Source organism: Bufo gargarizans, unplaced genomic scaffold (assembly GCF_014858855.1).
Source record: "Bufo gargarizans isolate SCDJY-AF-19 unplaced genomic scaffold, ASM1485885v1 fragScaff_scaffold_79_pilon, whole genome shotgun sequence".
In the NCBI taxonomy this organism is placed as follows: Eukaryota; Metazoa; Chordata; class Amphibia; order Anura; family Bufonidae; genus Bufo; species Bufo gargarizans.
In genome coordinates, this window is record NW_025334190.1 from 208,881 (window position 1) to 280,969 (window position 72,089).

Sequence of the window (72,089 nt, forward strand, 5' to 3'; positions counted from 1 at the left end):
CCTGAGTGACATGTCCGCCTGCTGGGAGACTCTGCAGCGTGTTGTATGTGTAGGACTACAAGTCACAGCTATATTATGATACTGCTAAGGCAGTGGATACAAGTTCTGCCCTGAGTGACATGTTTGCCTGCTAGGAGACTCTGCAGCATGTTGTATGTGTAGAGATGTCCCGAACTATTCGCCGGCGAACAGTTTCCGGCAAACATCGCTTGTTTACGTTCGCCGCGGCGAGCAAACATATGCGATGTTTGGTCCGCCCCCTATATGTCATCATTGAGCAAACTTTGACCCTGTACCTCACAGTCAGCAGACACATTCCAGCCAATCAGCAGCTGACCATGCCTCCCAGACCCTCCCACCTCCTAAAAAAAAAGCAAGGACAGCAGCCCTCTTAGATTCATTCTGAAGCTGCAGTATTAGTTAGAGCAGGGAGAGTGCAGCTGCTGCTGCTGAATAAATAGGGAAATCGTTAGCTAGGCCAGTGTTCTGTGTCCACTCCAGTCCTCAAAGTCTCATCTGCTGTAAGGACAACGTCCTGACAGCACCCCAAAAAGCCCTTTTTACATCAGTCTGCATTTATTAATCAAACATCAGTCTGCTTTTATTAATTTTTTCTATATATATTGCAGTTGCCTGCCCGTGTGTGAGAGGCCACAGGCCCACAGACTGTACTGTGCCCACTGCCCACCACTCATATAGGGTGGCAAAGTACCTTACACGCATAGTATGACTAATCTAAAAAATAATGACTGGCAGAGGCAGGCCACCCCGCAGGGGTCGTCGTGGTCGTGGTGCTGTGATATCCTTGGGCCCTATAATAATGCGCAGTGTTCAGAGGCCACGTACCCTGAACTCAAAAAGTTCTGAGGACATAGTTGACTGGCTAACACAGGACACAGAATCTTCTACAGCTTCCTCTCGGAACCTTGACGCACCATCCTCCTCCAGCTCAGCTTCGGGCATCTCTCAAGTTACCACTCGCCCGCCTGCCGCCACCACCAACACTAGCACCACAGCCGCTTCGCTTGATATGTCAGAGGAGTTATTTACACATCAGTTGGAAGAAATGAGTGATGCGCAACCATTATTGCCAGAGGATGTAGATAACAGGGATATGTCTCAGTCAGGCAGCATTACACACATGGACGTACAGTGTGATGATGATGATGATGTTGTACCCGCTGCTGCTTCCTTTGCTGAGGTGTCAGATACAAGTGAAGTGGTTAATGATGACGATGTGTCCGTGGATGCCACGTGGGTGCCTGCTCAAAGAGAAGAAGAGGGGGGAAGTTCAGATGGGGAGACAGAGAGAAGGAAGAGACGAGTTGGAAGCAGGGGGAGGTCGCAAGGAGCTAGTGGCACAGTCAGACAGCATGTATCGGCACCCTGGGTCAGCCAGATAGCACGCCAATCAACGCATGCTGTTGCCACCACCAGAATGCCATCATTGCAAAGCTCAGCAGTGTGGCATTTTTTTTGTGTGTCTGCCTCTGATAACAGCGATGCCATTTTCAACCTGTGCCAAAAGAAACTAAGTCGTGGGAAGTCCAACACCCACCTCGGTACAACTGCTTTGCGAAGGCACATGATCGCACATCACAAACGCCAATGGGATCAACACATGAGTACAAGCAGCACACAAACTCAAAGCCGCCATCCTCCTCCTGGTCCATCATCTTCATCCACGTCAACCACTGCTGTCCTCCTTGCCCCCTCTCAACCACCCGCCACTCCGCCTCTCACCTTCAGCAGTTCCTGCTCATCTGCCCACAGTCAGGTGTCTGTCAAGGAAATGTTTGAGCGTAAGAAGCCAATGTCACAGAGTCACCCCCTTGCCCGGCATCTGACAGCTGGCTTGTCGGAACTCTTAGCCTGCCAGCTTTTACCATACAAGCTGGTGGAGTCTGAGGCCTTCAAAAAAATTGTAGCTATTGGGACACCGCAGTAGAAGATAACCGGCCAAAATTTTTTTTCACAAAAGGCAATCCCAAACCTGTACTCTATTGTGGAAAAGGAAGTCATGGCATGTCTGGCACACAGTGTTGGGGCAAGGGTCCATCTGACCACTGATACCTGGTCTGCAAAGCCCGGTCAGGGCAGGTTTGTCACGTACACTGCGCATTGGGTAAACCTGCTGAGAGCTGCCAAGCATGGAATGCATGGCTCTGCAGCGGAGTTGGTGACACCGCCACGACTTGCAGGCAGGCCTGCTGCCACCTCCTCTACTCCTACTACTCTATCCTCTTCGCTGCTGCGTCTTGCTCCACATCAACTGAACCCCCCAGCTCCCCAGGGGCTATTTCACATCCCGGATACGACAGTGTCACGCCGTCTTGGGGTTGACTTGCCTGAAAGCAGAGAGTCACACCGGACCAGCACTCCTGTCTGCCCTGAACGCACAGGTGGATCAGTGGCTGACCCCGCACCAACTGGAGATCGGCAAAGTGGTGTGTGACAACGGAATAAATCTGTTGGCGGCATTGAATTTGGGCAAGTTGACACATGTGCTGTGCATGGCACATGTGTTGAATCTGATCGTACAACGCTTTGTGTATAAGTACCCAGGCTTACAGGACGTCCTCAAGCAGGCCAGGAAGGTGTATGGCCATTTCAGGCGTTCCTACACGGCCATGATGCACTTTTCCTATATTCAGCGGCGAAACATGCCAGTGAGGCGCTTGATTTGCGATAGCCTGACACGTTGGAATCCAACACTCCTAATGTTCGACCGCCTGCTCCAACAAGAAAAAGCCTTCAACAAGTATTTGTATGACCGGGGTGCTAGGACAGCCTCTGCGGAGCTGGGAATTTTTTTGCCATGTTACTGGACGCTCATGCGCAATGCCTGTAAGCTCATGCGTCCTTTTGAGGAGGTGACAAACCTAGTCAGTCGAACCGAAGGCACCATCAGCGACCTCATCCTGTTTGTTTTCTTCCTGGAGCGTGCCCTGCGAAGAGTGCTGGATCAGGCCGTAGATGAGCGTAAAGAGGAAGAGGAAGAGTTGTGGTCACCATCACCACCAGAAACAGCCTTATCATCATCGCCTGCTGGACCTGCGGCAACGCTGGAAGAGGAGCCTGAGAAAGAGGAGTCAGAGGAGGAATGAGGCTTCGAGAAGGAGGAAGACCAACCACAGCAGGCATCCTAGGGTTCTCGTTGTCACCTATCTGGTACCCGTGGTGTTGTACGTGGCTGGGGGGAAGAACAGACCTTCAATGAGATCAGTGAGGACGAGGAACGGGAAATGAGTAGCTCAGCATCCAACCTTGTGCAAATGGGGTCTTTCATGTTGTCATGCCTGTTGAGAGACCCTTGTATAAAAAGGCTGAAGGAGAACGACTTGTACTGGGTGGCCACACTACTAGACCCCCGGTATAAGCAGAAAGTGGCTGAAATGTTACCGATTTACCCGAAGTCGGAAAGGATGCAGCAGTTCCAAAGCAAGTTAAAAAGTATGCTTTACACAGCTTATAAGGGGGATGTCACAGCACAACGGGAATCTAACAGGGAAAGAGGTGAAAGTAATCCTCCTCCTACCCCGACCACGCTGGCAAGGACAGGACGCTTTACAGATGTGTTGTTGATGGAGGACATGCAGAGCTTTTTAAGTCCTACGCATCGCCACAGCCCTTCGGTGCAACAATACCTAATTTTTCAGGCATCTGTACATGCCTAATTTTTCTGGCCTCTGGTGATGCACTGTGGCTGCAAAAACAAAACAAAAAAAGGCACATACATGTGTCAATTCCCCTTCGTGATCGTTACTAGTGATGAGCGGCAGGGGTCATATTCGAATTCGCGATATTTCGCGAATATTTTTTAGCAGCTACACAATAAACACTTCAGCCCCGAGTCTGTGCAGCTGAAGGGGTTAAGAATCCTGGGAGAGAGCAATAAGCAGCAGCCGCAGTGCAGGGGGGCGTGGCCAGCACAGTGACGTCTAGTGTACAGATCTCTCAGGCTTGTGCACTAACATTATCAGAGCAGGGAGAAAATCCGACATCACAGGTCATGTGACCCTCAGTAAAATCTGAGAAACCACCCACTGGAGATAAAGTGAGTGAATTGGAAAGCTGTTACATTTTACTAGTTAGAAACATAGAAATAATAAAAAAAATAACTCGGACAACCCCTTTAACCACTGAAGAAGGAGTATGCTAATAACTCTGAAACGCGTTTGGTAGGAATAAGCCCCCCTGACAATATATTGGAAGTCTGCTTGTTACACTTACAGAATTTGGAGCGCTACTGAAGAATTACAGAAGTTTCACTAGCAAATCGAGTTCCGCCACAACAGCGCTAAAACACGTGGGACGCTGACGTTACCAACACTCCGTATAGAGAGTTTGCCGGCTCGATCCTGCGGCCATACAACCAGGAAGTTTAGCGCAGTAATAATCACGAGAGAAAGAAGGTGGAGGTAAGGGTTTCCCAGACCGCAACACACGTGGGACGCCACGGCAGAAACGGGACCCAACTCCAACCCAGCAAACAGTGAGTTACTGGCGATATAAAATAACTCAAATATACACGTGCAAGTACAACTATAAGACCTGATATCTGTAAAGAATAAATCAAGGCAACTGGACGTACTGTAGGTTTCTTGAAAACGTTTCACTTGTTCTTCCAACGAGCTTTCTCAATTCTGAGTGACTGTACAAAAATTCTGGGAATAAATATGTAACTGAATCAACATCTGGTAATTATACCCAGCATGGGGTCAGAGGTCATTATACCCAGCATGGGGTCAAAGGTGTTGAATCCATTATCCTAATTGGAGTCAGTAGGTGATAAAGACTTCCCAGAAAAAGGTGTCAAGACAGCATTGTATGTGGCAGACAATAGATGTCTAACCCCCCCCCCCCCTCCGCCTCTATTTAAGCTTGGCTTCTCCATTTTTACGTAGATGGCCTCCTTCACACCTCGTTTGTAACAATCGGCCTCCTTATCCAAAACACGTACTTGACTGTCTTCAAAGGTGTGACCTTAAAACTTTTTTCTGGGAAGTCTGTATCACCTACTGACTCCAATTAGGATAATGAAATCAACACCTTTGACCCCATGCTGGGTATAATGACCTCTGACCCCATGCTGGGTATAATTACCAGATGTGGATTCAGTTACATATTTATTCCCAGAATTCTTGTACAGTCACTCAGAATTGAGAAAGCTCGTTGGAAGAACGAGTGAAACGTTTTCAAGAAATCTACAGTACGTCCAGTTGCCTTGATTTATTCTTTACAGATATATACCATGACCTGGATAAATGAGAACCTTCACAGACATATAAGACCTGATACAATGACAGCCTCACAAGCGAGATTGTGGGAATCGCCATTACGAATACAGTACAGCATATTCAGAACAAGTGAATTTCATTGCGTAATATACGATAACTCACTTAAAGAGTATCGTGACCTTTAACAACCAGCAGGATCAGTGTAACAATACATGGATTGGCGTCATCTGAAATAACATCACAATATACGGGATGCAGTGAAAACCTTCAAAAAGCCTTTTTTCTTTTTGTGTACAGTTACCTGTTCTGAGGCGCGGCGAGGAGCGCTGGAACAGCGCAGAGCAGCTCGTCTGCCTTTATTCTTCTGAAAGTTAAATGGAAATTAATATTTATTAGTAATATCGACACAGTAGACTGGTATTGTGACATCTTACAACCTTACTCACCTATATCAAGAAGTTGATCATATTGACTGTAGGTGGGCCCCGTATATATTACACACACTGCTAATGATACATTATGGTTGAGATATCAGTATACGGTGCAAACCGCAGCCAATCTGATTTTATGTCTGTAGGTTACATTGTTATTACCTTGTGCCTAACTATACTAGAATATATGTACTATTAGGATAGACTGGGTGAGTCGAGCAGTTAGAGCACCCAGTCCGGATTAATTAACAGGTGAGCCACCTCATAATCCAAATATTTTATTTAACAAAGATACAGGTCGGATAAGTATACTGTGCTATACATGGATGGTGGGTAACTTTACATGAATCTGTCTGCAGTGGTAACACACGTCTCTTCTGTTCCATATTGTCAGGGTGGTAGTGGCTGCTGCTGGGCTGGCAGAGGTGACCTGGACAGCTGGAGCAGGACAGACAGCAGTAGCTCTGGAATCTGCTTGTCCTGTCTGAATCTTCTGCAGGGCTGGGTCCGGTCCTCCGCTGCCAGGCCTGAGTGAGGGGCGGGGCTGAGCACAAGCTCGGCTTCCTGCTCGGATACTGAGACACCAGTGCGGTGCTGCTGGCCGGTCTCACTGCACTTCAGCCCGGAGCACAATGGTGTTCCTTACAGGTTTAATGTGCGCCTGGCTGATGTCATTTGGGGCCCCACTGCAGCGCCGCACTGGTGACTCAATATAACCATAAAAAGAAGCAAAAAATACAGCTATCGGCCAGAAATTCGGGGCAATGTGCTTGTAGTCCAGGGCCCAAGCCCTGAATCTACATGCCTAGCGACGCCGCTGGGTTGTACTACAATTATTTCCCATCCCCAGAAGACACCGGGTCTCCGGTGAAACATGTCGGGGGCAGAGTTTGGGCACGCCATTTTTAGCTCCGATCCGATTTAAATGAACAAATTGGATCGGAGCTGAGTGTGGAGATAAGAAGCAGATTGAGCCCTAATATTCTGTTCTCAGTATCCGATGTGTCCGATTTTCTATACGCTGCGCTATTTTGGTGGTCGGACACATGTTGTACAGTTGTTGCGTATTCCGTCCTTTCCCGTCACGGTCTCTGGAAGCAGAATACAAGCTTGATTGCTTTTCTCACTCTCTCTGACTCCTGAGATGGTTTTTCTGGCAGACAGTGTAAGGCCCCAACCCCCTCATCTACAGCCCGGCACAGAATGCCCTCCCTGCTGCTACAGCACAGACTGCTCATCCAGACTGTATGTCGGCCTGGAACCAATCAGGGCTCGCCCTTCCCCCACTTCCTCTCAGGGTCACGTGAGAACCCTTCTTCTTCCTCCCCAGTGCCAGGCTGAGGCCAGTAAGCAAGCCAACAGTTCCCACCTAAACGCCCAGATCCAGGCCTACCTACTCTGTCCAGTCTCTGGCGTATACCCCGTTCCTGACCCCATGGATTTCTCAGCAGGCAGACTATAACAGTGGCCCGAACTGGCACAGCCTCCAGTGTCCTGCCCGGGTATCAGAGGGTTTTCAGCACTGTGAGGGGGCACGGTTATATCCAAACAGACCAGGTTATCCTCTGCCAGTGTCCAGTGAACAAGCCTAGATTTGGGAGAAGTTTCACACTCCTGCGGCTGCGGCAGATGAATAGATCTTGCCTCGCTGGTGGTGCCCTTCTTGCCCCTGTTCTTACCTGCCTGCCTCCATCATGCCACCGCCATCACATGACTGCTGCGACCTGCAAACCATGTTATGTATGGCTGCTGCTGCCTCCATCTTGCCACCGTCGCTATCATGCCACTTATGTAGCCTGCCAACCATCATCATCCATAAGGCTGCTGCTTCATTTTTCATGCTGCTGCCTTTCTGCCAACATGTACCATAAGGCTGCTGCTCCTCGCTGCTAATCCTGTACTGCCACCGCTATTAACACAAAGTGCAACGGGCCCACTACATACGCCTGGGGTATCCCTTGCCCCTTAGGAGGTTTCTACGAAATATGTCCCTCTTATAGAGCAATTAATTGTGATGCCAGTTGCAGTTAAGCAACGAGGACATGGAGTCCCCTTTGTAGATGGTAGTGCTGGTACCCAGGGTAGGATTGCCAGAGTGGTGAAGAGTGGCCTAAAGTGTCTCTGAAGGTGTTATAAGCACGTGTAATGGTGCTCCTACCTGGATATCCTTGGATCCCAGATGTGGTGTGGTCTGAAGCAGTGCAAAAGGGATTGATAACTTGGATTGTGTAGAACAAAGACTTGGGATAATGTTTGAACAGTTGCTTTACTTGTAATAATTAGGAATCCATACAGTGTCCAGACTTTATCTTGGTCTCCAATAGGTCTCAGCAGGCAAATGCTCTCTCTGCAAATAAAATTTTCTCGGATGTTCCTCTAGGGAGTAGCTCTCTTAGCTCAGCTATGTCAGTAGTCAGTCTCTTACTGTAGCTAATCCTAGGAACTTCTTGTCCTGGCTTTGAGTACCTCAAGCTCTAGCTTTAGCTTGGAATTAGGCAGTGCAAGCCCAGGAGGGGATAAGCAACCATGTAGAACTTGCAGGCAGGGCCTGCAAGCCCAGCAGAGCAGACAGAGCTCTGCTGGCTGACACAGCCTCTCCCTTAGAAGGGTAGACTAGACACTGACTCACTAACACTAAACTCCTCCTCTTCCTTCTAGAGGGAGAGAGAGAATGGAAAATCTAGTCCATTCCCTGCAACTAACACTGCCAAGTGTTGCTGCCAACTTGTGGTAGACCAGGCAAATTACATGAACATAACAGTTTTACATGAATAAGGAGAAGGAGAAAATGAAAAATATATAGTATAATGCCGCCTGATTATACCAGACACTACATTCCCAAATCTTGTGTGCGTACACATTCCAAAGGTGGGGGGGCAGTACTCACTTAGGTGAGGGGCTATAGCTTAGATGACGCAAGCATGGGTAATGAATAACAGATGCTGGCCAAGAAGAAAATGAAGCAAGCATGCATTATCCATGTATGGAGATGTCCAATAGGGTTATAGAGAGAGTTTAACCTATCCAATGAGGATAGGACAAGTATGTATAGTTAGATGGTTATTGTCATGGAAGGTGTACAGGAAACTAGAAGACACAAAATGAATATCCGACTGACTGGATCCAAAACTAAGGAACAAAGCGAGAGCCCTGTATCAAACCTGGCTCTCTCCCTGACTGCTCAGCCTATGCGAAAATCCCAATGGTAGATGATCGCATATCCTCGTACCTCGACTGTATAACACCTGAACACCCTATAATAGTGAGGGGACACGGCCACCGGCTCCCTACACTTGATACGGAGGGAGTCAGGGTCACCTGGGATCCAGCAAACAGAAAAACACAAATGAATGAACAAAACTTATCTGTAGAAGACTCAGAAGTAGGATCAGCATGCACACACTCCAGGAAGGAATATAAACCGCAAAGTGAAGCAGTCTGGGAAGGGATTTAACGGGATGCAATCAGTGCAACTACATGACAGCTGAGAGAGGCTAACGAGATGAGAAAATGAAAGCAAAACAAAAGGAACCTCAAGGAGGAGGTTCTGAAAGGCATCTGTCAGAGCTTCTCAGATGTCTGGTGGTGACAGTACCCCTCCTTCTACGAGCGGACACTCAGAGCCCACCTTCTCAGGATGGGACCTATGGAAAGCCCTGATGAGACGAGTGGCCTTAATGTCCGTCACTGGGACCCACATCCTCTCCTCAGGACCATAACCCTCCCAATTAACGAGGTACTGGAGAGAACCGCGGACAACACGAGAATCCACAATCCTAGAGACCTGAAATTCAAGATTACCATCAACCACAATCGGAGGAGGAGGCAAAGACGAGAGTACAATGGGTTGGACATAAGGTTTTAATAAGGACTTATGAAAAACATTATGGATCTTCCAAGTCTGAGGAAGATCAAGACGGTAGGCAACAGGATTGATGACGGACAAGATTTTGTAAGGCCCAATAAACTTAGGACCCAACTTCCAGGAGGGAACCTTCAATTTGATATTCTTAGTAGACAACCACACCAGATCACCAACATTCAGGTCCGGACCAGGCACACGTCTCTTATCCGCCACACGCTTATATCTCTCACTCATGCTCTTTAGATTATCCTGAATCTTTTGCCAAATAGATGACAACGACGAGGAGAATCTGTCCTCATCAGGTAAACCAGAAGACCCCTCTCCAGAGAATGTCCCAAACTGCGGATGAAACCCATATGCACCAAAAAATGGACAAAAAAGAACACCAATCCTCCTGATTCTCCGCCACAAAACAGCGCAGATATGTCTCCAGATTCTGATTGACGCGCTCTGTCTGGCCATTCGACTGCGGGTGGAAAGCAGAAGAGAATGACAACCGAACCCCCAAGCGAGAACAGAAAGCCTTCCAGAATCTGGAAACAAACTGCGTGCCCCTATCAGAGACTATGTCTGAAGGAATACCATACAATTTGACAATGTGATCAATAAATGCCTGCGCCAGCGTCTTAGCATTGGGCAAGCCAGGAAAGGGGATGAAATGCACCATTTTGCTAAAACTGTCCACCAGCACCAGAATCACAGTCTTCCCCGAGGAACGAGGCAGGTCCGTAATGAAGTCCATGGACAGATGTGTCCAAGGACGGGAAGGAATGGGTAAGGGAAGGAGAGGACCTGATGGCCGTGAATGAGGAACTTTGGCACGAGCGCAGGTCTCGCAGGCTGCCACAAAACCCTCAACCGACTTACGAAGGGCCGGCCACCAGAATCTCCGAGTGATGAGATCTACTGTGGCTCTTGCCCCCGGGTGCCCAGCAAGGACAGTATCGTGGTGTTCCTTAAAAATCTTGTGTCTTAAAGCGAGAGGCACAAACAACCTCCCAGGAGGACAAAGATCAGGAGCCTCTGACTGGGCTAACTGAACCTCTGCCTCCAATTCAGGATAAAGAGCAGAGACCACCACACCTTCAGCCAAAATGGGACCTGGGTCTTCAAAATTCCCACCTCCCGGAAAACAACATGACAGGGCATCTGCCTTCACATTCTTAACCCCAGGGCGGAACGTGACAACAAAATTAAACCTGGAAAAGAACAAAGACCATCGGGCCTGTCTCGGGTTCAGACGCTTGGCTGACTCCAAGTAGGCCAGATTCTTATGGTCACTAAACACAGTAATAGGGTGTCTGGCTCCCTCTAGCCAATGGCGCCATTCCTCAAATGCCAACTTGATGGCCAACAACTCCCTATCTCCCACATCGTAATTTCTCTCTGCGGAGGAGAGTTTCTTCGAGAAAAAGGCACACGGTCGCCATTTGGCAGGAGAGGGACCCTGAGACAAGACCGCACCCACACCCACCTCAGAAGCATCAACCTCAACTATGAAGGGTAGAGAAATATCAGGTTGTACCAAGATGGGAGCTGAAGCAAAACTCTCCTTGATATTAGAAAAGGCCTTACGCGCCTCTACCGACCAGGAGGAAAAATCTACCCCCTTTCTAGTCATATCAGTGAGTGGTTTAACAACAGAGGAATAATTCAAAATAAACTTCCTGTAATAATTGGCAAAGCCCAAAAAATGCATCAGATGCGCCTTCTGATTCTCAGGAAGCTCCCACTCAAGCACAGCGCGGACCTTCTCGGGGTCCATGCGAAAACCAGAAGCGGAGAGAAGAAACCCCAGAAATTGAATTTCTGGAACCGCAAACACACATTTTTCCAGTTTAGCGTACAATTTATTCTCCCGCAGGATGAGCAAGACCTGACATAAGTGTTCCTTATGAGTTTTGAAATCAGGAGAAAAAATCAAAATGTCATCTAGATACACTAATACAAATTTCCCCATTAAATGATAAAAAATGCTGTTCACAAAATGCTGAAAGACGGCTGGAGCATTCATCAAACCAAAAGGCATAACCAAATTCTCAAAATGGCCCTCAGGGGTATTGAAGGCCGTCTTCCATTTGTCTCCATTTGTCAGAACAATGGCCTAGCTAACGATTTCCCTATTAAATCAGCAGCAGCTGCACTGTCCCTGCTCTCACTAACACTGCATCTTCAGAATGAATCTAAGATGGATGCTGTCCTTGCTTTTTGATAGGCGGTGGGAGGGTCTGGGAGGGAAGGTCTGCAGCTGATTGGCTGGAATGTGTCTGCTGACTGTGAGGTACAGGGTCAAAGTTTGCTTAATGATGACAAATAGGAGGGGAACGAACATCGCATATGTTTGCTCGCCGCAGTGAACGCGAACAAGCGATGTTCGCCGGTGAATAGTTCAGGAAATCTCTAATTATGACACTGCTAAGGCAGGGGATACAAGTACTGCCCTGAGTGACATGTTAGCCTGCTGGGAGACTCGGCAGCATGTCGTATGTGTAGGACTACAAGTCCCAGCTGTATAATGACACTGCTAAGGGAGTGGATACAAGAGCTGCCCTGAGTGACATGTTAGCCTGCTGGGAGACTCGGCAGCATGTCGTATGTGTAGGACTACAAGTCCCAGCTGTATAATGACACTGCTAAGGGAGTGAATACAAGAGCTGCCCTGAGTGACATGTCCGCCTGCTGGGAGACTCTGCAGCGTGTTGTATGTGTAGGACTACAAGTCACAGCTATATTATGATACTGCTAAGGCAGTGGATACAAGTTCTGCCCTGAGTGACATGTTTGCCTGCTAGGAGACTCTGCAGCATGTTGTATGTGTAGAGATGTCCCGAACTATTCGCCGGCGAACAGTTTCCGGCAAACATCGCTTGTTTACGTTCGCCGCGGCGAGCAAACATATGCGATGTTTGGTCCGCCCCCTATATGTCATCATTGAGCAAACTTTGACCCTGTACCTCACAGTCAGCAGACACATTCCAGCCAATCAGCAGCTGACCATGCCTCCCAGACCCTCCCACCTCCTAAAAAAAAAGCAAGGACAGCAGCCCTCTTAGATTCATTCTGAAGCTGCAGTATTAGTTAGAGCAGGGAGAGTGCAGCTGCTGCTGCTGAATAAATAGGGAAATCGTTAGCTAGGCCAGTGTTCTGTGTCCACTCCAGTCCTCAAAGTCTCATCTGCTGTAAGGACAACGTCCTGACAGCACCCCAAAAAGCCCTTTTTACATCAGTCTGCATTTATTAATCAAACATCAGTCTGCTTTTATTAATTTTTTCTATATATATATTGCAGTTGCCTGCCCGTGTGTGAGAGGCCACAGGCCCACAGACTGTACTGTGCCCACTGCCCACCACTCATATAGGGTGGCAAAGTACCTTACACGCATAGTATGACTAATCTAAAAAATAATGACTGGCAGAGGCAGGCCACCCCGCAGGGGTCGTCGTGGTCGTGGTGCTGTGATATCCTTGGGCCCTATAATAATGCGCAGTGTTCAGAGGCCACGTACCCTGAACTCAAAAAGTTCTGAGGACATAGTTGACTGGCTAACACAGGACACAGAATCTTCTACAGCTTCCTCTCGGAACCTTGACGCACCATCCTCCTCCAGCTCAGCTTCGGGCATCTCTCAAGTTACCACTCGCCCGCCTGCCGCCACCACCAACACTAGCACCACAGCCGCTTCGCTTGATCTGTCAGAGGAGTTATTTACACATCAGTTGGATGAAATTAGTGATGCGCAACCATTATTGCCAGAGGATGTAGATAACAGGGATATGTCTCAGTCAGGCAGCATTACACACATGGACGTACAGTGTGATGATGATGATGATGTTGTACCCGCTGCTGCTTCCTTTGCTGAGGTGTCAGATACAAGTGAAGCGGTTGATGACGATGTGTCCGTGGATGTCACGTGGGTACCTGCTCAAAGAGAAGAAGAGGGGGGAAGTTCAGATGGGGAGACAGAGAGAAGGAAGAGACGAGTTGGAAGCAGGGGGAGGTCGCAAGGAGCTAGTGGCACAGTCAGACAGCATGTATCGGCACCCTGGGTCAGCCAGATAGCACGCCAATCAACGCATGCTGTTGCCACCACCAGAATGCCATCATTGCAAAGCTCAGCAGTGTGGCATTTTTTTTGTGTGTCTGCCTCTGATAACAGCGATGCCATTTTCAACCTGTGCCAAAAGAAACTAAGTCGTGGGAAGTCCAACACCCACCTCGGTACAACTGCTTTGCGAAGGCACATGATCGCACATCACAAACGCCAATGGGATCAACACATGAGTACAAGCAGCACACAAACTCAAAGCCGCCATCCTCCTCCTGGTCCATCATCTTCATCCACGTCAACCACTGCTGTCCTCCTTGCCCCCTCTCAACCACCCGCCACTCCGCCTCTCACCTTCAGCAGTTCCTGCTCATCTGCCCACAGTCAGGTGTCTGTCAAGGAAATGTTTGAGCGTAAGAAGCCAATGTCACAGAGTCACCCCCTTGCCCGGCATCTGACAGCTGGCTTGTCGGAACTCTTAGCCTGCCAGCTTTTACCATACAAGCTGGTGGAGTCTGAGGCCTTCAAAAAAATTGTAGCTATTGGGACACCGCAGTAGAAGATAACCGGCCAAAATTTTTTTTCACAAAAGGCAATCCCAAACCTGTACTCTATTGTGGAAAAGGAAGTCATGGCATGTCTGGCACACAGTGTTGGGGCAAGGGTCCATCTGACCACTGATACCTGGTCTGCAAAGCCCGGTCAGGGCAGGTTTGTCACGTACACTGCGCATTGGGTAAACCTGCTGAGAGCTGCCAAGCATGGAATGCATGGCTCTGCAGCGGAGTTGGTGACACCGCCACGACTTGCAGGCAGGCCTGCTGCCACCTCCTCTACTCCTACTACTCTATCCTCTTCGCTGCTGCGTCTTGCTCCACATCAACTGAACCCCCCAGCTCCCCAGGGGCTATTTCACATCCCGGATACGACAGTGTCACGCCGTCTTGGGGTTGACTTGCCTGAAAGCAGAGAGTCACACCGGACCAGCACTCCTGTCTGCCCTGAACGCACAGGTGGATCAGTGGCTGACCCCGCACCAACTGGAGATCGGCAAAGTGGTGTGTGACAACGGAATAAATCTGTTGGCGGCATTGAATTTGGGCAAGTTGACACATGTGCTGTGCATGGCACATGTGTTGAATCTGATCGTACAACGCTTTGTGTATAAGTACCCAGGCTTACAGGACGTCCTCAAGCAGGCCAGGAAGGTGTATGGCCATTTCAGGCGTTCCTACACGGCCATGATGCACTTTTCCTATATTCAGCGGCGAAACATGCCAGTGAGGCGCTTGATTTGCGATAGCCTGACACGTTGGAATCCAACACTCCTAATGTTCGACCGCCTGCTCCAACAAGAAAAAGCCTTCAACAAGTATTTGTATGACCGGGGTGCTAGGACAGCCTCTGCGGAGCTGGGAATTTTTTTGCCATGTTACTGGACGCTCATGCGCAATGCCTGTAAGCTCATGCGTCCTTTTGAGGAGGTGACAAACCTAGTCAGTCGAACCGAAGGCACCATCAGCGACCTCATCCTGTTTGTTTTCTTCCTGGAGCGTGCCCTGCGAAGAGTGCTGGATCAGGCCGTAGATGAGCGTAAAGAGGAAGAGGAAGAGTTGTGGTCACCATCACCACCAGAAACAGCCTTATCATCATCGCCTGCTGGACCTGCGGCAACGCTGGAAGAGGAGCCTGAGAAAGAGGAGTCAGAGGAGGAATGAGGCTTCGAGAAGGAGGAAGACCAACCACAGCAGGCATCCTAGGGTTCTCGTTGTCACCTATCTGGTACCCGTGGTGTTGTACGTGGCTGGGGGGAAGAACAGACCTTCAATGAGATCAGTGAGGACGAGGAACGGGAAATGAGTAGCTCAGCATCCAACCTTGTGCAAATGGGGTCTTTCATGTTGTCATGCCTGTTGAGAGACCCTTGTATAAAAAGGCTGAAGGAGAACGACTTGTACTGGGTGGCCACACTACTAGACCCCCGGTATAAGCAGAAAGTGGCTGAAATGTTACCGATTTACCCGAAGTCGGAAAGGATGCAGCAGTTCCAAAGCAAGTTAAAAAGTATGCTTTACACAGCTTATAAGGGGGATGTCACAGCACAACGGGAATCTAACAGGGAAAGAGGTGAAAGTAATCCTCCTCCTACCCCGACCACGCTGGCAAGGACAGGACGCTTTACAGATGTGTTGTTGATGGAGGACATGCAGAGCTTTTTAAGTCCTACGCATCGCCACAGCCCTTCGGTGCAACAATACCTAATTTTTCAGGCATCTGTACATGCCTAATTTTTCTGGCCTCTGGTGATGCACTGTGGCTGCAAAAACAAAACAAAAAAAGGCACATACATGTGTCAATTCCCCTTCGTGATCGTTACTAGTGATGAGCGGCAGGGGTCATATTCGAATTCGCGATATTTCGCGAATATTTTTTAGCAGCTACACAATAAACACTTCAGCCCCGAGTCTGTGCAGCTGAAGGGGTTAAGAATCCTGGGAGAGAGCAATAAGCAGCAGCCGCAGTGCAGGGGGGCGTGGCCAGCACAGTGACGTCTAGTGTACAGATCTCTCAGGCTTGTGCACTAACATTATCAGAGCAGGGAGAAAATCCGACATCACAGGTCATGTGACCCTCAGTAAAATCTGAGAAACCACCCACTGGAGATAAAGTGAGTGAATTGGAAAGCTGTTACATTTTACTAGTTAGAAACATAGAAATAATAAAAAAAATAACTCGGACAACCCCTTTAACCACTGAAGAAGGAGTATGCTAATAACTCTGAAACGCGTTTGGTAGGAATAAGCCCCCCTGACAATATATTGGAAGTCTGCTTGTTACACTTACAGAATTTGGAGCGCTACTGAAGAATTACAGAAGTTTCACTAGCAAATCGAGTTCCGCCACAACAGCGCTAAAACACGTGGGACGCTGACGTTACCAACACTCCGTATAGAGAGTTTGCCGGCTCGATCCTGCGGCCATACAACCAGGAAGTTTAGCGCAGTAATAATCACGAGAGAAAGAAGGTGGAGGTAAGGGTTTCCCAGACCGCAACACACGTGGGACGCCACGGCAGAAACGGGACCCAACTCCAACCCAGCAAACAGTGAGTTACTGGCGATATAAAATAACTCAAATATACACGTGCAAGTACAACTATAAGACCTGATATCTGTAAAGAATAAATCAAGGCAACTGGACGTACTGTAGGTTTCTTGAAAACGTTTCACTTGTTCTTCCAACGAGCTTTCTCAATTCTGAGTGACTGTACAAAAATTCTGGGAATAAATATGTAACTGAATCAACATCTGGTAATTATACCCAGCATGGGGTCAGAGGTCATTATACCCAGCATGGGGTCAAAGGTGTTGAATCCATTATCCTAATTGGAGTCAGTAGGTGATAAAGACTTCCCAGAAAAAGGTGTCAAGACAGCATGGTATGTGGCAGACAATAGATGTCTAACCCCCCCCCCCCCCTCCGCCTCTATTTAAGCTTGGCTTCTCCATTTTTACGTAGATGGCCTCCTTCACACCTCGTTTGTAACAATCGGCCTCCTTATCCAAAACACGTACTTGACTGTCTTCAAAGGTGTGACCTTAAAACTTTTTTCTGGGAAGTCTGTATCACCTACTGACTCCAATTAGGATAATGAAATCAACACCTTTGACCCCATGCTGGGTATAATGACCTCTGACCCCATGCTGGGTATAATTACCAGATGTGGATTCAGTTACATATTTATTCCCAGAATTCTTGTACAGTCACTCAGAATTGAGAAAGCTCGTTGGAAGAACGAGTGAAACGTTTTCAAGAAATCTACAGTACGTCCAGTTGCCTTGATTTATTCTTTACAGATATATACCATGACCTGGATAAATGAGAACCTTCACAGACATATAAGACCTGATACAATGACAGCCTCACAAGCGAGATTGTGGGAATCGCCATTACGAATACAGTACAGCATATTCAGAACAAGTGAATTTCATTGCGTAATATACGATAACTCACTTAAAGAGTATCGTGACCTTTAACAACCAGCAGGATCAGTGTAACAATACATGGATTGGCGTCATCTGAAATAACATCACAAAATATACGGGATGCAATGAAAACCTTCAAAAAGCCTTTTTTCTTTTTGTGTACAGTTACCTGTTCTGAGGCGCGGCGAGGAGCGCTGGAACAGCGCAGAATAGCTCGTCTGCCTTTATTCTTCTGAAAGTTAAATGGAAATGAATATTTATTAGTAATATCGACACAGTAGACTTGTATTGTGACATCATACAACCTCACTCTCCTATATCAAGAAGTTGATCATATTGACTGTAGGTGGGCACCGTATATATTACACATACTCTTAATGATACACTATGATTGAGATATCAGTATATGGTGCAAACCGCAGCCAATCTGATTTTATGTCTGTAGGTTACATTGTTATTACCTTGTGCCTAACTATACTAGAATATATGTACTATTAGGATAGACTGGGTGAGTCGAGCAGTTAGAGCACCCAGTCCGGATTAATTAACAGGTGAGCCACCTCATAATCCAAATATTTTATTTAACAAAGATACAGGTCGGATAAGTATACTGTGCTATACATGGATGGTGGGTAACTTTACATGAATCTGTCTGCAGTGGTAACACACGTCTCTTCTGTTCCATATTGTCAGGGTGGTAGTGGCTGCTGCTGGGCTGGCAGAGGTGACCTGGACAGCTGGAGCAGGACAGACAGCAGTAGCTCTGGAATCTGCTTGTCCTGTCTGAATCTTCTGCAGGGCTGGGTCCGGTCCTCCGCTGCCAGGCCTGAGTGAGGGGCGGGGCTGAGCACAAGCTCGGCTTCCTGCTCGGATACTGAGACACCAGTGCGGTGCTGCTGGCCGGTCTCACTGCACTTCAGCCCGGAGCACAATGGTGTTCCTTACAGGTTTAATGTGCGCCTGGCTGATGTCATTTGGGGCCCCACTGCAGCGCCGCACTGGTGACTCAATATAACCATAAAAAGAAGCAAAAAATACAGCTATCGGCCAGAAATTCGGGGCAATGTGCTTGTAGTCCAGGGCCCAAGCCCTGAATCTACATGCCTAGCGACGCCGCTGGGTTGTACTACAATTATTTCCCATCCCCAGAAGACACCGGGTCTCCGGTGAAACATGTCGGGGGCAGAGTTTGGGCACGCCATTTTTAGCTCCGATCCGATTTAAATGAACAAATTGGATCGGAGCTGAGTGTGGAGATAAGAAGCAGATTGAGCCCTAATATTCTGTTCTCAGTATCCGATGTGTCCGATTTTCTATACGCTGCGCTATTTTGGTGGTCGGACACATGTTGTACAGTTGTTGCGTATTCCGTCCTTTCCCGTCACGGTCTCTGGAAGCAGAATACAAGCTTGATTGCTTTTCTCACTCTCTCTGACTCCTGAGATGGTTTTTCTGGCAGACAGTGTAAGGCCCCAACCCCCTCATCTACAGCCCGGCACAGAATGCCCTCCCTGCTGCTACAGCACAGACTGCTCATCCAGACTGTATGTCGGCCTGGAACCAATCAGGGCTCGCCCTTCCCCCACTTCCTCTCAGGGTCACGTGAGAACCCTTCTTCTTCCTCCCCAGTGCCAGGCTGAGGCCAGTAAGCAAGCCAACAGTTCCCACCTAAACGCCCAGATCCAGGCCTACCTACTCTGTCCAGTCTCTGGCGTATACCCCGTTCCTGACCCCATGGATTTCTCAGCAGGCAGACTATAACAGTGGCCCGAACTGGCACAGCCTCCAGTGTCCTGCCCGGGTATCAGAGGGTTTTCAGCACTGTGAGGGGGCACGGTTATATCCAAACAGACCAGGTTATCCTCTGCCAGTGTCCAGTGAACAAGCCTAGATTTGGGAGAAGTTTCACACTCCTGCGGCTGCGGCAGATGAATAGATCTTGCCTCGCTGGTGGTGCCCTTCTTGCCCCTGTTCTTACCTGCCTGCCTCCATCATGCCACCGCCATCACATGACTGCTGCGACCTGCAAACCATGTTATGTATGGCTGCTGCTGCCTCCATCTTGCCACCGTCGCTATCATGCCACTTATGTAGCCTGCCAACCATCATCATCCATAAGGCTGCTGCTTCATTTTTCATGCTGCTGCCTTTCTGCCAACATGTACCATAAGGCTGCTGCTCCTCGCTGCTAATCCTGTACTGCCACCGCTATTAACACAAAGTGCAACGGGCCCACTACATACGCCTGGGGTATCCCTTGCCCCTTAGGAGGTTTCTACGAAATATGTCCCTCTTATAGAGCAATTAATTGTGATGCCAGTTGCAGTTAAGCAACGAGGACATGGAGTCCCCTTTGTAGATGGTAGTGCTGGTACCCAGGGTAGGATTGCCAGAGTGGTGAAGAGTGGCCTAAAGTGTCTCTGAAGGTGTTATAAGCACGTGTAATGGTGCTCCTACCTGGATATCCTTGGATCCCAGATGTGGTGTGGTCTGAAGCAGTGCAAAAGGGATTGATAACTTGGATTGTGTAGAACAAAGACTTGGGATAATGTTTGAACAGTTGCTTTACTTGTAATAATTAGGAATCCATACAGTGTCCAGACTTTATCTTGGTCTCCAATAGGTCTCAGCAGGCAAATGCTCTCTCTGCAAATAAAATTTTCTCGGATGTTCCTCTAGGGAGTAGCTCTCTTAGCTCAGCTATGTCAGTAGTCAGTCTCTTACTGTAGCTAATCCTAGGAACTTCTTGTCCTGGCTTTGAGTACCTCAAGCTCTAGCTTTAGCTTGGAATTAGGCAGTGCAAGCCCAGGAGGGGATAAGCAACCATGTAGAACTTGCAGGCAGGGCCTGCAAGCCCAGCAGAGCAGACAGAGCTCTGCTGGCTGACACAGCCTCTCCCTTAGAAGGGTAGACTAGACACTGACTCACTAACACTAAACTCCTCCTCTTCCTTCTAGAGGGAGAGAGAGAATGGAAAATCTAGTCCATTCCCTGCAACTAACACTGCCAAGTGTTGCTGCCAACTTGTGGTAGACCAGGCAAATTACATGAACATAACAGTTTTACATGAATAAGGAGAAGGAGAAAATGAAAAATATATAGTATAATGCCGCCTGATTATACCAGACACTACATTCCCAAATCTTGTGTGCGTACACATTCCAAAGGTGGGGGGGCAGTACTCACTTAGGTGAGGGGCTATAGCTTAGATGACGCAAGCATGGGTAATGAATAACAGATGCTGGCCAAGAAGAAAATGAAGCAAGCATGCATTATCCATGTATGGAGATGTCCAATAGGGTTATAGAGAGAGTTTAACCTATCCAATGAGGATAGGACAAGTATGTATAGTTTAGATGGTTATTGTCATGGAAGGTGTACAGGAAACTAGAAGACACAAAATGAATATCCGACTGACTGGATCCAAAACTAAGGAACAAAAGCGAGAGCCCTGTATCAAACCTGGCTCTCTCCCTGACTGCTCAGCCTATGCGAAAATCCCAATGGTAGATGATCGCATATCCTCGTACCTCGACTGTATAACACCTGAACACCCTATAATAGTGAGGGGACACGGCCACCGGCTCCCTACACTTGATACGGAGGGAGTCAGGGTCACCTGGGATCCAGCAAACAGAAAAACACAAATGAATGAACAAAACTTATCTGTAGAAGACTCAGAAGTAGGATCAGCATGCACACACTCCAGGAAGGAATATAAACCGCAAAGTGAAGCAGTCTGGGAAGGGATTTAACGGGATGCAATCAGTGCAACTACATGACAGCTGAGAGAGGCTAACGAGATGAGAAAATGAAAGCAAAACAAAAGGAACCTCAAGGAGGAGGTTCTGAAAGGCATCTGTCAGAGCTTCTCAGATGTCTGGTGGTGACAGTACCCCTCCTTCTACGAGCGGACACTCAGAGCCCACCTTCTCAGGATGGGACCTATGGAAAGCCCTGATGAGACGAGTGGCCTTAATGTCCGTCACTGGGACCCACATCCTCTCCTCAGGACCATAACCCTCCCAATTAACGAGGTACTGGAGAGAACCGCGGACAACACGAGAATCCACAATCCTAGAGACCTGAAATTCAAGATTACCATCAACCACAATCGGAGGAGGAGGCAAAGACGAGAGTACAATGGGTTGGACATAAGGTTTTAATAAGGACTTATGAAAAACATTATGGATCTTCCAAGTCTGAGGAAGATCAAGACGGTAGGCAACAGGATTGATGACGGACAAGATTTTGTAAGGCCCAATAAACTTAGGACCCAACTTCCAGGAGGGAACCTTCAATTTGATATTCTTAGTAGACAACCACACCAGATCACCAACATTCAGGTCCGGACCAGGCACACGTCTCTTATCCGCCACACGCTTATATCTCTCACTCATGCTCTTTAGATTATCCTGAATCTTTTGCCAAATAGATGACAACGACGAGGAGAATCTGTCCTCATCAGGTAAACCAGAAGACCCCTCTCCAGAGAATGTCCCAAACTGCGGATGAAACCCATATGCACCAAAAAATGGACAAAAAAGAACACCAATCCTCCTGATTCTCCGCCACAAAACAGCGCAGATATGTCTCCAGATTCTGATTGACGCGCTCTGTCTGGCCATTCGACTGCGGGTGGAAAGCAGAAGAGAATGACAACCGAACCCCCAAGCGAGAACAGAAAGCCTTCCAGAATCTGGAAACAAACTGCGTGCCCCTATCAGAGACTATGTCTGAAGGAATACCATACAATTTGACAATGTGATCAATAAATGCCTGCGCCAGCGTCTTAGCATTGGGCAAGCCAGGAAAGGGGATGAAATGCACCATTTTGCTAAAACTGTCCACCAGCACCAGAATCACAGTCTTCCCCGAGGAACGAGGCAGGTCCGTAATGAAGTCCATGGACAGATGTGTCCAAGGACGGGAAGGAATGGGTAAGGGAAGGAGAGGACCTGATGGCCGTGAATGAGGAACTTTGGCACGAGCGCAGGTCTCGCAGGCTGCCACAAAACCCTCAACCGACTTACGAAGGGCCGGCCACCAGAATCTCCGAGTGATGAGATCTACTGTGGCTCTTGCCCCCGGGTGCCCAGCAAGGACAGTATCGTGGTGTTCCTTAAAAATCTTGTGTCTTAAAGCGAGAGGCACAAACAACCTCCCAGGAGGACAAAGATCAGGAGCCTCTGACTGGGCTAACTGAACCTCTGCCTCCAATTCAGGATAAAGAGCAGAGACCACCACACCTTCAGCCAAAATGGGACCTGGGTCTTCAAAATTCCCACCTCCCGGAAAACAACATGACAGGGCATCTGCCTTCACATTCTTAACCCCAGGGCGGAACGTGACAACAAAATTAAACCTGGAAAAGAACAAAGACCATCGGGCCTGTCTCGGGTTCAGACGCTTGGCTGACTCCAAGTAGGCCAGATTCTTATGGTCACTAAACACAGTAATAGGGTGTCTGGCTCCCTCTAGCCAATGGCGCCATTCCTCAAATGCCAACTTGATGGCCAACAACTCCCTATCTCCCACATCGTAATTTCTCTCTGCGGAGGAGAGTTTCTTCGAGAAAAAGGCACACGGTCGCCATTTGGCAGGAGAGGGACCCTGAGACAAGACCGCACCCACACCCACCTCAGAAGCATCAACCTCAACTATGAAGGGTAGAGAAATATCAGGTTGTACCAAGATGGGAGCTGAAGCAAAACTCTCCTTGATATTAGAAAAGGCCTTACGCGCCTCTACCGACCAGGAGGAAAAATCTACCCCCTTTCTAGTCATATCAGTGAGTGGTTTAACAACAGAGGAATAATTCAAAATAAACTTCCTGTAATAATTGGCAAAGCCCAAAAAATGCATCAGATGCGCCTTCTGATTCTCAGGAAGCTCCCACTCAAGCACAGCGCGGACCTTCTCGGGGTCCATGCGAAAACCAGAAGCGGAGAGAAGAAACCCCAGAAATTGAATTTCTGGAACCGCAAACACACATTTTTCCAGTTTAGCGTACAATTTATTCTCCCGCAGGATGAGCAAGACCTGACATAAGTGTTCCTTATGAGTTTTGAAATCAGGAGAAAAAATCAAAATGTCATCTAGATACACTAATACAAATTTCCCCATTAAATGATAAAAAATGCTGTTCACAAAATGCTGAAAGACGGCTGGAGCATTCATCAAACCAAAAGGCATAACCAAATTCTCAAAATGGCCCTCAGGGGTATTGAAGGCCGTCTTCCATTTGTCTCCTTCTCTGACCCTGACCAGGTTGTATGCCCCTCTTAGATCCAACTTGGAAAAAACTTTAGCCCCAACAATCTGGTTAAACAGGTCCGGGATCAGAGGAAGCGGATAAGGGTCACGAATTGTGATACTGTTCAGCTCCCTGAAATCCAGACATGGTCTTAAAGAACCATCTTTTTTCTTAACAAAGAAAAAAACAGCGGCAACAGGTGACTTTGAGGGCCATATGTGTCCCTTTCTCAGACTCTCAGAGATATAAGCACGCATAGCAACCCTTTCAGGTTGGGAGAGATTGTGTAAACGAGATTTAGGCAGCTTGGCGCCTGGGGTGAGATTAATAGGGCAATCGTACTCCCTGTGCGGGGGCAAGTCCTGAACACCACTCTCAGAGAAGACATCCGAAATTCAGAGAGAAAAGATGGTACAGTCTTAGTAGAAACCTCAGAAACAGATGTCGTGAGACAATTCTCTCTGCAAAAGTCACTCCAACCATTTATTTGCCTCGCTTGCCAATCAATGGTGGGGTTATGTTTAGTGAACCAGGGTAGCCCCAACACAAGAGGAGTAGGCAACCCGCTAAGGACGAAACATGACACATCCTTAACATGAGCATCACTCACAATCAAACGGATATTGTGAACTATGCCCTTTAACGATTTCTGAGAAATGGAACAGAATCAATAGCAAAAACAGGTATATCCTTTCCCAAAGTGCATACCTGGAAACCATGAGTTACAGCAAATTGATTATCAATAATATTGACAGCTGCTCCACTATCTACAAAAATCTCACAAAAAATGTTCTTGCTCTCTAGCGCCACCCTGGCAGGTAGGACAAAACGGGAATTACAAGCAAACGGAAAACCTTCAATTTCCACATCAACCTTGCCAATGGTAACAGATGGAGTATTTTTAAAGGATTTTTTTCTTTTAGTTTCTTTATTACTCTCAAAAGACTGTCTGAATCTCCTAGATGGACAAACATTTGCCAAATGATTTATACCCCCACAACAGAAACAAACCTTCCTATGAGGACTGAATCTTCCACTGTCAGAGGCAATCAAACCGAGCTGCATGAGCTCCTGCTCAGAAGGGATTGAGAGCGACTGAGACCCCTGTGCACTGAATGATACCGCCCCACTGTCCTGGGACTGAGTATGACAGGAAGGAGTGATCTCTCCTCTCTCTCTAAGACACCTGTCAATACGAACGGCCCGAGACATGGCAGAGTCCAAAGAGGTAGGTCTCTCATGAAAGGAAAATGCATCTTTCAATCCCTCTGAAAGACAATGGCAAAATTGACTTCGGAGTGCAGCATCATTCCAACCAGTATCAGCTGCCCATCTCCGAAATTCTGAGCAGTATATCTCTGCGGGTTGTTTACCCTGACATAAAAGACGTAGTCTAGACTCAGCCAGAGCAATACGATCCGGATCATCATATAAATGACCCAGGGCTAAAAAGAATTCATCCACTGAAAGGAGGGGCCGTGCCCCCACCGGCAGCGTAAAGGCCCAGGACTGAGCGTTATCCCTGAGCAGCGATATAATGATCCCCACCCTCCGTTCCTCATCACCAGAGGAATGGGGAAGTAGGCGAAAATGGAGTTTGCAAGCCTCTCTAAAACAAACAAAATTCTCACTACCCCCGGAGAACGTATCCAGGAGCGAGATCTTAGGCTCAGAACAAACTCCATGAACGCAAGCTGAACCGGTCACCTGAAACTGAGAAAGAGTCTTACGGAGATCTGCTACCTCCAATGAAAGACCCTGCATGCGTTCAGTCAAAATTGAAACCGGATCCATGCTTGAGACGGTTTTGGCGGTTTATAATGTCACGGAAGGTGTACAGGAAACTAGAAGACACAAAATGAATATCCGACTCACTGGATCCAAAACTAAGGAACAAAAGGGAGAGCCCTGCATCAGACCTGGCTCTCTCCCTGACTGCTCAGCCTATGCGAAAATTCCAATGGTAGATGATCGCATATCCTCGGACGTGTGCCACTACATATTGTCGGATGTGTGCCACTACTACTACAACTCCCACCACTAGTAACACTATTACTACTACTACCCATAGGCAGCCATGTATATTCCATGCTATGCTGCTACTATTGCGGCCACGTGCCACTATATCCGTACCGTACCCTTTCCACATCCACACTGCACTGCTGCTGACAATAAAAAGGGAGAAATATTTTTTGTTCATTCACAATAAGCCTCTATTTCTTGTGTGTGTTGTTTGGGCAGCATTCCGACCCTGTCATGGCATCATTTTTGGACACTTGGTCCCCCAACAAGCCATACACACAAACATGCTGTATGTTACCGCTGTCATACGTGTGTCTCCCCACAGCGATGTAGTCCGTGTCACTCTGACATCACTTACTATTGCTGGCATTGTGTTCCAGAATTTGGGACGGGTGGAGTTCGGCGGGAGATAGAAAAAAATCATTAACAATAAATGAAAAGAACAAGTTTTTCCAAAAAGCCCTAGGAGGCTAGAGGGGGTTAGAGACCAACTTCCAGGACAACTGCAGAAACTTTGGTTCGGCCCAAATCAATTCAGGTCCGAACTGAACTTTTTCAAATATTCAACGAATTCAACGAATCTGACCTAAATCTCGAGTGGTTCTCTCATCTCTAATCCGGATCTGTGACTTTATCCCCTTCTCAGATCCGGACGAGCCTCGGTGACATGGCTTCCTCCACCTCATCCCTACATGGGAACGGTCCATGTAACCCGGCATACATGTTCTACTTTTCAGTTATGCTTTATTACTGTTCTAGATGTGCGTGCCCCATGTATGAATGTGACGATAGATACAGATGTTGGTCATTGCGTTTATTGAATTCAGAAACTATATATAGTGACAAGCCCACCACCTGTGACCACCATGATCTGAACTGGATGTTCATCTTCCATTGACCCTCTGTATGTCGGCCTCAGGTTTGAGATGATTAGCCCATGCAGCCTTCTTCTCATAGAGGGTCCACTGTTGTCTTAATGTTCTAGGATGCGATTCTGCAGCAGACAGCGCTGGTCCAGTCCATGTTCCCGCATTGACAGTGACATTTATTTGTTTCCTGGATATCCCATGATCCACAGCCCATCCCGCAGGAGCAGCTTGTAGCCATGTAACCTGTAGGGATGGAGAGCAGTTATCAATTACCAGACCTTCACATCAGGGGCACAGACTACATGGTGCGTAAGGTCATGCTCCACCTATGCGGCATTCAGTCAGAAACCATTAGGTGGCATTTACTACAACGATTTCTGTGGGAAAAATGCTCTGCAAACAGATTTGTGAAGCCAGCCTTACGTGTCACCTGCAGATATGCCCTCTCCATCACAGTAAAAATAAGAGGGGGCTCCCTGTGTGATGTCCTCATGAGGATGGGAACGTGGTCACCATAGGAGGTACCTTACCCAATGGTGTTGTGCAAGGCTAGGCACAACACCAGGAGTGAGCGAAGTTCTACCCCACACTGGGGCACTGAGAGCCGGACACTGTAGGGGGCAGACGAGGGTTGAGACACCATTCAGATATCTACAATATGAGCAAGACCCTCACCTTAGAGATCTGAATGGTGTCTCTACCCTCACCTTATTTTTCCTCATCACCCGGATCCACGGGGCTGTATTACGCTTGAGGAGCACTATTTTGTCACTTTAGCACTGTCACTTTATTCTCCATCTGGTACTGTATCTGAATTATAGTCACCATGGAAACCCGCGGTTGGGCCTCTATTTGTCTGTTTCTCTCTTGTACGATTTTATGTATTATTATTTTAACTTTTTATACCACCCATGGGGGCATTTGTTTCCATACTGTCCTCTTTTAAGCAATGCATAGGGTTAACTAATTCATTATTTTGGTCGATAAAGAGTTAAGCTCCACTTTCTGCCCCTTCGACCATTCAGAATTAATTCCCATTTCATGTCCTTTGGCTATAAAAGTACTTTTCTTCGCTGTTTGGTTTAGCCTGATGAAGGTGGTGGACCGCCTCCGAAAAGCATTACCTATTTTTATGTATTTTTAAATGTTTTTAATAAATTGATACTGACTTCAAAGCCCTCCAGTGCAGGGCGCTTTATTTTTCAGCCTTTTTGCAGAGCGTTCCTGTCTCCTCTCCCTCGCAATAGTCACAGTAGAGCTCTCCATCCCCCAGTGGTGACTTCATGGCCTTCCTCCATCTCCTAGTGGTGACATCGTAGCCTTCCTCCATCCCCTAGTGGTAACATCGTGGCCTTCCTCCATCCCCTAGTGGTAACATTGTGGCCTTTCTCCATCTCCTAGTGGTGACATTGTAGCCTTCCTCCATCTCCTAGTGGTAACATCGTGGCCTTCCTCCATCTCCTAGTGGTGACATCGTAGTCTTCCTCCATCCCCTAGTGGTAACATCATGGCCTTCCTCCATCTCCTAGTGGTGACATTGTAGCCTTCCTCCATCCTCTAGTGGTAACATCGTGGCCTTCCTCCATCTCCTAGTGGTAACATCGTGGCCTTCCTCCATCCCCTAGTGGTAACATTGTGGCCTTCCTCCATCCCCTAGTGGTAACGTCGTGGCCCTCCTCCATCCCCTAGTGGTAACGTTGTGGCCCTCCTCCATCCCCTAGTGGTAACGTCGTGGCCTTCCTCCATCCCCTAATGGTAACGTCGTGGCCTTCCTCCATCCCCTAGTGGTGACATCGGGGCCTTCTTCCATCCCTTAGTGGTAACGTCGTGGCCTTCCTCAATCCCCTAGTTGTAACGTCGTGGCCTTCCTTCATCCCCTAGTTGTAACGTCGTGGCCTCCTCCATCCCCTAGCGGTAACGTCGTGGCCCTCCTCCATCCCCTAGTGGTAACATCTGGGCCTTCCTCCATCCCCTAGTGGTGACATCGGGGCCTTCCTCCATCCCCTAGTGGTGACATCGTGGCCCTCCTCCATCCCCTAGTGGTAACATCGTGGCCCTCCTCCATCCCCTAGTGGTAACATCGTGGTCTTCCTCCATCCCCTAGTGGTAACATCGAGGCCTTCCTCCATCCCCTAGTGGTGACATCATAGCCTTCCTCTCAGTGGCGGATCCAGAGCCTGGTCTCGGGAGGGGCACTTCCAGATTGTTTTGTGACGGCGGTGCTCATAGAACAGACTATTTTATTTGACCTATTGTACAGCTCTAACACATATAATCTAATAGACTGTCTGAAGTACTGTAAACCTACAAATAACTACCAGACCGCTTATAAATGAATGTCATTTTATTACATTATTACAAAAATCTCACAAACATGATAAAAGAGAATGGGTGCAGGGAAAAAGCGTCATCATCTGGAGGATAAACGCAGCGGATACTACGTCCATAAATCAGTCCATCTGTATACACGTGATTGACAATAAAGTGCAAAAGCCATGTTCATTCACAATCAAAAGGACATTGAACGGTTACCCATGCTGTGCCTCCTCCAGGATGGCGCCAACCCCGAAACGCGCGGCTTTTGCACTTGCACTTTATTGTCAATCATGTGTATACAGATGGACTGATTTATGGACGTAGTATCCTCCAGATGATGACGCTTTTTCCCTGCACCCCTACTCTTTTATCATGTTTGTGAGATATTTGTAATCATGAAATACAGAAAACTTTAATCCAGCTCACCTTCCTGGTTGAGTAAATGATCCCGACTCCAGAGGACCTAGGGGTGTGTCCCCGTTGCAGGCTGCAAATAACTTTGAAAAGGAAGGTCTCGGAAGCAATAGAGGTCCTCTAAAAGTTCTTCTTTATTATTCATGAATAAACAGCGGACACAGCCACTTGGTACACGGCATACAAACGTTGACGCATTTCGGGTTCAAGACCCTTAGTCGTAACGTTACAACTGAGGGTCTTGAACCTGAAACGCGTCAACGTTTGTATGCCGTGTACCAAGTGGCTGTGTCCGCTGTTTATTCATGAATAATAAAGAAGAACTTTTAGAGGACCTCTATTGCTTCCGAGACCTGTCTTTTCAAAGATATTTGTAATCATGTAATAAAATGACATTAATTTATAGGCGGTCTGGTAGTTATTTGTAGGTTTATATTATGGTGTTTACCATAGGCTTATGCTGGTTATCTACTCTTCTAGTAGTATAAGAATTCCTGGTCGGGACATACAGTACAGACCAAAAGTTTGGACACACCTTCTCATTCAAAGAGTTTTCTTTATTTTCATGACTATGAAGGCATCAAAACTATGAATTAACACATGTGGAATTATATACATATCAAAAAAGTGGGAAACAACTGAAAAAATGTCATATTCTAGGTTCTTCAAAGTAGCCAGCTTTTGCTTTGATTGCTGCTTTGCACACTCTTGGCATTCTCTTGATGAGCTTCAAGAGGTAGTCACCTGAAATGGTCTTCCAACAGTCTTGAAGGAGTTCCCAGAGATGCTTAGCACTTGTTTGGCCTTTTGCCTTCACTCTGCGGTCCAGCTCACCCCAAACCATCTCGATTGGGTTCAGGTCCGGTGACTGTGGAGGCCAGGTCATCTGGCGCAGCACCCCATCACTCTCCTTCATGTTCAAATAGCCCTTACTTTCAAAGTTTTCCCAATTTTTCAGACTGACTGACTGACCTTAATTTCTTAAAGTAATGATGGCCACTAGTTTTTCTTTACTTAGCTGCTTTTTTCTTGCCATAATACAAATTCTAACAGTCTATTCAGTAGGAATATCAGCTGTGTATCCACCTGACTTCTCCACAACACAACTGATGGTCCTAACCCCATTTATAAGGCAAGAAATCACACTTATTAAACCTGACAGGGCACACCTGTGAAGTGAAGACCATTTCAGGTGACTACCTCTTGAAGCTCACCAAGAGAATGCCAAGAGTGTGCAAAGCAGTAATCAAAGCAAAAGGTGGCTACTTTGAAGAACCTAGAATATGACATATTTTCAGTTGTTTCACACTTTTTTATTATGTATATAATTCCACTTGTGATAATTCATAGTTTTGATGCCTTCAGTGTGAATCTACAATCTTTGAATGAGAAGGTGTGTCCAAATTTATAGTCTGTACTGTATATTGGGTTGTGTGTCTGAAGTACTGGTACGGTCTTCAATAAAGATGGCGGTGCGCCGGCCCTTGTGGATCCAGAGTCCCTGGTAATAGTCTTTGACCACAAAGGACAGTAAATGATTTGTTTTTGTTGGGGCCCTCAGATCTGATCCGTTACACACACTGGTCTTCCTGGGGGTCGGGCGGCTCAAGGCCAGTCTGCTCACACTCTGCACTGAGGAGACAGATCGCAGCCGCCCCCCCGCACTGCAGAGACAACACAGGACCCCCACACCTTACCGCAGAGACAACACAACACCCCCACACCTTACCGCAGAGACAACACAGTACCCCCACACCTTACCGCAGAGACAACACAGTACCCCCACACCTTACCGCAGAGACAACACAGGACCCCCACACTTTACCGCAGAGACAACACAGGACCTCCACACCTTACCGCAGAGACAACACAGGACCCCCACACCTTACCGCAGAGACAACACAGGACCCCCAAACCTTACCGCAGAGACAACACAGGTCCCCCACACTTTACTGCAGAGACAACACAGGACCTCCACACCTTACCGCAGAGACAACACAGGACCCCCAAACCTTACCGCAGAGACAACACAGGACCCCCACACCTTACCACAGAGACAACACAGGACCCCCACACCTTACCGCAGAGACAACACAGGACCCCCACACCTTACCGCAGAGACAACACAGGACCCCCACACCTTACCGCAGAGACAACACAGGACCCCCACAGCTTACCGCAGAGACAACACAGGACCCCCACACCTTACCGCAGAGACAACACAGGACCCCAACACCTTACCGCAGAGACAACACAGGACCCCCACATCGCACCGCAGAGACAACACCGGACCCCCACACCTTACCGCAGAGACAACACAGGACCCCACACCTTACCACAGACTCACACACAACCCCCTGCTGCAGTCGCTCACACACACGCAGGCTCCCGAGGCACAAAGAGAGAGACAGCGATGTCCCCGTCAGGCTGTCAGTAACAGTGTGAGCAAAAGAAATGCCTATCTATAACTAAGGGGTATCAGGGGACATTATAGAGGGGTAATAAAACTGAGGAGGGGTATCAGGGGACATTATACAGGGGTAATATAACTGAGGAGGGATATCAGGGGACATTATACAGGGGTAATATAACTGAGGAGGGGCATCAGGGGACATTATACAGGGGTATTAAAACTGAAGAAGGGTATCAGGGGACATTATACAGGGGTAATATAACTGAGGAGGGGCATCAGGGGACATTATACAGAGGTAATAAAACTGAGGAAGGGTATCAGGAGACATTATACAGGGGTAATATAACTGAGGTGGGGTATCAGGGGATATTATACAGGGGTAATATAACTGAGGAGGGGTATCAGGGGACATTATACAGGGGTATGTCCCCTGATAGCCCTCCTCAGTTATATTACCACTGTATAATTTACCCTGATACCCCTCAGCTATATAAATGAGGGGTATCAGGCAGGATACATTATATACAGGGGGTAATAAAACTAAGGAGAGGTAGCAGGGTAGGGTACATACATTATATGCGTTATATACTGTATATATATATATATATATATATATATAACTTAATTATACAGAGGTAGGGACGGGTCTCAGCCAGGGCAGTGTTCTTGTATCCTGTAAGGGAGCAGCTGGGCACGAACACTATCACGCCGCCCTCACCTCACTAGTGGTAACTTCATGGCTTTCCTCCATCCCCTAGTGGTGACATCATAGCCTTCCTCCGTTTCCCAGTGGTGACATCAGAGCCTTTCTCCGTCCCCTAGTGGTGAAATCAGAGCCTACCTCCGTCCCCCAGTGGTGACATCAGAGCCTTCCTCCGTCCCCCAGTGGTGACATCAGAGCCTACCTCCGTCCCCCAGTGGTGACATCAGAGCCTTCCTCTGTCCCCCAGTAGTGACATCATAGCCTTCCTCCGTCCCCCAGTGGTGACATCAGAGCCCTCCTCTGTCCCCCAGTGGTGACATCAGAGCCTTCCTCTGTCCCCCAGTGGTGACATCATAGCCTTCCTCCGTCCCCCAGTGGTGACATCAGAGCCTTCCTCTGTCCCCCAGTGGTGACATCAGAGCCTTCCTCCGTCCCCCAGTGGTGACATCAGAGCCTACCTCCGTCCCCCAGTGGTGACATCAGAGCCTTCCTCTGTCCCCTAGTGGTGATATCATAGCCTTCCTCCGTCCCCCAGTGGTGACATCAGAGCCTTTCTCCGTTTCCCAGTGGGGACATCAGAGCCTTTCTCCGTCCCCTAGTGGTGACATCAGAGCCTACCTCCGTCCCCCAGTGGTGACATCAGAGCCTACCTCCGTCCCCCAGTGGTGACATCAGAGCCTACCTCCGTCCCCCAGTGGTGACATCAGAGCCTTCCTCCGTCCCCCAGTGGTGACATCAGAGCCTTCCTCCGTCCCCCAGTGGTGACATCAGAGCCTACCTCCGTCCCCCAGTGGTGACATCAGAGCCTTCCTCCGTCCCCCAGTGGTGACATCAGAGCCTTCATCCGTTTCCCAGTGGTGACATCAGAGCCTTCCTCTCTGTTCCACCAGTAGTCACAGCAGTGTCCCTATCCCTTTCAGGATTCACTCTTGATGCTCTGCTCCGGTGGTCATTGTAAAGGGAAGGTTTTCTTATACTGCTGTTTTCTTACAGAGATGATGATACGGAGAGCTGCAGAAGTGTCCCACACATACGGGGATTCTTTGACAGCACTATTTATGCGAGGCTGTCTGCTATTCCGTATTTCTTGTGCCTACGTCGTGCTATGACCTCTTTCTATTTGATGTCTTTCTATTACAGGATCATATATTAGATTTGGGATATTTCAGTATCTCTGTTATCACATTATCTTGTGTGGCGATGTGTATGGAGGGAGGAGGGAGGGTATATCTCACCCCGGCTCCTTAGCTGGGGGAGGTAGCTGAAATCCAGAGAGATGCATTTGCTTTAGCCGAGCATAGTCTGCTGGAGCTCTTTATATGGGCTGGATTTCTTTGGATTGGGAGATAGGATTGGTAGAGGGATTTCCCAGTCCACACCCCTCCATTACAGGTTTTCCCCTAGCCGAGGTGATCCTCACTGGAGGAATAAAGCGGACCTCAGAATGTCAGTCTGGGGGAATGCAGCCTGGCTGACCGTGAGACTGAGGGAAGCCTGATCTTACCTGGTGTGAACAGGACTCTAGGTGAGACAGGAACCGCCTGTCATTGCTGATCCTACTGCGAGTACAGATCCCTACACTTGTTTTCTCAGCACATTTTACACTTTATTGACTTATTTTTTAGCTTCGCATATTGGTCTTTGCCTTATCAGGGTCTCGAGCTGGAGCTTTTGGAGTTGTTGTTTATCAGTTAATGCTCCTCATGAATTCTGTGTATTTCAAAGGTTTTTAACTTGTTGGTTTTTGTCTAGAATGACATAAAAATGATGGTATTTTCTAAGGATTTCTGGCCGGCCGTGCTCCATTGTTTAACATGTGCCGTGGTTTGCTAATCCATATTGTGTTTTGCACATGGGAAGCACCCGGCACATCTAGATTTATATTACAACAGTGCGCCATAATGTCGGACTCTTCTACACCACAATACTGGCTTAAAATATATGAAAAACATTGCCGAATGTGCTTTAATCTCCTGATAGTAGGTGGCAGGCTCGTCGGTGCGGCCTCGAACTCTTTCAGTGCATTTGCAGGTATTGGCTTTCCTTTCCTTTCCCGGTTATTTTCTCCCCTCTGTATAAGATACGGCTACTTGGTGTAAGTTGTATCTCTAATCGGCGCCCGCTCACAGTATCCTGGTGCCAGGAGATGCAAGACATTTGTTAAGTGGCCTGTCACATCTTATTCTAACTTTTTATTAAAGGGGTCTTCCCCTCTCAGACACTAATGGCATATCACTAGGATAAGAGATCGGTGTCACAGAGGTGGGACCTGCACCTATCTCCAGAACCGGCCCTCTAAAGTGAAGAAGCATTCACTGCCCATGAGCTGCATCTACATTCACTGCTATGAGAGTTCTAAGAAAAACAGCCGAGTGAACGCTTATCTATTTTCGGAAGTCGTATCACATAGAAGGGCGGTTGGCGGCACATGTCCGGCTGCTCTGTGTTCACTTCAGGTGCCCATTCTGGAAACAGCAGGAGGACCCGGAGGTAGAACTAGCACCAATCTGATACTGGCGGCACATCCTAGCGGTATGCCATCAGTGTCTGAGACTGGAGGACCCTTTAAAACATGAATCATAATATATCTTCCGCACCTATACTCTACCCTGATGAGAATGACCCTGCACAGCGGCCATCAGTCCTCCATGTGAATAAATGGTGTTATCAGGTTTTTGATATTGATCGCCTGTTCTCAGGATGGGTCATCAGTGGGGATCTGAATAATGGCTTTCCTCCATCCCCCAGTGGTGACATTATAGACTACCTCTATCCACTAGTGGTGACATCAGAGCCTTCCTCCATCCCCTAGTGGTGACATCATGGCCTTCCTCCATCCCCTAGTGGTGACATCATAGCCTTCCTCCATCCCCTAGTGGTGACATCAGAGCCTTCCTCCATCCCCTAGTGGTGACATCATAGCCTTCCTCCATCCCCTAGTGGTGACATAATAGGCTACCTCCATCCCCTAGTGGTGACATCAGAGCCTTCCTCCATCCCCTAGTGGTGACATCAGAGCCGTCCTCCATTCCCTTGAGGTGACATCATAGCCTTCCTCCATCCCCTAGTGGTAACATCATAGCCTTTCTCCATCCCCTAGTAGTGACATCATAGCCTTCCTCCATCCCCTAGTAGTGACATCATAGCCTTCCTCCATCCCCTAGTGGTGACATCAGAGCCTTCCTCCATCCCCTAGTGGTGACATCATAGGCAACCTCCATCTCCTAGTGGTGACATCAGAGCCTTCCTCCATCCCCTTGAGGTGACATCATAGCCTTCCTCCATCCCCTAGTGGTAACATCATAGCCTTCCTCCATCCCCTAGAGGTGACATCATAGTCTTCCTCCATCCCCTAGTAGTGACATCAGAGCCTTCCTCCATCCCCTTGAGGTGACATCATAGTCTTCCCCATCCACTAGAGGTGACATCATAGCCTTCTTCCATCCCATAGAGGTGACATCATAGTCTTCCCCATCCTCTAGTGGTGACATCTGAAAGATTTGATGAATTATTAGTAAAATATGGAAGGTGCATTACTAAACTTTGAATTAACCTAACAAGAAAGCTGTAAAGGGGTTCTCAAATACTGAAATTCTGATGACCTGACCTGTCCTCAACTGTTTGAGAAGGCAGCGGTGCTCAGTGAAGTGCCACGGTCTTCTCACAGCTCTCCTGGGCCAAGTGATGACCGGTTCATTAGTCATGTGGTCTAGGAGCAGCTCAGCCCCATAGAAGTGAATGGGGCAGAACGAAATACCAAACATGGCCACTATACAATGTACAGCACTGTGCTTGGGGAGCTGAGAGTACGCCGCGGCGCTCACAGGCCGGTGCCTTCTCAAACAGCTGATCGGGGGAGTCCTGGGTGTCTGACCCCACCGATAAGACACTGATATTCTATCTAGAAGACAGGTCATCAGTGTTTATATCTCAGAAAACCCTTTTAATACGAAAGGTGGTGGTGTCATCCTCTCCGAACAGGTGGCAGAGGAGCCCACTGATGATGAAACAGACACAAGGTGGGTACATACAGTTCAGGACTGTACTTACCTGAAGGACAGGAGACGTAGGATGAATGGACTTTAACTGACACGCATTCATACTTCATATTCTTGTTGTACTGAGACACTGAAAAGAGAAGAGATTATTACACTCCTCCGCTAATGATTACACCGGATACAGGGACAGAGAAGAGATTATTACACTCCTCCGCTAATGATCATACCGGATACAGGGACAGAGAAGAGATTATTACACTCCTCCGCTAATGATTATACCGGATACAGGGACAGAGAAGAGATTATTACACTCCTCCGCTAATGATTACACCGGATACAGGGACAGAGAAGAGATTATTACACTCCTCCGCTAATGATTATACCAGATACAGGGACAGAGAAGAGATTATTACACTCCTCCGCTAATGATTACAGCGGATACAGGGAGAGAGAAGAGATTATTACACTCCTCCGCTAATGATACACCGGATACAGGGAGAGAGAAGAGATTATTTACACTCCTCCGCTAATGATTATACCGGATACAGGGACAGAGAAGAGATTATTACACTCCTCCGCTAATGATTACACCGGATACAGGGACAGAGAAGAGATTATTACACTCCTCCGCTAATGATTATACCGGATACAGGGACAGAGAAGAGATTATTACACTCCTCCGCTAATGATTACACCAGGATACAGGGACAGAGAAGAGATTATTACACTCCTCCGCTAATGATTACACCAGATACAGGGACAGAGAAGAGATATTACACTCCTCCGCTAATGATTACACCAGATACAGGGACGAGAGAAGAGATTATTACACTCCTCCGCTAATGATTACACCAGATACAAGGACAGAGAGAAGAGATTATTACACTCCTCCGCTAATGATTACACCGGATACAGGACAGAGAAGAGATTATTACACTCCTCCGCTAATGATTACACCGGATACAGGGACAGAGAAGAGATTATTACACTCCTCCGCTAATGATTACACCGGATACAGGGACAGAGAAGAGATTATTACACTCCTCCGCTAATGATTACACCGGATACAGGGACAGAGAAGAGATTATTACACTCCTCCGCTAATGATTACACCGGATACAGGGACAGAGAAGAGATTATTACACTCCTCCGCTAATGATTACACCGATACAGGGACAGAGAAGAGATTATTACACTCCTCCGCTAATGATTACACCGGATACAGGGACAGAGAAGAGATTATTACACTCCTCCGCTAATGATTACACCGGATACAGGGACAGAGAAGAGATTATTACACTCCTCCGCTAATGATTACACCGGATACAGGGACAGAGAAGAGATTATTACACTCCTCCGCTAATGATTACACCGGATACAGGGACAGAGAAGAGATTATTACACTCCTCCTCTAATGATTACACGATACAGGGACAGAGAAGAGATATTACGCTCCTCCGCTAATGATTACACCGGATACAGGGACAGAGAAGAGATATTCCCTCCTCCGCTAATGATTACACCGGATACAGGGACAGAGAAGAGATTATTACACTCCTCCGCTAATGATTACACGGATACAGGGACATGAGAAGAGATTATTAAGCTCCTCCGCTAATGATTACACCGGAGGATACAGGGACAGAGAAGAGATTATTACACTCCTCCGCTAATGATTACACCGGATACAGGGACAGAGAAGAGATTATTACACTCCTCCGCTAATGATACTACCGGATACAGGGAACAGAGAAGAGATTATTTACACTCCTCCGCTAATGATTACACCGGATACAGAGGACAGATGAAGAGATTCTTACACTCCCTCTGCTAATGATTACACCGGATACCAGGGACAGAGAAGAGATTATTACACTCTCCCGCTAATGATTACAACCGGATACAGGGACAGAGAAGCGATTATACACTCCTCCGCTAATGATTACACCGGATACAGGGACAGAGAAGAGATTATTACACTCCTCCGCTAATGATTACACCGGATACAGGGACAGAGAAGAGATTATTACACTCCTCCGCTAATGATTACAACCGGATACAGGGACAGAGAAGAGATTATTACACTCCTCCGCTAATGATTACACCGGATACAGGGACAGAGAAGAGATTATTACACTCCTCCGCTAATGATTACACCGGATACAGGGACAGAGAAGAGATTATTACACTCCTCCGCTAATGATTACACCGGATACAGGGACAGAGAAGAGATTATTACACTCCTCCGCTAATGATTACACCGGATACAGGGACAGAGAAGAGATTATTACACTCCTCCGCTAATGATTACACCGGATACAGGGACAGAGAAGAGATTATTACACTCCTCCGCTAATGATTACACCGGATACAGGGACAGAGAAGAGATTATTACACTCCTCCGCTAATGATTACACCGGATACAGGGACAGAGAAGAGATTATTACACTCCTCCGCTAATGATTACACCGGATACAGGGACAGAGAAGAGATTATTACACTCCTCCGCTAATGATTACACCGGATACAGGGACAGAGAAGAGATTATTACACTCCTCGCTAATGATTACACCGGATACAGGGACAGAGAAGAGATTATTACACTCCTCCGCTAATGATTACACCGGATACAGGGACAGAGAAGAGATTATTACACTCCTCCGCTAATGATTACACCGGATACAGGGACAGAGAAGAGATTATTACACTCCTCCGCTAATGATTACACCGGATACAGGGACAGAGAAGAGATTATTACACTCCTCCGCTAATGATTACACCGGATACAGGGACAGAGAAGAGATTATTACACTCCTCCGCTAATGATTACACCGGATACAGGGACAGAGAAGAGATTATTACACTCCTCCGCTAATGATTACACCGGATACAGGGACAGAGAAGAGATTATTACACTCCTCCGCTAATGATTACACCGGATACAGGGACAGAGAAGAGATTATTACACTCCTCCGCTAATGATTACACCGGATACAGGGACAGAGAAGAGATTATTACACTCCTTCCGCTAATGATTACACCGGATACAGGGACAGAGAAGAGATTATTACACTCCTCCGCTAATGATTACACCGGATACAGGGACAGAGAAGAGATTATTACACTCCTCCGCTAATGATTACACCGGATACAGGGACAGAGAAGAGATTATTACACTCCTCCGCTAATGATTACACCGGATACAGGGACAGAGAAGAGATTATTACACTCCTCCGCTAATGATTACACCGGATACAGGGACAGAGAAGAGATTATTACACTCCTCCGCTAATGATTACACCGGATACAGGGACAGAGAAGAGATTATTACACTCCTCCGCTAATGATTACACCGGATACAGGGACAGAGAAGAGATTATTACACTCCTCCGCTAATGATTACACCGGATACAGGGACAGAGAAGAGATTATTACACTCCTCCGCTAATGATTACACCGGATACAAGGACAGAGAAGAGATTATTACACTCCTCCGCTAATGATTACACCGGATTACAGGGACAGAGAAGAGATTATTACACTCCTCCGCTAATGATTACACCGGATACAGGGACAGAGAAGAGATTATTACACTCCTCCGCTAATGATTACACCGGATACAGGGACAGAGAAGAGATTATTACACTCCTCCGCTAATGATTACACCGGATACAGGGACAGAGAAGAGATTATACACTCCTCCGCTAATGATTACACCGGATACAGGGACAGAGAAGAGATTATTACACTCCTCCGCTAATGATTACACCGGATACAGGGACAGAGAAGAGATTATTACACTCCTCCGCTAATGATTACACCGGATACAGGGACAGAGAAGAGATTATTACACTCCTCCGCTAATGATTATACCGGATACAGGGACAGAGAAGAGATTATTACACTCCTCCGCTAATGATTACACCGGATACAGGGACAGAGAAGAGATTATTACACTCCTCCGCTAATGATTACACCGGATACAGGGACAGAGAAGAGATATTACACTCCTCCGCTAATGATTACACCGGATACAAGGGACAGAGAAGAGATTATTACACTCCTCCGCTAATGATTACACCGGATAACGGACCAGAGAAGAGATTATAACCATCTCCTAGCTAATGATACACCGGACAGGGAAGAAGAGATTATTACACTCCTCCGCTAATGATTACACCGGATACAGGGACAGAGAAGAGATTATTACACTCCTCCGCTAATGATTACACCGGATACAGGGACAGAGAAGAGATTATTACACTCCTCCGCTAATGATTACACCGGATACAGGGACAGAGAAGAGATTATTACACTCCTCCGCTAATGATTACACCGGATACAGGGACAGAGAAGAGATTATTACACTCCTCGCTAATGATTACACCGGATACAGGGACAGAGAAGAGATTATTACACTCCTCCGCTAATGATTACACCGGATACAGGGACAGAGAAGAGATTATTACACTCCTCCGCTAATGATTACACGGATTACACCGGATACAAGACAGAGAAGAGATTATTACACTCCTCCGCTAATGATTACACCGGATACAGGGACAGAGAAGAGATTATTACACTCCTCCGCTAATGATTACACCGGATACAGGGACAGAGAAGAGATTATTACACTCCTCCGCTAATGATTACACCGGATACAGGGACAGAGAAGAGATTATTACACTCCTCCGCTAATGATTACACCGGATACAGGGACAGAGAAGAGATTATTACACTCCTCCGCTAATGATTACACCGGATACAGGGACAGAGAAGAGATTATTACACTCCTCCGCTAATGATTACACCGGATACAGGGACAGAGAAGAGATTATTACACTCCTCCGCTAATGATTACACCGGATACAGGGACAGAGAAGAGATTATTACACTCCTCCGCTAAGATTACACCGGATACAGGGACAGAGAAGAGATTATTACACTCCTCGCTAATGATTACACCGGATACAGGGACAGAGAAGAGATTATTACACTCCTCCGCTAATGATTACACCGGATACAGGGACAGAGAAGAGATTATTACACTCCTCCGCTAATGATTACACCGGAACAGGACAGAGAAGAGATTATTACACTCCTCGCTAATGATTACACCGGATACAGGGACAGAGAAGAGATTATTACCTCCTCCGCTAAGGATTACACCGGATACAGGACAGAGAAGAGATTATTACACTCCTCCGCTAATGATTACACCGGATACAGGGACAGAGAAGAGATTATTACACTCCTCCGCTAATGATTACACTGATACAGGGACAGAGAAGATTATACACTCCTCCGCTAATGATTACACCGGATACAGGGACAGAGAAGAGATTATTACACTCCTCCGCTAATGATTACACCGGATACAGGGACAGAGACAGAGATTATTACACTCCTCGCTAATGATTACACCGGATACAGGGACAGAGAAGAGATTATTACACTCCTCCGCTAATGATTACACCGGATACAGGGACAGAGAAGAGATTATTACACTCCTCCGCTAATGATTACACCGGATACAGGGACAGAGAAGAGATTATTACACTCCTCCTGCTAATGATTACACCGGATACAGGGACAGAGAAGAGATTATTACACTCCTCGCTAATGATTACCCCTGATACAGGACAGAAGAGATTATTACACTCCTCCGCTAATGATTACACCGGATACAGGGACAGAGAAGAGATTATTACACTCCTCCGCTAATGATTACACCGGATACAGGGACAGAGAAGAGATTATTACACTCCTCCGCTAATGATTACACCGGATACAGGGACAGAGAAGAGATTATTACACTCCTCTGCTAATGCATTACACCGGATACGGGACAGAGAAGAGATTATACACTCCTCCGCTAATGATTACACCGGATACAGGGACAGAGAAGAGATTATTACACTCCTCCGCTAATGATTACACCGGATACAGGGACAGAGAAGAGATTATTACACTCCTCCGCTAATGATTACACCTGGATACAGGACAGAGAAGAGATTATTACACTCCTCGCTAATGATTACACCGGATACAGGGACATGAGGAGAGATTTATTACACTCCTCCGCTAATGATTACACCGGATACAGGGACAGAGAAGAGATTATTACACTCCTCCGCTAATGATTACACCGGATACAGGGACAGAGAAGAGATTATTACACTCCTCCGCTAATGATTACACCGGATACAGGGACAGAGAAGAGATTATTACACTCCTCCGCTAATGATTACACCGGATACAGGGACAGAGAAGAGATTATTACACTCCTCCGCTAATGATTACACCGATACAGGGACAGAGAAGAGATTATTACACTCCTCCGCTAATGATTACACCGGATACAGGGACAGAGAAGAGATTATTACACTCCTCCGCTAATGATTACACCGGATACAGGGACAGAGAAGAGATTATTACACTCCTCCGTAATGATTACACCGGATACAGGGACAGAGAAGAGATTATTACACTCCTCCGCTAATGATTACACCAGATTACAGGGACAGAGAAGAGATTATTACACTCCTCCGCTAATGATTACACCGGATACAGGGACAGAGAAAGAGATTATTACACTCCTCCGCTAATGATATACACCGGATACAGGGACAGAGAAGAGATTATTACACTCCTCCGCTAATGATATACACCGGATACAGGGACAGAGAAGAGATTATTACACTCCTCCGCTAATGATTACACCGGATACAGGGACAGAGAAGAGATTATTACACTCCTCCGCTAATGATTACACCGGATACAGGGACAGAGAAGAGATTATTACACTCCTCCGCTAATGATTACACCGGATACAGGGACAGAGAAGAGATTATTACACTCCTCCGCTAATGATTACACCGGATACAGGGACAGAGAAGAGATTATTACACTCCTCCGCTAATGATTACACCGGATACAGGGACAGAGAAGAGATTATTACACTCCTCCGCTAATGATTACACCAGATACAAGGGACAGAGAAGAGATTATTACACTCCTCCGCTAATGATTACACCGGATACAGGGACAGAGAAGAGATTATTACACTCCTCGCTAATGATTACACCGGATACAGGACAGAGAAGAGATTATTACCTCTCCTCCGCTAATGATTACACCGGATACAGGGACAGAGAAGAGATTATTACACTCCTCCGCTAATGATTACACCAGATACAGGGACAGAGAAGAGATTATACACTCCTCGCTAATGATTACATCGGATACAGGGACAGAGAAGAGATCATTACACTCCTCCGCTAATGATTATACCAGATACAGGGACAGAGAAGAGATTATTACACTCCTCCGCTAATGATTACACCGGATACAGGGACATAGAAGAGATTATTACTCTCCTCCGCTAATGATTATACCGGATACAGGGACAGAGAAGAGATAATTACACTCCTCCGCTAATGATTACACCGGATACAGGGACAGAGAAGAGATTATTACACTCCTCCGCTAATGATTATACCGGATACAGGGACAGAGAAGAGATTATTACACTCCTCCGCTAATGATTACACCGGATACAGGGACAGAGAAGAGATTATTACACTCCTCCGCTAATGATTACACCGGATACAGGGACAGAGAAGAGATTATTACACTCCTCCGCTAATGATTACACCGGATACAGGGACAGAGAAGAGATTATTACACTCCTCCGCTAATGATTACACCGGATACAGGGACAGAGAAGAGATTATTACACTCCTCCGCTAATGATTACACCGGATACAGGGACAGAGAAGAGATTATTACACTCCTCCTGCTAATGATTACACCGGATACAGGGACAGAGAAGAGATTATTACACTCCTCCGCTAATGATTACACCGGATACAGGGACAGAGAAGAGATTATTACACTCCTCCGCTAATGATTACACCGGATACAGGGACAGAGAAGAGATTATTACACTCCTCCGCTAATGATTACACCGGATACAGGGACAGAGAAGAGATTATTACACTCCTCCGCTAATGATTACACCGGATACAGGGACAGAGAAGAGATTATTACACTCCTCCGCTAATGATTACACCGGATACAGGGAAAGAGAAGAGATTATTACACTCCTCCGCTAATGATTACACCGGATACAGGGACAGAGAAGAGATTATTACACTCCTCCGCTAATGATTACACCGGATACAGGGACAGAGAAGAGATTATTACACTCCTCCGCTAATGATTACACCGGATACAGAGACAGAGAAGAGATTATTACACTCCTTGCTAATGATTACACCGGATACAGAGACAGAGAAGAGATTATACACTCCTCTGCTAATGATTACAGCGGATACAGGGAGGAGAAGAGATTATTACACTCCTCCGCTAATGATTACACGGATTACAGGGACAGAGAAGAGATTATTACACTCCTCCGCTAATGATTACACCGGATACAGGGACAGAGAAGAGATTATTACACTCCTCCGCTAATAATTACACCGGATACAGGGACAAGAGAAGAGGATTATTACACTCCTCCGCTAATGATTACACCAGATACAGAGACAGAGAAGAGATTATGACACTCCTCCGCTAATGATTACACCAGGATACAGGGACAGAGAAGAGATTATTACACTCCTCCGCTAATGATTACACCGGATACAGGGACAGAGAAGAGATTATTACACTCCTCCGCTAATGATTATACGGATACAGGGACAGAGAAGAGATTATTACACTCCTCCGCTAATGATTACACCGGATACAGGGACAGAGAAGAGATTATTACACTCCTCCGCTAATGATTACACCAGATACAGGGACAGAGAAGAGATTATTACACTCCTCCGCTAATGATTACACCAGATACAGGGTCAGAGAAGAGATTATTACACTCCTCCGCTAATGATTACACCGGATACAGGGACAGAGAAGAGATTATTACACTCCTCCGCTAATGATTACACCGGATACAGGGACAGAGAAGAGATTATTACACTCCTCCGCTAATGATTACACCGGATACAGGGACAGAGAAGAGATTATTACACTCCTCTGCTAATGATTACACCGGATACAGGGACAGAGAAGAGATTATTACACTCCTCTGCTAATGATTACACCGGATACAGGGACAGAGAAGAGATTATTACACTCCTCCGCTAATGATTACACTGGATACAGGGACAGAGAAGAGATTATTACACTCCTCCGCTAATGATTACACCGGATACAGGGGCAGAGAAGAGATTATTACACTCCTCCGCTAATGATTACACCGGATACAGGGACAGAGAAGAGATTATTACACTCCTCCGCTAATGATTACACCGGATACAGGGACAGAGAAGAGATTATTACACTCCTCCGCTAATGATTACACCGGATACAGGGAAAGAGAAGAGATTATTACACTCCTCCGCTAATGATTACACCGGATACAGGGACAGAGAAAAGATTATTACACTCCTCCACTAATGATTACACCGGATACAGGAACAGAGAAGAGATTATTACACTCCTCCGCTAATGATTACACCGGATACAGTGACAGAGGAGAGATTATTACACTCCTCCGCTAATGATTATACCGGATACAGGGACAGAGAAGAGATTATTACACTCCTCCGCTAATGATTACACCGGATACAGGGACAGAGAAGAGATTATTACACTCCTCCGCTAATGATTACACCGGATACAGGGACAGAGAAGAGATTATTACACTCCTCCGCTAATGATTATACCGGATACAGGGACAGAGAAGAGATTATTACACTCCTCCGCTAATGATTACACCGGATACAGGGACAGAGAAGAGATTATTACACTCCTCCGCTAATGATTACACCGGATACAGGGACAGAGAAGAGATTATTACACTCCTCCGCTAATGATTACACCGGATACAGGGACAGAGAAGAGATTATTACACTCCTCCGCTAATGATTACACCGGATACAGGGACAGAGAAGAGATTATTTCGCTCCTCCGCTAATGATTACACCGGATACAGGGACAGAGAAGAGATTATTACACTCCTCCGCTAATGATTACACCGGATACAGGGACAGAGGAGAGATTATTACACTCCTCCGAAAATGATTACACCGGATACAGGGGCAGAGAAGAGATTATTACACTCCTCCGCTAATGATTACACCGGATACAGAGACAGAGAAGAGATTATTACACTCCTCCGCTATCAGTTATAATAGATATCTTCCCTCTGATTAGACTTGGACTGATATGAGTAAAGTTTTAGTCTGATCTTTTTGGAACCAAGCTGTCCCTCCTCTTGGATCCAGTATTAACCACTTGTGGACCGCTCATAGGCTATATATGTCTGGGCAGTCCACAATTATCCCCTGTATCCCCATTGTGGAATCACTGAACAAAGACCAAAAAGTGTAACCTTCCTTCTATTTTTCTTTGTGTAATGTGTAGGGGCAGTGATACTCAGCATTTTTATAATATAATAATTACTGAAATCTTACATTTCTATTACAAAATTAGCTCTAAAGTGGCCCATCCTGAGCCCCAGCAAAGCCCCCTGTCTTCTGTTTACATAACAGGGGAGTCTTGCTCAATATTGACTAATATGTAAACAGAAGACAGAGGACAGAACAGACAAACAACAAATGAGAAGTGTGACTGATATATGTCAGGTCTCATTCTCCTTACCGATGGATCGTATGGCGCCATCAACGCTACAAGGAGAACCTTGTCCCATTATCAGGGCTGGTACCAGGAGCAGGATGGCGGCAGAGATATAGAACTTCATTCTTCAGTACAGCCTGTAGGAGACGTCGAAGGCTGTACTGAAGAATGAAGATCTAATAGATATCCAGAGGTTGTCCTCACCAGCATCTCAGCAGTCAGCCTTATATAGTGAGGCAATCACTGATCATCTCCGTCAGCAATCACAAGCCCATCGTATCTACAGGCGTGGGCAGAGGGTGGACCCTCTGATTAGCATCACTTCTTATTCCACATAGTACGTCAATCTGAGACAATAGGGTGGCAGGGATTATTTCACAATGGTAATTATAGTTGTATTTAAAACAGGCCCTCCTCCTCCTCCCCACTTGCAATCATCCAGAATAAATGTACTTTCTATACAAACATGTATTGTGGAAACCATTATATTCTTCTACATGGTAAAAAGAGAAAAACTCAGAACCCCCCCAAAAAAAAATATATATATATATATATATATAGTGAAGAAAACCGGACAGCACTCCAGGTAAAAAAGCAAATGGTGTTTATTCACCCATGTGGAAGGCAACGTTTCAGCTCATACAAAGAGCCTTTCTCAAGCAATGAACACAAGTGCATGCTGGGGTATATATAGTCCAACCCCTATCATATCATAATAAACATCAATCAACATATTGTACAAAGATAAAGTGCAAAAAGTGCCTAGAAACTTTCATGAATGCATACAAAATGTGTACAGTCCATGTGCGGACAAATCACAGAAGTAATACATTATTTGTGGTCATGGCTACGGAAGAGAGCTGGTGCCCCGAAGGACCGGGACCTAACTGAGAGAATGGTCTGCTTGCCCTAACTAAATGGCTGGAGGGGTTCCCTTAGCCATGCCGCGGGTAGGCCTATAAGGGGGTAAAAAACAACCAAGTATGATAGAGAGTACCTTTATTGCAGCTGACCAACTTACAACACCAAACTGCGAAAAGCCTTAGATATCTCAGCCTGGGGGTTTGGTATATGACGTGTGAAGCATGAGGAGCGCCAGCGGCCCATTTTACGGATAACATGGCCGGGGACGTTATGCTATGAAGCAGCGGATGCCGCTTCAATACGGAAGGAGTGCCCTGAAATTACCTTGGGGTCGGAGCCCAAACCAGATGCCAGTAACGAATGTGTGAAATGAACTGGGAAGCCATGATCGCCCTGACTATAAACGGGAGCAAAGGACTGTCCGGGGCGGAGTCCCCCAGAACTGCCAGCAAACTCCTGAGTCCTGAGGACTTGAACTGGGAACCATGCATTGGAAGACTGAAAATACTTTACCTCTACTGGTGGCCCCACCTGAGAAGTTTTGGAAGTGAGGAGGTATAGGGAGAAATGGTCGCCGCGCCATACCAGCTGACCCCTGGTTAAACCCTTGGTCCTGGCCGAAACGCTGGTGAATTCGCCGGGTCTTAAGAACCCATAGAAACTAAGGTATGTACATGGCAGCCTTGATGACTGTGCTGGAATAGAGCCCAAAAGGAAGACCATCTAGGGAGGTGGAAAGTTTCCTAAATAATTCCCTGACACAGGCTGCCTGCTCGGGGTGGCCCCTCTGCTACTCTTCTGAATACCCCTGAGTGTCGCCCTAACTGCCTGGGACAGGAAAACCGACCTACTTTCTGGATCCTCCAACATGGAAAAATGCTGGACTTCGGCCAAGTATGACTTTATAGTGTTAAAGGACAGTTTGAGATCAGTATGACATTAAGCTATGAAAGCGGTGATGTAAGTGGTCTTGTCAGTGTCCTTTATTGGATGTAGGAATGTGAAACTGTTGAAAGTGTTCCAAGCGGTTCTGTAATTCCTGGCCGTGTTAACAGACAGAGACTGCATCAAAGACTTTGCTGAAGAAATGAAAGATATTAATCCATAACGAGAGTTTGATACATCGGAGGAGGTAGCCCCACTCGGTCTGCCTCCGGCATGACCTGGAAAAAAGTATTGAAATTAAAACGAGACAAAGCATCTGCGGCGACATTACGTATTCCCTGAATGTGCCTGCATGACACATGGAAGTTAAATTGCAGCGAGAGCCAAACCAGCCTGCGGACAAAAGACATGATCTGGGGTGACTGTGATCTGCCCTTGGCGATAATGTCAACCACTGTCTGGTTGTCGGTGACGAACGCCACGGAAGAGTTGGCCCATTGGCTACCCCAGACCTGGGCCGCCGCCATGATTGGATAGAACTCCAACAAGGGGGATGATTTCAATACGGCTCTGGCCGATGAAACCTCCGATGGCCAGGCGCCCGCAAACCATTGATTTCCACAGATTGCCGCAAAACCCCCGGAGGCGGCGGCATCCGAGAAAATCAAGGTGGATGCTGGCCCCAGTTGCAGAACGAACATGGAGACTCCGTTCCATTCGGCCATGAAGTCCCTCCACATGGCCAGGTCGGCCATGGCTTGGGCATCTAAGATAATGAGTCTTGTCTTGCTCGGGAGCTGGGGGAAGTAGCTGCAGGAGCCTGGACATGAAGGCCCTACCTTGGGGCATGACTTTGGTGGAGAAATTGAGCATTCCTAGTAGGGACTGCAACTCTACCTTGACACACGTCCTACTGCCCACTGCCTTTGAGATAGCATCCTTGATCTTTGCTAGCTTCTCAGCTGGTAACCTGGCCTCCATTTTCTCTGTGTCCAAGATTATGCCCAGGAAGCTGATTACCGTCGCGGGGCCTTCTATTTTTGAGGGTGCCACCGGTACATTGAGGTTTGAAAATAGCTGGAGCAGAGCCTGGAGCTTGCTCGGCTTACAATCTGGCCTTTCTATTAAAAAAAAGTCATCCAGGTAATGGATGACCAGCGGACAGTCGCAGTGGTTGACCAGGATCCAGTGCAAAGCCTGCGCAAACTGGTCAAACAGCCAAGGGGCTGCTTTTGGACCCGAATATCAGGCAATTTGCAAAGAAGTACTGGTCCTGCCACTTGATGCCATAGAACTTCCAAAGCTGCGGCTGGATGGGCAGCCATTTGGGTTGAGCCCTGAAACATGCTGCACATACGTGAAGGGCCCTACATTTGTTATAGTAACAGGCATTCTGGTTAAAGTTGTTACACACCTGGCTGTTGCCCAGGAAAACTATGGGCTGCCCCAGCTTATCCGTGGTTGGGCTATTCTTCAGTACAGCCTGTAGGAGATGTCGGAGAGATCTAGAAGATATCCAGTGGTTGTCCTCACCAGCCTCTCAGCATTCAGCCTTATATAGTGAGGCAATCACTGATAATCCCCATCATCAATCACAAACCCATCGTATCTACAGGCGTGGGCAGAGGGTGGACCCTCTCATTAGCATCACTTCTTATTCCACATAGTACGTCAATCTGAGACAATAGATTGGCAGGGATTATTTCACAATGGTAATTATAGTTGTATTTAAAACAGGCCCTCCTCCTCCTCCCCACTTGCAATCATCCAGAATAAATGTACCTTCTATACAAACATGTATTGTGTAAACCATTATATTCTTCTACATAGTAAAAAGAGAAAAACTCAGAACCCCAAAAAAAAAAAAATATATATATATATATACAGTACAGACCAAAAGTTTGGAGACACCTTCTCATTCAAAGAGTTTTCTTTATTTTCATGACTATGAAAATTGTAGATTCACACTGAAGGCATCAAAACTATGAATTAACAGATCTGGAATTATATACATAACAAAAAAGTGTGAAACAACTGAATCTATGTCATATTCTAGGTTCTTCAAAGTAGCCACCTTTTGCTTTGATTACTGCTTTGCACACTCTTGGCAGTCTCTTGATGAGCTTCAAGAGGTAGTCACCTGAAATGGTCTTCACTTCACAGGTGTGTCCTGTCAGGTTTAATAAGTGGGATTTCTTGCCTTATAAATGGGATTGGGACCATCAGTTGCGTTGTGGAGAAGTCAGGTGGATACACAGCTGATAGTCCTACTGAATAGACTGTTAGAATTTGTATTATGGCAAGAAAAAAGCAGCTAAGTAAAGAAAAACGAGTGGCAATCATTACTTTAGGAAATGAAGGTCAGTCAGTCCGAAAAATTGGGAAAACTTTGAAAGTGTCCCCAAGTGCAGTCACAAAAACCATCAAGCGCTACAAAGAAACTGTCTCACATGCGGACCGCCCCAGGAAAGGAAGACCAAGAGTCACCTCTGCTGCGGAGGATAAGTTCATCCGAGTCACCAGCCTCAGAAATCGCAGGTTAACAGCAGCTCAGATTAGAGACCAGGTCAATGCCACACAGAGTTCTAGCAGCCGACACATCTCTAGAACAACTGTTAAGAGGAGACTGTGTGAATCAGGCCTTCATGGTAGAATATCTGCTAGGAAACCACTGCTAAGGACAGGCAACAAGCAGAAGAGACTTGTTTGGGCTAAAGAACACAAGGAATAGACATTAGACCAGTGGAAATCTGTGCTTTGGTCTGATGAGTCCAAATTTGAGATCTTTGGTTCCAACCACCGTGTCTTTGTACGACGCAGAAAAGGTGAACGGATGGACTTTACATGCCTGGTTCCCACAGTGAATCATGGACGAGGAGGTGTGATGTCTGCTTGCCCTAACTAAATGGCTGGAGGGGTGCCCTTAGCCATGCCGCGGGTAGGCCTATAAGGGGGCAAAAAACAACCAAGTAGGGTAGAGAGTACCTTTATTGCAGCTGACCAACTTACAACACCAAACTGCGAAAAGCCTTAGATATCTCAGGTTTGGTATATGACGTGCGAAGCATGAGGAGCGCCAGAGGCCCATTTTACGGATAACATGGCCGGGGACGTTATGCTTTGAAGCAGGGGATGCCACTCCAATACGGAAGGAGTGCCCTGAATTTACCTTGGGGTCAGAGCCCAAACCAGATGCCAGTATACAAATGTGTGAAATGAACTGGGAAGCTGTGATGGCCCTGACTTTAAATGGGAGCAAAGGACTGTCCGGGGCGGAGTCCCCCAGAACTGCCAGCAAACCCCTGAGGACTTGAACTGAGCACCATGCATTGGAGGACTGATAATACTTTACCTCTACTGGTGGCCCCACCTGAGAAGTTTTGGAAGTGAGGAGGTATAGGGAGAAATGGTCGCTGCGCCATACCAGCTGACCCCTGGTTAAACCCTTGGTCCTGGCCGAAACGCTGGTGAATTCGCCGGGTCTTAAGAACCCGTAGAAACTAAGGTACATGGCAGCCTTGATGACTGTGCTGGAATAGAGCCCAAAAGGAAGACCATCTAGGGAGGTGGAAAGTTTCCTAAATAATTCCCCTGACACAAGCTGCCTGCTCGGGGTGGCCCCTTCGCTACTCTTCTGAACACCCCTGAGTGTCGCCCTAACTGCCTGGAACAGGAAAACCGACCTACTTTCTGGATCCTCCAACATGGAAGAATGCTGGACTCCGGCCAATTATAACTTGACAGTGTTGAAGGACAGTTAGAGATCAGTATGACAGTAAGCTATGAAAGCTGTGATGTAAGTGGTCTTGTCAGTGTCCTTTCTTGGATGTATGAATGTGAAACTGTTGAAAGTGTTCCAAGCGGTTCTGTAATTCCTGGCCGTGTTAACAGACAGAGACTGCATCAAAGACTTTGCTGAAGAAATGAAAGATATTAAGGTAATCCATCACGAGAGTTTGATACATCGGAGGAGGTAGCCCCACTCGGTCTGCCTCCGGCATGACCTGGAAAAAAATATTGAAATTAAAACGAGACAAAGCGTCTACGGCGACATTACGTATTCTCTGAATGTGCCTGCATGACACATGGAAGTTAAATTGCAGCGAGAGTCAAACCAGCCTGCGGACGAAAGACATGATCTGGGGTGACTGTGATCTGCCCTTGGCGATGATGTCAACCACTGTCTGGTTGTCGGTGACGAACGCCACGGAAGAGTTGGCCCATTGGCTACCCCAGACCTGGGCCGCCGCCACGATTGGATAGAACTCCAACAAGGGGGATGATTTCAATACGGCTCTGGCCGATGAAACCTCCGATGGCCAGGCGCCCGCAAACCATTGATTTCCGGCGTCCGAGAAAATCAAGGTGGATGCTGGCCCCAGTTGCGGAACGAACATGGTGACTCCGTTCCATTCGGCCATGAAGTCCCTCCACATGGCCAGGTCGGCCATGGCTTGGGCATCTAAGGTAATGAGGCTGTCTTGCTCGGGAGCTGGGGGAAGTAGCTGCAAGAGCCTGGACATGAAGGCCCTACCTTGGGGCATGACTCTGGTGGCGAAATTCAGCATTCCTAGTAGGGACTGCAACTCTACCTTGACACACGTCCTACTGCCCACTGCCTTTGAGATAGCATCCTTGATCTCTGCGAGCTTCTCAGCTGGTAACCTGGCCTCCATTTTCTCTGTGTCCAAGATTATGCCCAGGAAGGTGATTACCGTCGCAGGGCCTTCTATTTTTGAGGGCGCCACCGGTACATTGAGGTTTGAAAACAGCTGGAGTAGAGCCTGGAGCTTGCTCGGCTTACAATCTGGCCTTTCTATTAAAAGAAAGTCATCCTGATAATGGATGACCAGCGGACAGTCGCAGTGGTTGACCAGGATCCAGTGCAAAGCCTGCACAAACTGGTCAAACAGCCAGGGGCTGCTTTTGGACCCGAAAGTCAGGCGATTTGCAAAGAAGTACTGGTCCTGCCACTTGATGCCATAGAACTTCCAAAGCTGCTGCTGGATGGGCAGCAATTTGAAAGCGTCAGCGATGTCCGCCTTGGCCAACCATGCCCCCCTGCCTACCTGAAGGATGAGTTGAATGGCCTCGTCTATGGAAGAATAGCGCATGGAAAACTCCTCAGAGGGGACTAAGGAGTTTAAGCTGGGTATGCTGGAGCCATGAGGTGCAGACAGGTCATAGATCAAATGTTTTTTATTAGTGAATTGTTTTGACACAATACCTATAGGGTTTATTCTCCAGAGGTCAAACAGAGCAATGGAAAAAGGACCGATGAGGAACCCCTTCTCTAATTCTGACTTTATTAGAGTCCCCACCGGCTCGGGATCACTGGTTGCTCACTGGAGGTTGGGACCCTCCCAAGTGGACTGTGGAAGAGCTATTAGACCTGTGTGAAAGCCTGTGGTGAAACCGGAGATCAGGAACTGAACAAACTGCGGGTTGTGATGGTTCTGCAGAGGAGAAGATAGTAAATCCACTTTGACCCTGGCTAATCAGGATGGCCTGGAGGACCTTTGAGGGCAAGCCATTTGGGGGTGAGCCCTGAAGCATGCGGCACATATATGAAGTGGTCTACATTTATTATAGTAACAGGCGTTCTGATTAAAATTGTTGCACACCTGGCTGTTGCCCAGAAAAACTATGGGCCGCCCCAGCTTATCCGTGGTTGGCCTGGACCGTTGTAGAGACCCGGAATTACTGGGAAGGGATCTGCCCTGGGACGATGAGGGTCTAACATTGGGGCACCAATCCGCGGAGTGGGCAATGGATTGGCAAGAGGCACATGCCGGGGCCTTGAGCCCTGCGAAGTGCCGGCAAAAGAGCTCCATGTCCATGGCCGCCCAGTTTGTAATGTGTTGGAATTGGACCAGTGCGGCGGCAGCTTTGGCTGAAAAAGAGCAATGGTAATCATAGAACGCCTGCCCACCGTACTTGTGGCCCAAGTCCGTGACTCTGTAAAAGTAAGTGTCCAACTCCTCCCGCCTCTCAGGATGGACAGAGCAAATGACGTCCCTGAATAAACTAAACTCGAAGACGAACTCCGTGATGGTCAGCTTCTTGTTTAGGCGGGGATCCCTGGCCTTAAGGACGATGGACACGTCACCGCAAGCGATTGTTTTACTATCTAGCTAGTCGTGGGTAGCTATTAGAATGGACGCTAGATTGACGTCTTTACCCTCTAAAATGTCTTTTTTGATGTTGCTAGGGATGAAATGCAAGGGAGCTACCTCAGGCGCACTTAGGACCCTACCTGGGGGAACGGGCCCTGAAGTGGAGGCTACAGGCAAGGGTGAAGCCGGCCGGTCAGATGCCAGCCCCTGGTAGGACTTGACAGCCAGGAGTCTGGACTGCACATTCGAAACTGAGGAGGCAATGTTATTCATCATGGCATGCAGCTGTGTCAGAGATATTTGAAGAGTGGACATGGAGACTTGCTCCAAGTCCGGAGCTGCTGGTTCAGCCATTAGCAGTCTATATAATTCTGCCTTTCGGGCGGAAGCAGGGTGTTGGATCCCTCTCCTGTTAAGTTCCGCAATTAACTTAAGAATTGTCCAACTCCTTAGTGATGAGGAGCTGGGCCGCTCAGATGCGGGAGTTTCAGGAATCGATAGGGCTTCCTCGATGTTGGAAGTATGCGACATACTGCAGCTGCGAGGTGACAAACAGAAAATGAATAGTTGAGCTGGAGGCCCTGTATTTCGAAAGTTACACCCGAGCCGTGAATGGTGGTTAAAGGAGAACTAGAGAGTGGGCGAGTGCCTAGTGCTCTAAAACGGGCGCTACTGTGGAGGACCTGGCCAGACTAGAGCGTGAAATGACGTAAGGAAGCTACAAGGACGTGGCCCCAGACAGGGAGTTGAAAAACAGAAGAAAATGAACATCAAACCTGAAATCGTACCGGAGAAAGAGAATATGGATTCGAGTCTGAAAACATGACAGGCGACAGAAATAGTAATTAATAACGTGAACCTGAGACGTAACAGGCAACAGAGATGAAAAATAATTAAACGTGAAACCTTGAGCGTGACAGGCAACAGTGAGAAACGTGAGCCTGAAGCGTTACCGGCACCAGATAAGATAAATGACGAACATAAGCCCGAACGTAATAGGCCATAGTCATGAAAATGTTATAAACGTAAGCCCGAAGCGTAACAGGCAACAGATGACAAAATGAAAATGTAAGCCTGAAACGTAACAGGCAACAGACATGGTATGATATAAACGTAAGCCCGAAGCGTAACGGGCAACAGATGATAAATTAAAAAAACGTAAGCCTGAAACGTAACAGTCAACAGTCATGGTATATTATAAACATAAGCCTGAAGCGTAACAGGCAACAATGGCAAATAATACGTAAGCCTGAAACGTAACAGACAACCGACATGGTATATTATAAACGTAAGCCTGAAGCGTAACAGGCAACAGATGACAGAATGAAACGTAAGCCTGAAACGTAACAGGCAACAGACATGGTATGCTATAAACGTGAGCCCGAAGCGTAACGGGCAACAGATGATAAATTAAAATACGTAAGCATGAGACGTAACAGGCAACAGTCATGGTATATTATAAACGTAAGCCTGAAATGTAACAGGCAACAATGGCAAATAATACGTAAGCCTGCAGAGTCACAGGCAACAGATGGTAAATAATACGTAAGCCTGAAGCGTAACAGGCAACACACGACACTTGAACGTAAGCCTGAACGTAACAGGCAAACAACATGATATTGACAGACGTGAACGTGAAGTGAACCGGCAATGAACATTGTGGTATGACAATGAAGCGAACCTGCAGCGTGACAGCTGACAGACACGGTGACTACCAAGGGAGCCTGAAGCGGGCGACAATAGGAATGGAAGCTACTCACCCTGGGGAGGCCAACTGTGACTGGCAGTGATATTACCACGTAGGGCTGAGAGACGGAATGAGAAGGTGATTGGAAAAATAAGTATTTACCGAAAACGTCAGCAGATGTAGCAGAGTGGAATAGGCGACGGTCGGCTCAGACGGAACTGTTTGAGAAAACCTTGGCTGACGATATGTAGCTAGAACAGTAGAGCACCCAGGGTCTGCAAAATAATCAGTATCGTGAGGGGGGGGGCATGTGAATGTCCAGAGACTGCGCCATTTATTTCCCACCCATGACCTAGGGATCCTGGTGTGCCCCTGTGATCTTATGGAAAATTCCTGTCATGCTATTAGTAACCTGCATCTAATCAACTAAAGGCCTGATGTATGGGCAAGTGGCAGCGGGACGTGGTGTTATATTTTATGAGTTATTTGTATTCTAGGACCCGATGCGGAGTGGTAGCGTGTGACTGCTACCGTGCGGTATGAAGGGTTTATGTTTGATTTTATTTTATTATTTATATTGTAAATGTATTTATTTATTATTTTTTGTGGCACCCTTCCATGCCGGCGAGCCCGAACAGCCCTGTGAAAGCAGCACCCCCTCCCGAAACCCCCCCGGCCGCATCACTGGCTCCGCCCCGTCCCCACCGAGTGTGCAGGGCAAGTGAAGGACCAGTGATGCGACGGGATCCGGAAGGAAGTGCAGACCGGAGCTTGGGAGAGGGAGCCTGTAACGGACCCGTTTCAGCAGACAAGGGGTTAAGATCCGTTCAGGCGATATGCCCCTTTCCGAGAGACAGGCACAGCTACTGCAGAACACCAACCTCCCGAACTGGATACAAAATAGCACTCCAAACTGGAACCTCGCAAATAGCTGTCAGCAGGCGAACAGGAAAAGCATTCAGTTGGCTTACACTCCTGGCAATCAGTCTCCAACAGCATACATGGAATCCCCCCAATAACGAGACAAGGCTCCGTGTTGAGGGTCAAGCAGTGCTCTGACGTGCTGGCACACCCAGCCTGGTTTTTATTAGTTGTTGCAAATACAGAACAGATACAACAAATCCCCACAATGCATCATGGTTTCCTCCTCTCTGCCTGGGAGACGACCGAAGACAATCCAATTATCTCTCAGGACAAAGGGGAGATCACCAATACACATGTGGAGACAACAGGACAGGAATCACCACCCAAACACACAATGGCACACCCCCACAGCAAACACAGACATTTAACATATCCCCAGATAGCTCAAGTCTGAGTGCATATCATTAGGTGACTGGCACTCAGAATACATGAATACAATAATATTAGCTATCTGGGTGCCCTCACATAACATACAATTTAACCGAACGCATAATAACATAAAATACAATTCTACAGACAGATTTAAGCTGTGCGGCCGGTCTGTTTTCTCCTTTAAAGTTACTATGGGCCATAATCCTGAGGCAAGAGGCTTTTAAACAGCCCTCTCCAAAACCCAGTGGCGAGGTTGGTTTCGCCACACATCTCCCCCCCCCAGGGAAGACTAACCAGATACCTGACCTCACGCCGGTCGGTACCTGAGTTAGTCTGGCAGCCCACCCACAACCCAATACTGGACCTGTAGAATTTAGTAGGCTGTCTCTGTCCAGTGAATCCACCAAGGTTATATTGGTAGCTGGTACTCCCGGTCTCTGAGTTGCTCCCTGGCTTGGAGTGGAGGTTGCTTTGTGGGCAGGGATCAGCGGTACTCTGCCCTGGTGCCAGCGTTACCACGGAAGAAGCCTGGTTGGAGTCTGGTTGTTGGAGGGGGAAACCGACTGTCTCCCCTTTGGCTAAACTGCCCTGTTGCTGGGGGACAGGAACAACTGTCCCTACCCCCTGTGCTGTAAGTGCAGAGACCACGGTCCCATCTGCACAGTTGTGGGGCTTACTGTCTCCCCCTGGTGCGTTAAGCTGCCGCTGGGGAGAGGGGGTAACGAGCTCCTCTCCCATACATACTTCCAGCCGCTGGGGAGGGCGACCGACCGCCTCCGCTCCCAATACAGTGTCCTGCTGCTGGGGAAAGGAGACTGGGCTCTCTATTCCCTGTAGGACACTCTGCCGCTGGGGGACAGGACCGACTGTCTCTGCCCCCTGTAACTCCATCTGCCGCTGGGGAATGGAGACTCGGCTCCCAATTTCCAAAAAATCATGCTGCTGCTGGGGGGCAGGAATAACTACCTCTGCCCCCTGTAACTCAGCCTGCCGCTGGGGAATGGAGACTAGGCTCCCAATTCCCTGCAGGACCGGTGGAGAGACCTCGGTCCCATCTCCACCGGCCACCTGGGGTTCTTCCCAGTAAACATCAACTATATCCTCCCAGCTGAAGGGCTCTGGACCTGGGTCTGACTTCTTGCTGTCCTGCTGAGCCTTTCCAATGGAGTGGAAGAGATCTCGGTAGTCCTGCTCCAGTTCCCACTCCAGGGTTGCTAGGTGAGCCAGGTCTTGCTCTACCTCATGGGGGTCATCCCAATTCTGCCTAGCCTCCCTCTCATAGAAAATGTCCTGAAGTCTGGACTGTGCAGGGCTCCCGAAGTCAGGCTCTGCAAAGGACTCCCATAACAAGCCAGGACCATCAAACTCCTCTCCCTCTGGCTTGTCATGCTCAGCTGTCCAGCGTATAAACTGTGCCACATACCACCAAAGCGCCTGGTAGGCATCCTCCAGCCATAGCTCCTGCCATACCCGGTGCTCTAGTTCCTTCACCCATTCCTCCAGGGGCTGCTCTCCCAGGAAGGGCATCCGCAGGGCCACTTGCTTCTGCAACCGCTGCTCTTCACTGGGGAGACTCTCACCTCGCTGGTATTGTACATTATCCAGGGCCTGGTACCAGATGCCTTTCCTTAATGCATCCCGGCCATCCAGGTCCTCCTCCTCGTATAACACTGCTGGTTCCATCCTGGTGCTTTTAGGGTCGCTGTACTGGGACATGCGTTGCCCTTAAATTGTAGAATCCACAGAAATGGTGTCTCCTGTAGCTGTCCTTCTGGCTGTAGGAACGATCCCGCTGCTTGCCACCAATGTAACGGACCGTTTCAGCAGACAAGGGGTTAAAATCCGTTTAGGCGATATGCCCCTTTCCGAGAGACAGGCACAGCTACTGCAGAACACCAACCTCCCGAACTGGATACAAAATAGCACTCCAAACTGGAACCTCGCAAATAGCTGTCAGCAGACGAACAGGAAAAGCACATTCAGTCAGCTTACACTCCTGGCAATCAGTCTCCAACAGCATACAGGGAATCCCCCCAATAACGAGACAAGGCTCCGTGTTGAGGGTCAGCAGTGATCTGACGTGCTGGCACACCCAGCCTGGTTTTTATTAGTTGTTGCAAATACAGAACAGATACAACAAATCCCCACAATGCATCATGGTTTCCTCCTCTCTGCCTGGGAGACGACCGAAGACAATCCAATTATCTCTCAGGACAAAGGGGAGATCACCAATACACATGTGGAGACAACAGGACAGGAATCACCACCCAAACACACAATGGCACACCCCCACAGCAAACACAGACATTTAACATATCCCCAGATAGCTCAAGTCTGAGTGCATATCATTAGGTGACTGGCACTCAGAATACATGAATACAATAATATTAGCTATCTGGGTGCCCTCACATAACATACAATTTAACCGAACGCATAATAACATAAAATACAATTCTATAGACAGATTTAAGCTGTGCGGCCGGTCTGTTTTCTCCTTTAAAGTTACTATGGGCCATAATCCTGAGGCAAGAGGCTTTTAAACAGCCCTCTCCAAAACCCAGTGGCGAGGTTGGTTTCGCCACAGAGCCTGAGAGAGGAAGCCGGGCCACGTGACAGCAGGCGGGAGGACGCCAACATCGTTTCCGGGTAACAGGGACGCTGCGCGGTGGACCTCAAGCCCGGCGTCCCTCAAGCCCGGCGTCCCACGTGACCCCCCTGCCCCCGTGCCGGAAGCGGGAACCAGTGGCGGAGCCCAGCCGGAAGTAGGTAAGAGACGCAGGTTGCGCTGTGCCGTGGAGGGGGAACGAATGAGGTGGAGGTGGTTTTTACTTACCCGGCCGGCAGGTTGAAGAAGACGAAGGGCCGGAGGCACCTGACGGGACCTATTTACCTGACGAGCTGCGCTGCTGCAAAGGGCGTGACGTTCGTGGCGGGAATAAGCACTGGAAACGCACACAAGTACGATGAGGGCTTGCCTCTGTTTTTGTGTGCTTGCGCCCCTCCCACAAATGCAGGCTGACATGTCAGCCTTAATCTATATGTATGTAACAGGGGTTTGAGGGCGCCCCCTAGTGTCTTTGGGGTCCCTAAACCTAGTTAACTCACTATGCCTGACAGGCGGATCCTGAGCCTCCGCTATCTGGGAGCTGGGGTACATGTCTGCGGCAGTGCCTCCACCCAGTGGAGCATCCGGGGTAGGGATGTGGGGTCCCACTGGGAACATACTTGGTGCAATGAGACTGACACAGCCTAACTGAAATTAACTTTATATAGTAAGTAGCAAATGAACCAACATACATAGGAAAATACAATAGAGTAACACAGATAACAATGCAATGTGGATTTTTCCTCACCCACTCACCAGCACACCTGCATCCCACCCCCTTATCTTCGCCCTAGTGGCCGTTGGTGCACATAGGAGAGTTGGGGCCCTATAAGTCCTGCTCTGCGGGGTCACTGAAGCAGCCTGAGCTGTGTAATGTCCGTCACTGGACCTCAGAGTCTTTACTGTGAGTGAGGAGACAGGTGCCCTGTGGTGATACAGGGAGAGGTTTGGCTTACCCTCACAACACGATTAACCAGGTCAGTCAGCAGCAGTCTCCTCTCACTGGATTCACCAGACGTCTGGACTCAGTGCTTGTCTTTGCCAGCAGGTCCCTCTCTCAGCAGATGTGATCTTAGGTGAAGCAAGTTCTCTCCACAAGGTTCTATCTCTGTGCTGCAGTCTCTCACAACTAGACACATGTCCTTTCTCTGGCTGAGCATGTGGTAACTACCAGAAATCTTCCAGGACCTGCGATGATGCCACAATCATGTGACCAATGCTCAATGTTTTATTAACAGCATACTGAGTCCATCTGCCATCTACTGGGCATTTCAGATAATGCAGCCTGTGTAACTTCACAGGGTTACATGCTCCCCCTTGAAAATACTTGCCTTCCACTGGCAAGTCCTAGCCAGGGGGCTTAACAAAAATTCAACAGAAAAAGGTTTAGTATACATACAGTATAGTTAGCACAGTAACATCCTAGCTAGCTAGTTATCTAGGGTAAAGAGTCACTAACATTTACCACTTCAGCCAGTGCATGTAGGAAAGTGGCCATTTTAGATGCTGCTTGTGTCAGCGGGGCATAACTGGGCTCTCCTATATTATCATAAACTAGGGCCCTAGGGGGATGCCGCACTCTGGTGCTGTGCTTCAGTTCTCGCTGTGGGAGAGGATCTTGGGACATCAACTGTGGAACTTCGACTCCTGTCCTCGAAGTAGAGTCTCTAAAGGAAGTTCCAGGCACAAAACATGGACTTTCCGGTTCCGGGACTTCGTGAAACCACAGGAGTTAAAGGAGGCAATTGCTGTGTTTCTTCTGCGGGTGATGACCACCACTGATCCTCTGCACTGGGAGTTCCCGGGGTCTCCTCTGTCCCATTTCCAGGACTCTCTGCTGGGTTTTCCTCCAGTTCTTCACTACTCTCTTCCTCTTCATCAGCATACACAACTGGAAGCAGATGGTTTCTATGCCAAGCCTTTATTCGGCCCTCCGGGCCCCTAATGTTGTACACTGGCAGTCCTTCCAGTTTGGACACAACCTCAAACAGAGTATCTTTCCATCTGTCAGACAGTTTGTGTTTTCCAGGCACACCTAGATTCCGGAGAAGAACTTTATCCCCTGCTTGAATCTCCCGATATCTCACCTTAGAATCATACCTTCTTTTGTTCCGTTCTTCCATTTTTGCTGCAGCTTGGGTGGCCAACTCATAGGCCCGATGAAGGTTTTGTTTGAGGTTCCTCACATATTGAAAGTGTGAAGTTGAATCTGTTCCATCAGGAGACACTCCCAAACGGACATCTATCGGCAATCGAGCTTCTCTTCCGAACATTAGGAAATAGGATGAGAACCCTGTAGATTCATGCCTTGTACAGTTGTATGCGTGGACCATGGCTTCCACATGTTTACTCCAAGACCGCTTCTCGACTTGCTTGAGAGTCCCTAGCATATCTAGGAGGGTCCTATTGAACCGTTATGGCTGTGCATCACCCTCCGGATGATAAGGTGTGGTTCTGGACTTCTGCACCTGCAACATGTCCAACAGCTCCTTGATCAACTTACTCTCAAAGTCTCTACCTTGATCAGAGTGTATCCGATTGGGTAGTCCATAGTGAATAAAATACTTCTGCCAAAGGACTTTGGCTACAGTCACAGCCTTTTGATCTTTAGTGGGGAAGGCTTGAGCATATCTGGTGAAATGGTCCGTTACCACCAGCACATTTCCAATTCCCGATGTATCGCTCTTAACCACCTCCGGACCGCCTAACGCGCCGATGCGTCCGGAAGGTGGTTGCTTTTCTCCTCCTGGACGCATCGGCGCGTCATCTCGCGAGACGCGAGATTTCGCCGCAGCCGGCCCGCACATGCGCATCGCGGGCCGGCATTTCTTCGAGAAGCATTTCGTCAGGACCTGCCAGCCAGCGATCATTGGCTGGCAGGTTGCTGATTTTCAAAAAAGCCAATCACAGAGCAGTATAGCAGATCATATTAGTAAATATGATCTGTTATATGGCTGCCTGCTCCTCTGCTGGTTCTTTTCGTCGGTTGGATCCAGCAGAGGAGCAGGCTTCACAGTGAGTACACCAACAGTACATACTTAGCCCCAGATCACCCCCCTGAACCCCTATTAACCCTTTGATCACCCCTTCTAGCCCCTGTCAATCACTAGTGAAAGGAAAAAAAGTGATCAGTGCAAACTGTCACTTTTTTTTTTCACTGGTATTGACCGTTAGGTTTTAGGTATAGTTTAGGTCCCTTGGTTAGGTAGTTAGGGATCAGTTAGCGCCCAGCCCACCGCACCGCAGTCCGTTATTCGCTGATTAGCGTATCGCTAATCAGCATTTGTACTTTTATAGTATCTGGAAGTGATCAAAACTGATCACGGTCAGATCTATAACTGTATTAGTGTCACTTTAGGTTCGCCCTCCACCCAAAACGCAGTGTTTGCCCGATCAGGCCTGATCGGTCGCCCACACGTGCGTTCGCCCACACCCGCCCCACCGCAGTGACAAAAAAAATTTTTTTTTTGATCGCTGCACATCCACTTTACACGCACTGCGGCGATAAAAAAATCACTTTTGATATTTTTTATCAACCGCAGCGGCCTCCGGTACTTCGCTAGCCTCCCCTTTGTAAGACAGGCTTGCTTTTTTTACCTGGGTAGTCTCAGGGAATACCCCTAAATTTAGTTGCCCACATGTCAAACAGGGGGTATTCCTCTGAAGAGGCCTACAGGCTTCTGACCCAGTCGGATGAGGAGTGGGAACCCTCATCTGATGAATCCAGCGGGTCAGAATACGAACCTGTAGAAAGCAGCGGCTCTCTGACCCAAAGTTCGGACGAGGAGGCTGAGGTCCCTGATAGAACCAGGCGTACCCGGCCCCGTGTTGCTAGACCGCAGGTTGCGCAGGATCCGCTTCAAGAGCATCAGAGTGGGGCTGGTGCTGCCGGATTACGTGGTGAGGCATACACCAGCAGCCCAGCCCATCCTGGACCTAGTACCAGCACTGCCGTACAACCTGGTGAAGTAGCGAGCACCAGAAGGGCAGTTGAAGCTGGTACGGTGGCACGAGCAGTAGTGACCCCGTCGCAGCCACCGCAAAGACGTGCCCGTAGAGCCCCTAGAATCCCAGAGGTGCTGGCAAACCCTGATTGGCAGCCCCCAACTTCAGCCGCACCTGTAGTTCCCCCTTTCACCGCCCAGTCTGGAGTTCGGGTTGAGACGGCTCAGATCGGTTCGGCCCTGGGATTTTTTGAGCTGTTCTTGACTGCGGAGCTTTTAGACTTAGTCGTGGCAGAGACAAACCGGTATGCCACACAATTTATAACCGCTAACCCGGGAAGCTTTTATGCCCAGCCTTTCCGGTGGAAACCAGTCCAAGTTTCCGAATTTAAAACTTTTCTGGGCCTCCTCCTCAACATGGGCCTGACAAAAAAACATGAATTGCGGTCATATTGGTCCACGAACCCAATTCATCACATGCCCATGTTCTCTGGTGCAATGTCCAGGACACGATTTGAGACCATCCTGCGTTTCTTGCACTTTAGTGACAACACCGCCTCCCGTCCCAGAGGCCACCCTGCTTTTGACCGGCTCCACAAAATTCGGCCCCTCATAGACCATTTCAACCAGAAATTTGCAGATTTGTATACCCCTGAGCAAAACATCTGCGTAGACGAGTCCCTAATACATTTTACCGGGCGCCTTGGCTTCAAGCAATACATCCCAAGCAAGCGCGCCCGGTATGGGGTCAAATTGTATAAGCTCTGTGAAAGGGCCACAGGCTATACCCACAAATTTCGTGTCTATGAGGGAAAAGATCAGACCCTGGAGCCGGTCGGTTGCCCTGACTACCTGGGGAGCAGTGGGAAGATAGTTTGGGACTTGGTGTCACCCTTATTCGGCAAGGGGTACCATCTTTATGTGGACAATTTTTACACAAGTGTGGCCCTCTTTAGGCATTTGTTTCTAGAACGGATTGGCGCCTGTGGCAACGGCTCGTTAGCACCCGTCTTGCAAGGGGGCAGAGGGCCGCACTGTGTAACGAAGAACTGCTCGCGGTGAAATGGAGAGACAAGCGTGACGTTTACATGCTCTCCTCCATTCACGCAGACACGACAATACAAATTGAGCGGGCAACCCGTGTCATTGAAAAGCCCCTCTCAGTCCACGACTATAACCTCCACATGGGAGGGGTCGACTTCAATGACCAGATGTTGTCTCCGTATTTAGTTTCCCGCAGAACCAGACGCTGGTATAAGAAGGTGTCTGTATATTTGATTCAATTGGCGCTGTATAATAGTTTTGTTCTCTACAGTAAGGCTGGGAGAACTGGATCCTTCCTCAAATTTCAGGAAGAGATCATTGAGAACCTCCTGTATCCAGAAGGTTCCGTGCCCCCATCCACCAGTGTAGTTAGCCGTCTACACGAGCGACATTTCCCCAATGTCGTTGCTGGTACCTCAACCCAACCGTCACCCCGAAAAAGATGTCGTGTCTGTAGCAGGAGTGGAATAAGGCGTGACACCCGGTATTTCTGTCCTGACTGTCCCGACCACCCTGCCCTATGCTTAGGGGATTGTTTCCGAAAGTACCACACACAGGTACACCTAGCATAGGGATCATCTCACCAGGATAGGCACACAGGGCTATTAGGGCCCATTCACTCACACAGCTGCTGCAAACGTCTCCTTTCACATGGGACAAAGTGCATAACGCACTTCGCCACATCTTTGGGCGATTTGCGCTTTGCACATTGACCCATGGGGGAGGAGAGGTTTGTTCTATAAAAGGTAAAAAAACAAAAAAAAAACAAAAAAAAAAAACAGGTAAGCAAACAGGTTAATGTTTAGTTCCAAAAGTTAAAGTTAAATGTTCTGTTCCAAAGTTAATAAAATTATTGCGTTGTGGCCTGGTTTTTTCTTTTTTTTTTTTTTTTGTCTTTTTACCTTCCAGGTGGACCAACCGATGAACTAGCTGCAGCACCGATGTGCATTCTGACAGAAGCATTGCGCTGCTGTCAGATTACACGCAAGTCGGTGTATGCGGCGCTGCAAGACGGGATTTTCTCCTCTGCAGTGACAGATACGTTTGCCGAAGCATACGAGCTGAGGAGGAGGCGGCGTTCCTATGCTTTGGCAAGCACTTTGTATGTATATATATATATATAAAAAAAAAAATCCCGGCAATGATTTATTCATCCACATCGATTGATGCGAATGGAGAAATCTGGTTTGCCAGGGCATACGAGCTAAGTGGGTATGGATGTAGGGCGGAGCTCCTATGTCCTGGCAGACGCCTTTCCCCTCCATTTTTTTTTTTTGGCAGAGATTTTTTCATCCACATTGATCAATGCGAATGAAGAAATCTGTGCCGTTCATTTTTTTCTTTCAGCCCAGAGGCTGAACGGAAAAAAAAATCTCATTACCTGTATGCTCAATATAAGGAGAATAGCAGAAACTCCTAATGCTGGCCATACATGTAATGATTGCGGAGACCCTCAAATGCCAGGGCAGTACAAACACCCCACAACTGACCCCATTTTGGAAAGAAGACACCCCAAGGTATTTGCTGAGGGGCATATTGAGTCCATGAAAGATTGAAATTTTTGTCCTAAGTTAGCGGAAAGTGAGACTTTGTGAGAAAAAACAAAAAAAAATCAATTTCCGCTAACTTATGCGAAAAAAAAAAATTCTATGAACTTGCCAGGCCCCTCATTGGATACCTTGGGGTGTCTTCTTTCCAAAGTGGGGTCACATGTGGGGTATTTATACTGCCCTGGCTTTTTAGGGGCCCTAAAGCGTGAGAAGAAGTCTGGGATCCAAATGTCTAAAAATGCCCTCCTAAAAGGAATTTGGGCCCCTTTGCGCATCTAGGCAGCAAAAAAGTGTGACACATCTGGTATCGCCGTACTCAGGAGAAGTTGGGGAATGTGTTTTGGGGTGTCATTTTACATATACCCATGCTGGGTGAGAAAAATATCTTGGTCAAATGCCAACTTTGTATAAAAAAATGGGAAAAGTTGTCGTTTGCCAAGATATTTTTCTCACCCAGCATGGGTATATGTAAAATGACACCCCAAAACACATTCCCCAACTTCTCCTGAGTACGGCGATACCAGATGTGTCACACTTTTTTGCTGCCAAGGTGGGCAAAGGGGCACATATTCCAAAGTGCACCTTTCGGATTTTGCAGGGCATTTTTTACACATTTTGATTGCAAGGTACTTCTCACACATTTGGGCCCCTAAATTGCCAGGGCAGTATAACTACGCCACAAGTGACCCAATTTTGGAAAGAAGACACCCCAAGGTATTCCGTGAGGGGCACGGCGAGTTCCTAGAATTTTTTATTTTTTGTCACAAGTTAGCGGAAAATGATGATTTTTTTTTTTTCTCTTTTTTCATTACAAAGTCTCATATTCCACTAACTTGCGGCAAAAAATAAAAAATTCTAGGAACTCGCCATGCCCCTCACGGAATACCTTGGGGTGTCTTCTTTCCAAAATGGGGTCACTTGTGGCGTAGTTATACTGCCCTGGCAATTTAGGGGCCCAAATGTGTGAGAAGTACCTTGCAATCAAAATGTGTAAAAAATGCCCTGCAAAATCCGAAAGGTGCACTTTGGAATATGTGCCCCTTTGCCCACCTTGGCAGCAAAAAAGTGTGACACATCTGGTATCGCCGTACTCAGGAGAAGTTGGGGAATGTGTTTTGGGGTGTCATTTTACATATACCCATGCTGGGTGAGAAAAATATCTTGGTCAAATGCCAACTTTGTATAAAAAAATGGGAAAAGTTGTCGTTTGCCAAGATATTTCTCTCACCCAGCATGGGTATATGTAAAATGACACCCCAAAACACATTCCCCAACTTCTCCTGAGTACGGCGATACCAGATGTGTGACACTTTTTTGATGCCAAGGTGGGCAAAGGGGCGCATATTCCAAAGTGCACCTTTTGGATTTCACCGGTCATTTTTTACACATTTTGATTGCAAGGTACTTCTCACACATTTGGGCCCCTAAATTGCCAGGGCAGTATAACTACGCCACAAGTGACCCCATTTTGGAAAGAAGACACCCCAAGGTATTCCGTGAGGGGCATGGCGAGTTCCTAGAATTTTTTATTTTTTGTCGCAAGTTAGTGGAATATGAGACTTTGTAAGGAAAAAAGAGAAAAAAAAAAAAAATCATCATTTTCCGCTAACTTGTGACAAAAAATAAAAAATTCTAGGAACTCGCCGTGCCCCTCACGGAATACCTTGGGGTGTCTTCTTTCCAAAATGGGGTCACTTGTGGCGTAGTTATACTGCCCTGGCAATTTAGGGGCCCAAATGTATGAGAAGTACCTTGCAATCAAAATGTGTAAAAAATGCCCTGCAAAATCCGAAAGGTGCACTTTGGAATATGTGCCCCTTTGCCCACCTTGGCAGCAAAAAAGTGTGACACATCTGGTATCGCCGTACTCAGGAGAAGCTGGGGAATGTGTTTTGGGGGGTCATTTTACATATACCCATGCTGGGTGAGAAAAATATCTTGGTCAAATGCCAACTTTGTATAAAAAAATGGGAAAAGTTGTCTTTTGCCAAGATATTTCTCTCACCCAGCATGGGTATATGTAAAATGACACCCCAAAACACATTCCCCAACTTCTCCTGAGTACGGCGATACCACATGTGTGACACTTTTTTGCTGCCAAGGTGGGCAAAGGGGCGCATATTCCAAAGTGCACCTTTCGGATTTCACCGGTCATTTTTTACACATTTTGATTGCAAAGTTCTTCTCACACATTTGGGCCCCTAAATTGCCAGGGCAGTATAACTACCCCACAAGTGACCCCATTTTGGAAAGAAGACACCCCAAGGTATTCTGTGAGGGGCATGGCGAGTTCCTAGAATTTTTTATTTTTTGTTGCAAGTTAGTGGAAAATGAGACTTTGTAAGAAAAAAAAAAAAAAAAAAAAACATCATCATTTTCCGCTAACTTGTGACAAAAAATAAAAAGTTCTATGAACTCACTATGCCCATCAGCGAATACCTTAGGGTGTCTACTTTCCGAAATGGGGTCATTTGTGGGGGTTTTCTACTGTCTGGGCATTGTAGAACCTCAGGAAACATGACAGGTGCTCAGAAAATCAGAGCCGTTTCAAAAAGCGGAAATTCACATTTTTGTACCATAGTTTGTAAATGCTATAACTTTTACCCAAACCATTTTTTTTTTGCCCAAACATTTTTTTTTTATCAAAGACATGTAGAACTATAAATTTAGCGAAAAATTTATATATGGATGTCGTTTTTTTTGCAAAATTTCACAGCTGAAAGTGAAAAATGTCATTTTTTTGCAAAAAAATCGTTATATTTTGATTAATAACAAAAAAAGTAAAAATGTCAGCAGCAATAAAATACCACCAAATGAAAGCTCCATTAGTGAGAAGAAAAGGAGGTAAAATTCATTTGGGTGGTAAGTTGCATGACCGAGCGATAAACGGTGAAAGGAGTGTAGTGCCGAAGTGTAAAAAGTGGCCTGGTCATGAAGGGGGTTTCACCTAGCGGGGCTGAAGTGGTTAATGCAAAGATAGTCCATGCACACAAGATCCATGGGTCCCGTACTTTTCAGATGACCCATAGGGGCAGCTCTCACAGGCAGGGTCTTCCTCTGGATACACCTCCTGCATGTCTATACATGTTGCTCGACATGTTCCCTCGTGCGAGGCCAATAGAACCGATCTTGTACTAGGCCATAGGTCTTGTCCACCCCGAGATGCCCATGTTGATCGTGGAGAGCTCTCAGGACCATGCCACGGTGTCTGTGCGGTAGTACCAATTGTTTTCTGTCAGGGTGATCATGATACTTCACGACCCTATAGAGTACTCCATCTTCGAGATGTAGTCGGCTCCATTCTCTTCGGTATAATTCTCTTTGACTCACAGGTAGAGAAGTCAGCGATTTAGGATTCTTAGTCTTTATTGCTCTGATAATTATCCCAATATACCAATCCTGCGCTTCAGCCTTCCTCTTGTCTTCTGTGGTTATACTGGACCACTGTTGGAGCATGACTGGAGCATGGAACACCTCAGGCACGGCTTCTGGAGAGTGGCTAATGGAGTCTATCCCTCTTAGCTCGGCAAATTCTTCTTGACTCTCGGCCACCACATACATCTGACAAAAGGCTCCTACCCCCGGCCCAGGGATCTCTTCCCACTCCTCTTCTTCTTGGTGAGGAGGGAGTCTAGGTCTGCGGGACAGGGCATCTGCGCTGACATTCTTGGGCCCAGGCTTGTACTTCAGGCTGAATCTGTAGCTTGACAAGGCAGCCAACCACCTATGTCCTGTGGCATCCAGTTTAGCTGTAGTCTGGATGTAGGTAAGTGGATTGTTGTCAGTCCTTACTTCGAATGTTGCTCCATACAAATAGTCATGCAGCTTATCCACGATGGCCCACTTGAGTGCCAGAAATTCCAATTTATGGACTGGATAGTTCTTCTCTGCACCTGTAAGACTTCTACTTATGTAAGCCACCGGCCTCAATCCTTCTGGATAACTTTGGTGCAGTACACCCCCTAGGCCTTCCATACTGGCATCCACATGGAGGATATATGGTTTCTCAGGGTCTGCATAGGCTAAGACAGGAGCTTCTGTAAGTCTCTTCTTCAATGTCAGAAAGGCATCTTCACATCCTGAAGTCCATTTCTCTCCAAAGGGGTCTTTAGGATATGGTGCCTTAGCACCCTTTACGTCAGAGGTAATCTTCAGTAGGTCATGTAACTCTCGAGCAATCTTTGAGTAGTCTTTCACGAACCTTCGGTAGTAACCACAGAATCCGAGAAAGGACCGCAACTCACTGATGTTATTTGGTCTTGGCCAATTCAACACTGCTTCAATTTTAGCAGGATCTGTGGCTACTCCTTCAGCGGAGACTATGTGCCCCACATAAGTGACAGAGTTCTGGGCAAATCGGCATTTGTCCACTGATAGCTTCAGGCCTTAAGCTTGAAGTCGATCCAACACCTTTAGCAATCTTTGTTCATGCTCCTCTGGTGTCTTTCCGAAAACAATTAGGTCATCTAGATACACTAGACACTCTTTGGGATTCATATCCCCCACAGTTTTCTCCATCAGCCTCTGAAAAGTAGCAGGAGCTCCTGTGACTCCCTGTGGCATTCTGGTAAACTGGAAGAACCCCAAAGGGCAGATGAAAGCTGTCTTTTCCTGATCCTCCTTCTTCATGGGTACCTGATAATATCCAGACCTCAAGTCAAGCACACTGAACCACTGACTGCCAGATAGGGCGTTCAGAAGATCCTCTATCCGGGGCAAAGTGTACTGATCTGGCACAGTGCTCTTGTTCAGAGTATGGTAGTCCACACATAGCCGAACTGAACCATTCTTTTTCCTCACTACCACAATAGGTGAGGCATAGGGGCTCCGGGACTCTGTGATGATGCCTGCTCCTTCCATCTGCTGGAGCATGTCCCGGACATCTTCCA